At 39.1% G+C, this 72,089-nt stretch overlaps 2 protein-coding genes across 6 annotated transcripts; both read right to left on the reverse strand.

Moving 5' to 3' along the window:
* Nucleotides 1-19,423: 19,423 nt before the first annotated feature.
* LOC116800522 (transmembrane protein 65) lies at nt 19,424-44,386 on the reverse strand. Of its 4 annotated transcripts, none has more exons than XM_032715956.1 (7): nt 44,213-44,386; nt 43,785-44,148; nt 21,914-22,036; nt 21,751-21,792; nt 21,628-21,695; nt 21,370-21,573; nt 21,196-21,306 (listed from the first exon to the last, which is right to left on the reverse strand). In XM_032715956.1, exons 2-7 carry the CDS (start codon nt 44,059-44,061, stop codon nt 21,196-21,198), a joined length of 825 nt encoding a protein of 274 aa, XP_032571847.1. In that variant the 5' UTR covers nt 44,062-44,148; nt 44,213-44,386. The 4 variants fall into 4 exon arrangements, with proteins under 4 accessions (XP_032571852.1, XP_032571847.1, XP_032571843.1 ...); XM_032715952.1 differs by having other exon boundaries at nt 44,208-44,386; XM_032715961.1 differs by lacking the exon at nt 44,213-44,386 and having other exon boundaries at nt 19,424-21,306; nt 43,785-44,061.
* On the reverse strand, nt 25,668-42,915 carry LOC116800525. Of its 2 annotated transcripts, none has more exons than XM_032715966.1 (2): nt 42,652-42,909; nt 25,668-26,153 (listed from the first exon to the last, which is right to left on the reverse strand). In XM_032715966.1, the coding sequence occupies exons 1-2, from the start codon at nt 42,672-42,674 to the stop codon at nt 25,823-25,825; spliced, it is 354 nt and encodes a 117-aa protein (XP_032571857.1). In that variant the 5' UTR covers nt 42,675-42,909; the 3' UTR covers nt 25,668-25,822. The 2 variants fall into 2 exon arrangements, 1 of the variants encoding a protein (XP_032571857.1); XR_004361454.1 differs by lacking the exon at nt 25,668-26,153 and adding an exon at nt 40,866-42,591 and having other exon boundaries at nt 42,652-42,915.
* Nucleotides 44,387-72,089: the final 27,703 nt, after the last annotated feature.

Below are 72,089 nucleotides of genomic sequence, written 5' to 3' on the forward strand. Positions count from 1 at the left end.
TCGGTTAGATTTTTCTTTTTATATTCAATCGGCTACTTCCGCCACTCCATTAGGAACAAATAATTTATTTATATAGTGTTCACCGAATTCTTTATTTTCTTGTAAAACACATTTTTTTTTTCGCACGGGTCCCACGTCCACACCTCCCGCCCAACCGATCGAGGGGCGCTGCCGTGTATCGTACGGCTCGATTCGCGAGAAGTTAGACGCGATATAGAAAAGAGAACATAATCGAGGAAATGAATATAATGTTAAATAACTATATTAAATATTAGTGTTAGTAGGATCTAATTATGTAATAGAAAAGTTAAAATCGATTGCTTTAAGAGCGGCAGAGAATCAAGATTACAGATAATAGGATAAAGTCTATTATAGTCAGAACATAAAACTCTGTAAGGGTCGTGCAACTCATAGTTAGATCTACAATGATTTAAGATAAGGGGTATATAGTTTCTAGTGAATCTACTTGGAACCGATAAGTTAAGCCGACTAATCAAGTCGGGACTCTCAACATCCGAATAAGTTTACAAATAAAGACTGTTCCAAGCATTGTTCTACGGTTAGCTAGGGACTGTAAATTAATTAAAAGTAGTCTACTGGAATAAGGAGGTAATATACGGTTTGCATCCCAATTTAGGCGCCGCAAGGCAAAAAGTAAGAATTTTTTTTGGACCGATTCAATGCGGTCCGAGTGGACTGCGTATTGTGGACTCCAAACTGGTGATCCGTACTCGAGAATCGGACGGACTAACGAAATAAATAAGGTTTTAGTCAAGTAAGGATCATCAAATTCCTTAGACCACCTTTTTATAAAAGCAAGCACACCCCTGGCCTTATTGACAATAGACGAAATATGGTCAGAAAATTTTAGTTTTGGGTCCAGAAGAACACCAAGATCATCAACTCGTGTTATTCTGTCCAGAGAGCACCCACTTAGAGTGTAAGTCGTGCGTATTGGGTTGGCACGACAAAAGGTCATAACTTTACACTTGGAGCCATTTAAGTCTAATATGTTATCACGGCACCATATTTGAAATCGGTCTAGATCGGATTGTAAGTCCAAATGCCAAGAAGTGTCCTTGTACTGGAGGCATAATTTAACATCGTCTGCGTACATAAGTACACGCGAATGTTTTATTATTAAGGGGAGGTCGTTAATGAATAAGGTAAAAAGAAGTGGACCAAGATGGCTTCCTTGTGGGACACCGGATGTGACTCGGAGAGTAGAAGATAACGAATTTTTAAAGAGGACTTGTTGTGTCCTGCCATTCAGATAGCTTGAAATCCAATTTAGAAGATCAACAGGGAAACCTATGAGATCAAGTTTTTTTATTAGTAGGTAATGATTAACAGAGTCAAATGCTTCACTAAAATCAGTGTAAATGACATCTGTTTGAAGATTATTTTTGAAACCCTGTATTACGAAAGAAGTAAGCTCCAACAGGTTAGTGGTTGTAGATCTGCGTTTCATAAAACCGTGTTGACACGGTGATATGATTGATCTACAAAGGTGCTGCAAATGAGGAGTGATAACAATTTCAAAAAGTTTTGGGATAGCCGACAATTTGGAGGTTGCTCAGTAATTGCTTGCATCCAGTTTGCTACCTTTTTTATGAAGAGGAATCACAAAGGACTCCTTCCATATATGAGGAAACTGTGAAGATTCCAGAGACAAGGTAAACAGTTTCAGTAAAGGCATGCACAAGGCTTCCGCACAGAATCTGAGCACACAACCAGAGATTCCATCGGGACCCGGCGAATAGAGCGGTTTAACACCCTGAAGATCGTTAAGCAGTGAGCTTTCGTTTATAGTGGGGCAGAATATTAGAATCGACTTAGATACCGCATAAGAGTATGGCTGTTCGGAGTGAGGTAAAGTAGAATATGTTGTTTGAAAAAACTTGGCGAATAGATCGGCTATTGCCTGATCCAATGTTACCGTAGTGTTTTCAAAAAATAGCGAGGAAGGGTAAGAACTTGTTTTTCGCTTAGTGCTAACGAAATTGGAAAACTGTTTCGGATCCTGTGCAAACTGGAACTTACAACGGTTTAAATAATTTTTGTAGCACTGAGCATTAAGCACGGTAATGTTTAACCGAGCGCTTAAATATTTACAAAGAATGGACTGAGAACCGGTATTTTTAAATTTTATATAGAGTCTGGACTTTACATTTATTATGTGTGTCAACTCTTTATTAAACCAAGGAGATTTAGAGATTGACGGATAATACATTGGAACACAAGAGTCAAAAAATGATTTAATTGCGGTATAAAACATATTAATCGCATCCGCCATTATATTGCAGAAGTAAAGATCGGACCAATTAAAGCCAGCAAAAAAATTGTTTAGCCTTCGAAAATTTGCCTTGCGAAAACAGGGAATTCGCTTTGTTGATTTCATTGAATTTACTTTTACTACCGTACCTATGTCGATTGCCAACTCGAAAGTATGATGATATGGATCTTCAGGTTGAGTAAGAGGTTCTACAATGGACAGAAACACACTTTCAGGACTTGTTACAAGACATAGATCCCAACAGTCGACCAAGAGAGTTTGGAATATAATTAACTTGCGACAGCAATAAGTCGAGCAAGCCGTCAATAAAGTAATGTTGTGATAAAGGGAGAAGGATATTCCATTGTTTTTCTGGGGACCACATTGTGCCAGGTATATTAAAATCACCTAGAACTACCAATTGGTCCCTGTCAGACAGTTTATTCAAGATGGACTGGATAGCGGACAGATGATTCTGATATTCTGGGAATTCAGAAGATGGCGGAATATAGGAGCACGTAATATAAACTGATCTGTCGGAAAAAGACAGCTTTACACATACGAATTCCGAGTTAGGGGAATCGTCCAAAAGTAACTCCTCCGACGCGAGGGTAGATCTAACCGCAATTAAGACTCCACCTCCCCGTCTGGAGGGACGGTCAAACCTATATATAGTGTACATACCTGGGAAGACTTCGGAGTTAAGTATCTCCGGCTTTAACCAAGTCTCTGTGAGCACTATTATATGGGATGCAAATGAAAGACTATCACAATACAATTTGATTAATTTGCTACGCAAGCCTCTAACATTTTGATAGGAGATAGTAAGATGATATGTCCCTAGCGTAAGAAAAGTTAAATTTTTCCACTTTTATGTTATCGGCTTTTGTTTTGTCTTGTATATAAGACAATACATCCGACGATGTTTGATCAGGGGAAAGCCGAGAAACAAAAATTTGTTTCTTTAGTAGAACCACCGCGAGGGGTTTTGGCGCTGCAGATTGTATTTCTGAAGCGCCAACTTGTGCCGGTAGTCCGGACTCAATGTTCCCTTGTGGTGGTAAACTAATCGAGACAGGTGGAATCACTGGTTGAGAAACCAGTGCAGACAATTCGGAATTTTTAGCAATCACAGGGTGGGGTCCATCCACAGCTGATTGATCGGATTGCTCCGAATCTTTTTTAGCTGCCGATCTTAGCAGCATATGTGGATTTGCTGCGATTGACAGCTGATCAGTTGCGGAGTCCTGTTGATCATTTGCCTGTGGTTGCGGGGCCTTAGGCAGCCTACCACCAGCGGCTTTTTTGCGCTTTGGAGATTCATCTAATAGCTTAAGGCCATTAAACTGTGAATTAAGCGCGGAAAGAAGATCATCGGCTCGAGGAAAACTATCTCTAGCTACGCCAAGACTGTTGATCAGTTCTTTCAAGCCACCTTTAGTTTGGCGCATAAACGATTTCATCTCGTTCGCAACCACAAGGCAAGCATCACAACAGTAATTTAGATTTTTACCCTTTGCTAGGTCATCACTTGTACGACCATTAAAACCAGCGCACTTAGTATGCACCATTCTATCACATAGCCAACAAGTCATTTTTGGCTGCTCAGGTTTTATAACCTGGCAACAATTTTTATAAAAGCAGACAACATTTACGGTTTCCATGTTTAACTGAAATCAGACCACTGTGCACGAAAACACAAGACCAAAACTTTCAAGCGAGCTGTTAAAAGAACCGCACGAGAGCAGTCTGCACGCTGAGAAATTTAGATTTTGTGTGGGAGAGCGAAAGAGAGAGAGAGAGAGTGAGAGAGAAAAGTGCAGTTTATGTGCATGCAAAAAACAACTCCAAACAGCACTACGAACAACGCACAACGCACAAAAAGGGCGAGTAAACAAAACACAGACGAAAAATGCAAAAGACTTTGTAAAGTTTAAACTACTGCACAAATCACAAATGAATCACTCGCGAGGCGAACGGATCTTTAATAATTATGTTTAAAATATATGATAATTAAAGAAGATTAATAAAAACCACGGCTGGCTTGACAAACAGAAAATAAAAATCGGGACACCGTTCGCTTTGAAAGCTAATAGACGATATATGATGGCAAGCAAAATCCAACAATAAATAAAAAAAATTCCAAATTTATTTACTTTTACTATTTATCTTCCATGAATTTTTTCCCTGGTGTGTAATATAAATTAAAATTTGTTCGTTATCAAAATGATGAGCTCCCGTAATTTTTCTAGGTGTATTTCGTGAAATATTTTCAATAAAAATTTTTGTAAATAAAATTCAAATTTTCACTCCTCTGCGAAAGATCGATCTCCCGGCGCAGATGAGCTGAAATGAAAGCGTGGCATTTTCCACGAATACCTTGAGAACGTATGAACTCACGGATACTCTCACTCAAATTTCAAATCAAACGACTGCAAGCAAACTTTTATAAATTTTACCCGAAAATTTACACGCGCACTCTCTGAAGATGAACATCTTAGAAAAATAATTAGATTAGGTTAGCTTACATAATATAAAAATATTAAATACAAAAAGGAATTCAATTTAAATACAATTAAAAAATTCAAAAGTGATATAACTAGTCTCCTACTCGAGTACACATTTTTTTTATAGCTTATTGTGAAAACTTGTAATACATTATTAAATTCAACTTCTTTTCTCTCATTTCAAAATGGCGGTTCGTTTATTAATAAAGTTTTCGATGTAGGTTGGGTCAGACATGCTTATCTAGCATTTTTACAAATAATTTAGATTTTTTTTTATTTAGATTATTAATTTTTAGATGTTCTCTTCATCAGGAACTTGCACTGTGCATTCTGGACTACTAATCCCGCTAAATTATTCGCGCCGTTAACCTCACTTTGGGAGTACCCTTCGTTGTTGCCTTTTTGACAATTAATTGAAATAACCATCCTAGGGTCCCGCTGCTGCTGCTTCTCCTCTTCTGCCACTCGGTGAAAAGGGCGCTCCACTAGACGGCCTGCCTAGGTTATTTTCTCTCCTTCTGCCCGCCTGTGGCTGCCCCAGTCGAACCTTGGGGTCTGGGCGGCAATGTTTCTGGGCGATGGCTACGCCAATCGAAGATTTTTCCGGCTTAAATTTTGGCCTGGAAAACACACGTAAAACTTAACCCTCTCACCGATAATGTCGAAGAAAACTCACTCTAATAATATTTTCAGCGACAAAATAAGTCTCGCGCTCACAGGTTATGATTTTTTTCCGACACGAACTTTCCACGACTTGACTCATCGAGCCCGATTTATCAACTGTAGGTGATTAAAGCAACAAGTCAAGTCAAGGTTCGCAAATGCCAGGAAATAATTTCTGCGAAAATTATGCTCCAACAATAAGACGGTTTTTAAGGATATTTCTAAAGGGGATATAGTCAAACACCTCAAAATCGACGAAGCGCTGAACACATTGGGTTTGATCTGAATGCCAAAGAAGGTTCAGTTATGTGGACGCATTAAAAAATTAACCATAAACAACCATAAGCAAACGAGTAAGTTGCAAGCCAGAATAGATATTTGATCCATAAGGACTATTTACTTCCTTGGTGGCGGCGAAGGCAACATATTTATACATACGCTACAAAACTATGGGACTTAGGTTGTTAATACGAGCCTCTACAAAATGTTAAAAATGGCTGGGTGAGATGATGTCCAAGCTTTAACTTCTAGGCAGATCTTTGATACAAGTTCTACACATATATTACAAATTCACAGACTTCAGGTCGGAGACACAGACAGGGTCGGAGAATGATTATAAAATTATATTATAAAAATGAAGAACATCCTATATATAAGCTACAGTATTTACTGCACCGAAGAATAACCGTAGAAGAGCCACACAAGCGCAGGCAACCTGTGCAGTGCATCAACTGCCAAGAATATCGCCACACCAAAGCGTACTGCACCCTAAAATCCATCTGCGTCGTTTGCAGCGATACCCACAGTACTGTTAACTGTCCTAAGAATAAAAACGACAGTTCAATTAAGTTATTAAGAATTAAGTTATGCAGAAACTGTGGCGAAAAACACAGCCAACTGGCGAGGATGCATTGTTTACAAGGAACTCAAGAGTCGCCTAAACAAACGAGTGGATTCAGCTTGAGATCGTATCACACCAACAATTCACAAAGTAATTGAACCGACTACAACTAACATCCCTTCGTCTGCAAGCCACCGAATAATGCCAAACTCTTCCTTTGCAAGTGTACTAAAATCAGGGATCCATGTACCAACAGCAGTCACCTCCAGCGACCAGCATAAAATTCACCAAATAAACAAATAAACACACAGAACATGCAACAGCAGCCAATTGGCGTTGAAGCGATTATGCTTTCGATGCAGCAAAGCATGAAAGACTTCATGACCTTCATGCAAGAGCTTATGAGGAACCAAAACATCCTTATTCAAATGCTCGTTTCTTCTAAAACAGGATAAAGACTCCCTTAATAATAGCTACCTGGAACGCTAATGGCGTTTCGCGGCACAAGCTAGAACTTACTCAGTTCTTAGCCGACAGAAACATAGACGTTGTGCTACTCTCAGAGACTCACCTTACCGAAAAGTACAACTTCCAAATACCAGGATATAAATCACCCGGATGACCTTGCCATGGAGGCACTGCCATACTAATACTATTGCGAATTAAGCAGAACTTTCTTGGTAATTGACAAGAAGACTGCTTACAATGTACTTCTATAAACCTCCAATGCTCACCTCGCCTCACAATCTCTGAGGAAAAATTCACAACACTTTTTGACTCATTTGGTGAAAGATTTGTTGCAGTTGGCGATTGGAATACCGAGCACATGTACTGGGGATCTCGGATAGCGAATCCTAAAGGAAAACAGCTGTACAACGCAATCATCAAACCGCAACACAAACGTTACTAAGTTTCCCCGGGAACACCTACATACTGGCCAGCAGATCCCATGAAGCTTCCAGATTTGATTGACTTTGCCATCACAAAAAGGATATCCCAATCAATGATTACAGCTAAGGCACTTCCAGAACTCTCATCTGATCATCTTTTCTACCCTCTACAACACATCGAGTGACCATGTAGGCTTACAAGAGATACAACTGGGCGAGGTACAAAACACATGTTTGTTCCCATACCGGCTTTTCTAGCTCCCTGGACATTGATCAATTTGATGGTGATATAGAATCAATACTTGTCGCAGCAGCAAAAGCGTCAACTCCACAAGACAACCATGTATGCAGTATAAAGTTTAACAAGACAAGTAGAGATACTGAACTGCTTGTTCACGACGACTTCGAAGGGAGTGGCAGGAGCACAGATCACCTGGCGCAAAGAGTAAATTCTTCTGCTTCTCGCAGACTTACCAAAGCGCTTAAGAAAGAAGAAGCCCACAGGCACAAAGAACTCGTTGTGGAAAGACCACAGGAACCTACAGGCAACAACAGAAACGGTTGTACCTCTCCGTAACTCTACCGGAAACTGGTCTGGCAGTGACATGGACAGAGCAAGAGTCTTCGCTGATCATCTTAAAAAAGTATTTCAACCAAATCGAGCCACGAACTCATTTACTCTCCCGCCTTTAACTGCATCTGACTTAGCACCACAAGATCCTTTAGAATTTCGGCCAAGCGAGATAACGAAAGTTATCTCCCAATGTGTGCAGTTCTACGAATCTGCTTGCTCTTCAACGCCTGGGAAAGACAAAACACAGCCATCATCATACAGGCCAATAAGCTTACTTACTTGTCTATCCAAGTTATTTGAAAATGTGTTGTTGCTACGCATCAGCCCCACCTCAAAACACACTAGACACTCCCATCGCACAAATTTGGTTTTCAGGCAAAACATGAAGCCATTGAACAGGTTAACCGCATCACAACAGAAATTCGCACTGGCTTTGAACATCGTGAATATTGCACAGCTCTATTCTTAGACGTAGCACAAGCATTCGATAGAGTATGGCTGGATGGACTTATGTTTAAAATAATCAAACTGTTGCCTCAAAACATACATAGGCTTCTAAAGTCTTACCTATATAAACGAGTGTTCGCGGTAAAATGCAGTTCAAGCTCTTCAAGCGATTGTACTATAGAAGCCGGAGCGCCTCAAGGAAGTGTTCTGGGCCCAATTCTATACACCCTATACACGGCGAAAATCCCAACAAACTACCAGCTAACGATATCCACATTCGCTGATGACACTGCAATACTAAGTCGATAAAGATGCCCAGTAAAAGCTACGATGCAACTAGCACGCCATCTAACTTGTGTAAAACATTGGCTTGCAGATTGACGCACACGAGTAAACGAAGAAATGTAACATTTTACCTTATTCATAAACGACCTCCCCTTAATAATAAAACATTCGCGTGTACTTATGTACGCAGACGATGTTAAATTATGCCTTCAGTCCAAGGACACTTCTTGCCATTTGGACTTACAATCCGATCTAGACCGATTTCAAATATGGTGCCGTGATAACATATTAAACTTAAATGGCTCCAAGTGTAAAGTTATGACCTTTTGTCGTGCCAACCCAATACGCACGACTTACACTCCAAGTGGGTGCTCTCTGGACAGAATAACACGAGTTGATGATCTTGGTGTTCTTCTGGACCCAAAATTAAAATTTTCTGACCATATTTCATCTATTGTCAATAAGGCCAGGGGTGTGCTTGCTTTTATAAAAAGGTGGTCTAAGGAATTTGAATTTTATTTGTAAGCTTATTCGGATGTTGAGAGTCCCGACTTGATTAGTCGGCTTAACTTATCGGTTCCAAGTAGATTCACTAGAAACTATATACCCCTTATCTTAAATCATTGTAGATCTAATTATGAGTTGCATGACCCTTACAGAGTTTTATGTTCTGACTATAATAGACTTTATCCTATTATCTGTAATCTTGACTTTCTGCCGCTATTAAAGCAATCGATTTTATCTTTTCTATTACATAATTAGATCCTACTAACACTAATATTTAACATAGTTATTTCACAAACAAAGCTGCTCGCCCTTGGTAATGAACCACACGCTCATCCCACAAGCCGATAACGTAACTTAGGTATTCATTTGGACAAGCGGCTCACCTGGCGGAAACATATAAAGGCCAAGACGACGCACCTCAGGCTAAAAGCAATGGATCTACACTGGCTTCTAAACGTTCGCTCTCCCCGAAGCTTGGAGTACAAAGTCCTCTTATATAACTCCTCTTATGGCTCCGAGCTATGGGGCACCGCATCGAGATGCAACATCGACATAGTACAGCGAGCACAGTCTATGATTCTGATAATCATTCTGATAATCATTACTGGAGCTCCATGGTATCTTCGGAACGAGAATATACACAGAGACTTACAAATAAAACTTGTCCTTGAGACAATAGCAGAGAAGAAAGTAAAATACAATGAAAAACTAGCCTGACATCCAAATTCTCTTGCAAGAAAACTTATTCGAGTATGCAGCCAAAGCCGACTGCACCGGAACGACAACCAGCCCAGCGTTTGGTTTAGGCGATTTTGAAGAAAAAGTTACCATCTCTATTTATGAATAATAATAATGAAAAGGACATCATCCCAACACATAAGAAGACAGTTAAGTTCCAGTACTCCCAATTTTGCTGATTCTTGTTCTTCCTTTAACTGTGAATCAGTTGAGCAACCAACCCGGAATATTCTACGAACGGCTTGGCACTGAAAAAGTGTTAATTTCGGAATGGACCATCATTGTAGACTACGAATTAAAGACGTATTGTATTGACATGAGGATATTATCTGCCGGAATAAAAAATTTAAAAATTGTTCAAAGGTATGGTCGTTACCGGCTTGGCGGCTATACGGCACAATTTTTTTTTTTGCAAATTGATAGAAAGTTACAAGGCTAATAAAAATGTGAAAAATATCAACACGTTTCTCAAAAGTGTAGGCGTGGCAGATTTGTGCGGCTTGTGGGCATTAGAGTGGGCGTGGCAACATCGGTCGACAAACTTACTCTTTGTCTTTGTCTCTAGAATCTGTATGCTGAATCTCAACCTTCTCCTCTGTCTGAAGAATACCCAAATATGTTTCAATGATTTCCCCAATATATATGAGGAGTTTAAATCTCGTGATGACAGATCCTTGTGGGATGCCATCAAAGACAAACTTAATTCTCATAGTTGTTTCTACAATTTCTTAAGATTAGGGGTATGTAGTTTCTAGTCAATCTGCTAGAAATAGAGAAGTTTAGCCGACTAACCAAGTCGGAACTATCAGCTTCATCACAAAGCTCACAAATAAGCGGTTAGCTAGGGAAGGTAAATTATTTTAAAGTAGTCTACTGGAATAAGGAGGTAATATAAGCTTTGCATCCCAACATTTAAGAACATTTCCGAACATTTTAGTTTGGGGTCCAGAAGAACACCAGCGGACCCCTTTAGAGTGTACGTCTTGTGTATTGGGTTGACACGACAAAAGTTCATAACTTTACACTTGGAGCCATTTAAGTTTAGTACTTTATCACTGCACCATATTTGAAAGTTATCTAGATCGGATTGCATGTTTAAGTAGCAAAAATGTCCTTATACTGGAGCCATTATTTAACATCGTCTGCGTACATAAGTACGCGACAATGTTTTATTATTAAATGAAGGTCGTTAATAAATAAGGTAAAAAGACGCGGACCAAGGTGGCTTCCTTACGGGACACCAGATGTGACTCGGAAAATAAAAGAAAGGGAACTTTAAAAGAGGACCCGTTCCTTCCTGCCATTTAGATAACTTAAAATCCATTTAGAAGATCAACAAGGAAACCTAATAAGTCAAGTTTCCTCACGAGAAGAGAATTATTAACAGAGTCGAATGCTTTAGTAAAGTCAGTGTAGATGACATATGCTTAAAGATTATTTTTGAAGCCCTATATTACGAAGGAAGTTAGCTCCAAAGGGTTAGTGGTTGTTGATCCTCGTTTCATAAAACCATACTGACATGGTGATGTATAAAGGTGCTGCAAATGAGGAGTGATTTAGAGATTCCAATTTGCTACTTCTTTTATAAAGAGGTTCTCTGGAAGCATATCCTTTTCCTGAACTGTACCTGTCTGGCTAGCTTATAACTGGAGCCATGTCGTGGACGAATAAGGTGAAGAACAGTGCGTCTCCTTTGGCTGTGTTGACAGAATGTGCCGCCAGCACATTTGGTTTACCCTGTCAGCTGTCCATTATGATAGCTATCAGCAGAATACGTCACGAGATAAATAAACGAAAAGAACAGATCGACGGTGAAAGTGTTGAAAACCATTGTAATAACTCAACAGTTTTGTATAATATGAATATTTATTGAATACTTAAAAACTTGATTTCAAACACAATTTTGTTTCACTGCTTCCTTTGCCAACTCTCATAACTACTACTGTTCGCTCTAAGGTTCTATCTCAGAGAGTGAGCGTTTGCCGATTTCCCTCTCGCACCGGTACCCACATCCCTTCATTATTTATCAGCTTGATTTTTAATCCAGGTTGAGATGTATTGCTCTTCCAGGGTGACTCTATCAAAGAGCGTTGATCGGGCTTCTCCAGGTTCGTCGCAGGAGCAGGAATAACGGGGTCGCAATATGGGGTCCTTATTAAGGTAATACCACGCAAACTGCAATACTGTTCAAACATCGCACTAACATAGTATTGTCTCCCATTATCCCTGCATCCGTTTTTTAGCAGCCTTGTATCCGTAGGAGACACCTTTCAATTCGGGCTGGAGGTTTTGAGGTTGGTTTAAATATTGTTTCTACTGGTTTGTGATCTGTCACCATCTCAAATTGCAGTCCTGCTTCATAGAAGTAAAACTTCTCAACCGCCCAGACTAAAGCTAGATTTTCTTTTTCAGTCTGGGAGTATCGTTTTTCAACGTCCTAAAAGCCTAGACTAACAAACGAGATTACTTTAAGTTCGTTGTCTTCTGTGAACTGAATTAGCACGGCTCCAAGCGCAACAGGACTAGCGTCCGCTATCAGTTGAGTTTTATTATTAAGATCGAAATAGGACAAGTTTGTTATTTTATCCAAACAAGACTTCTTTTCCGAGTTATATAGTTATCAGTTATCGAGTTATAGATATAGTTATCAGCCTGCTAGATTCATCGATTTCCAATTGAAGGCAAGTATTTTTAAGGTCAAGACGAGAAAAAATATTTTGCCCCCCTCAGTCTGATCATAAATGTCAGGAAAATGGGCAATGGATAGTTCTCCTTTAAGATGGCTTTATTAGCTAGTCTCATATCTATGTATATTCGAAGATCGCCGTTTTCTTTAAAAGCTATTACCATGGGTGATATCTAAGGAGAATGACCTAGGACCTTGTCAAGAGCAAGGGTCTCGTCCAATTTCGTCATTACCTTATTTTCCAACGCAATTGGTATGCGCCGCATTGGTTGTTGAGTCAAGAGTGATTGTTTTCCAATTTTAATTACAAAAAACGGTGCAATTATTTCGGATCTGCGGCTCACAGATATGGGCGCATCAAAAATACAAATTACTTGCAGAAATTGAACCGAGATCCTGAGTCAATTATCAAAGAAACTTCTTTACCACCTATTTGGCATTTTATCAATTCGTCTTCGTCGTCACTTATGATTTTTAAACATATTTCAGGTTTCTTATCGTTCTCTTGCTCTACCCAACGCACGCTGGAGCGCAGTCGTTTATTAGTATAGGTGTTATTTTGGCTACCTGGTCGCTTTAAATTGGTTCTGCACTTGTGTGCAAAATTACCCCAGCGAGTACATTTATTGCATGTTTGCTTTAAAGCTGGACAAGCGGGGCTGTTGCCATTATGACCTTTTCGACCACATCTGACGCACTCAAATTGATTGTTGGGCGACTTCAAGTCTTACGATGTTACCCTTTGTATTATTTCTGACTTAAGCTGTGGACACATTATTTCAGACTGTTTGTTAATTTCCTCTTCTATCTGACTTATACTCCATCTCTAGAAGTTTACTCTTAAGGTCTACGGTGGCCCATGTATCAATGATTTTATCCTTTAAGCAAATCTTCTCGATTTCAGCTTTAGTAGTTCCAAACTCGCATTTTTTAATTTGGTTACGTAACCTCAATATAAGCTTTGCAAAGGTCTCGCCATCCTTATAAGAAAGGCTTCTAAATAGATGTCTCCCAAAAGGTAATCACTTACTCTTAATCACTTATCTATAAGAACCCTATATACATCTATTTTTGTATCAGATGAATTTGCTTTTCCGATGAATTAAAATGCTACAGTCTGAATTTTTGAGACCGCAAAATGTAGTAACTTGCATCTTTTTCGAGAGGAAGAACCGATCTCTTCGGCTTCCAAATATATTTCAAATGCTCGTAGTCATTTCTCTCATTCAACGTGCAGAAGGGACATCTCAATAACCTCATAAAGAAACGGCTTAATTACATTATCTGCCATTGTTTAGAGAACGGCTGAAAATAGAGTAATCATTTTATATTTTTGTAATTTGGCAAACTGCCTCTGACTTAGTCAGATCGTAATTACATAATTATATTTATGTATACCGGCTCGTACTTTTAGTACAGCCCCTGACTCCTTGTCAGATAAAATAATATTTACGATTGGGTTTAACACAGTCCCTGACTCTTGTCAAATAGTTATATATTAATAATCTTCGACTGTGTATCCACTACACCAGTCTCTGACCATTATCAGATAGTATGTTATTAGTAATATTTGACTGTGCATCACACCAGTAACTGACCATTGTCACCATTTATTTTGATTAATTATGTGTGTTATGTTATGTTATGTATCGTATCATATATGTGTGTGTGTTTTATTTTTATTTCATTTATTATCGCTTCATACTTCAAAGCGAACGGTCGTGTTTTTTTTTTAGCTCCGATTTTTATTTTGTATTTGTCAAGATACAGATACGTTCGCTTAGCGAGTGATTCTTTGTGATTTGTACAGTAGTTTAAACAAATATACAAAGTCTTTTGCATTTTTCGTATTTGTGTTTTGTTTACTCTCCCTTTTGTGCGTTTGGAGTTGTTTTTTGCATGCACATAAACTGCACTTTTCTCTCTCACTCTCTCTCTCTCTCTTTCGCTCTCCCACACAAAATCTAAATTTCTCAGCGTGCAGACTGCTCTCGTGCGGTTCTTTTAACAGCTCGCTTGAAAGTTTTGGTCTTGTGTTTTCGTGCACAGTGGTCTGATTTCAGTTAAACATGGAAACCGTAAATGTTGTCTGCTTTTATAAAAATTGTTGCCAGGTTATAAAACCTGAGCAGCCAAAAATGACTTGTTGGCTATGTGATAGAATGGTGCATACTAGGTGCGCTGGTTTTAATGGCCGTACAAGTGATGACCTAGCAAAGGGTAAAAATCTAAATTACTGTTGTGATGCTTGCCTTGTGGTTGCGAACGAAACTACCAATAGTCGTCTAGGTAAACAAACACTCCGTTTCGCAGTTCTGCTCGTATGACCTTGTCCATCAGGCGTGTCATCGTTTGCGAAGCATTTGTCAGCCCGAAAGGCATCACTTTATATTGATAAAGCGGCTTTCCGGGTATGGTAAACGGCGTCTTAAACCTAGAATCTTTGTCAAGGGCTATCTGCCAATAGGCATCTTTCAGATCGAGACTACAAATAAACAAAGCTTTTGGGAGGCGACTCCCATCTATCTGCGGGAGAGGATTCGCATCTTTTCTGGTGACAGCATTCACATTTCCGCTATCCAAACAGTGCCGCACTTTCCCGGGTTTTGCACGAAGACAACTGGTGAAGACCAAGCGCAATCGGATTCTTCAATTATCCCAAGCTTTAGCATACGATCAATCTCAGCATATAGAAGCTTTTTCACAGCTAGGAACACTGGAAAATGCCACTGCTTTACCGGCTTAGCATCTCCAATATCAATGAAATGGGATAGTATAGAAGTTTTCCCAGGCCAAAATCGGAAAATGAAGGAAGTGCTTGCATTACATTTTGTAACTCGTCTTGTGGCTTGAAAGAACTGATCCACAGTTTTGGCGTAGCTAGAGATAGTTTTCGTCGAGCCGATGATCTTCTTTCCGCGCTTAATTCACAGTTTAATGGCCTTAAGCTATTAGATGAATCTCCAAAGCGCAAAGCAGCCGCTGGTGGTAGGCTGCCAAAGGACTCGCAATGAGGGGCAAATGATCAACAGGACTATACAACTGATCAGCTGTCAATCGCAGCAAATCCGAATTTGTTGCTAAGATCGGCAGCTAAAAAAGATTCGGAGCAATCCGATTAATCCGCTGAGGAGGGACCCCACCCTGTGATTGCTAAAAATTCCGAATTGTCTGCACTGGCTTCTCAACCAGTGATTCCACCTGTCTCGATTAGTTTACCACCACAAGGGAACATTGAGTCCGGACTACCGGCACAAGTTGGCGCTTCAGAAATACAATCTGCAGCGCCAAAACCCCTCGCGGTGGTTCCACTAAAGAAACAAATTTTTGTTTCTCGGCTTTCCCCTGATCAAACATCGTCGGATGTATTGTCTTATATACAAGACAAAACAAAAGCCGATAATATAAAAGTGGAAAAATTTAACTTTTCTTACGCTAGGGACATATCATCTTTCAAGATAACTGTCCCAAACGAGCTCTTTCCGACCATATGTTCGGGTGATTTTAGATCGGATAGTATGGTGGTAAAAGAGTTTGAAGCTAAGATCAAAAATAAGAAAAAGGTGCCCGTGGGAATTAAACTTCCCTCACGTGGCCAGACCACTGCACCATCCGCCTCTTCATCTTCTTCCTCTTCAAAAAACTAACTACAAAACTTACTATCTCTTATCAAAATGTTAGAGGCTTGCGTAGCAAATTAATCAAATTGTATTGTGATAGTCTTTCATTTGCATCCCATATTATAGTGCTCACAGAGACTTGGTTAAAGCCGGAGATACTTAACTCCGGAGTCTTCCCAGGTATGTACACTATATATAGGTTTGACCGTCCCTCCAGACGGGGAGGTGGAGTCTTAATTGCGGTTAGATCTACCCTCGCGTCGGAGGAGTTACTTTTGGACGATTCCCGTAACTCGGAATTCTTATGTGTAAGGCTGCCTTTTTTCGACAGATCAGTTTATATATATTACGTGCTCCTATATTCCGCCATCTTCTGAATTCCCAGAATATCAGAATCATCCAGTACATTGTTATGTGCTATCGCAATTATCTAGAAATAAACCATCGTATCAATGTCCAGATCCTGGCAAATTGATTATTTCCCGATAAAGTACAGCAAAGAATCCCGATACTTTCACATTGTATCTTCATACTCCCGTTCTCTTTTTTGGAAGGCGTGATCTAGTGCAGATGTCTCTTCGCATCGTCCCCAAATATTATTCCTCGTGCATCGTGTCGATCGGACAAGTGTTTTTCAAGCAATTCAGGCAAATACTGCCAATATTTAGTGATAAGATTATCATTCTCAGATTACATAGATATCTACATAGACTTATGTGTCATTTCTGCCGCATACATTTGATTGGAGTGCTGTTTTCATCTCACGCATAAGATTGGTGTGACGTCTCTGTCCTACATATCGGAATATTTCCGCATGACCCGATTCCAGCAGCTGGTTTTGACGCTGCATATGCCGACCCTAATTCAGCCACAATGATCGTGGAGAAGCTTGAGTCTTTAAAATAGTTTTGCATATATGTGTTAGTATGCTTAAAAATATGTAGGTATAAACTTCTACAATACAAATTTAACATACTTTGTGGAAGATCTAAGAAATATAAAATTTAAATAAAAGTTAAAGGAGCACTAACCTCTTGGCTTCACCCCACACCCCGAGCCGACTCAGCACGACACTCCAGCTTTCCCCGCACCCAGTGCGGACACAGCGCGGCGATATCAGCCGTTGGAGCGCTGACCGCTTGCCGCGCAATTGCAGCACGGTACGAACTGCAAGGTTTACGTCAACTTGCATACCGCCGGCAACCGAGGCTTAGCGGCGACGAATTACCAAACGCTTGGGCAGAACTAATTGGACCGACGAAAGCAGCACAAACAAACTACTTAAGATTAGGATTATTAAAAGAAAAAGCTGGCCCTTGTTACTTGGGAAATCACAGCGGACACGGATAACACCAGACGAGGCGGTGGAAATCGATCCTCTATGGCTAGGTATAGGCAAAGACACTTGAATAACAAGATGCGTAACGGCCATACGTTGGTTTGGCACTATGCAGACACTTTTTTTGTGAAGGCCAAATTCAAACAGGGCAAAATTTCAACAGGGTAATGTGAGCAGTTATTCTAGTTGAATCCAATGAGCCCGAGTTATTAGATGTTGATGCAATGCTTAATATTTAATATTTAATATTGGGGATCGTGTTGTTTGCTCAACAAACCTTTTCGGCAGAAGTGAAAAAGTGGAAGTGTAATACAGTCAAATAGGACAAGTGTACTAAAAATTTGTATTTGGTCCTTTTGTAACCATCCACAGAGCAGTCCGTCCAAGCAGCAAGGATAGGGGAAAAAGTGTCAAGAGTGAAGAACTAATCCAAAAGACCTTATAGCTGCAAAAAATCGTTTTTTCATTACCAAAAAAAAAACAAATCGTCCTAGATACTAAGAACATTATTGATGAATGAAATCTCTTATACTTATACCCGTTACTCGTAGAGTAAAAGAGTATATTATATTCGTTGAATAGTATGTAACAGGCAGAAGGAAGCTATTTATATATATATATATATTCTTTATCAGGATCAATATCCGAGTTGATCTAGCAATGTCCGTCTGCCTGTCAGAACGTCGAGATCACAGGAACTATAAAAGCTAGAAGGTTGAAAATAAGCATACAGATTCTAGATACAAAGACCCAGAGCGAGTATATATATACATATATTGCACTTAAAGCGATTGCACCGCTCCAGAAATTGTATTGTCAAAACATTTGTCTGCCTATATTTAAAAATTAACAACGCTTAGGCGATATATATGTATCTGGGAACTCCTGCGTGGGTTCATACTTTAAATATAGATGCGCTCTTTTAGCATATTCTTGAAGATGGAAAAGTCGTGTAGTGTAAAACTCGCGCATGCGAACTACCATGCTGAAGAGCCCTTCTTGGAAAATCTGTCACTAATGGATTAGTACAGCCATCTAGCTCACAAGCCTCGCTTTCACCCTTTGTTGAGCAAGATGAGTATATGGTCAGCTAAGGAAGTCTTCGTTGGAGTCAGTGAGCGAACCCCAATCATCGTTCCGAACGATCACACAGTAGGAGGGTCGAAAAGCGAGCAGTAAATGAGCTGCGTCTGCTGCCCCTGAAGGATTTTGTTGAAAGCAACGCTTCGAACGGAGGAGCATGCCGGGTTTTGCAGCCGCCACCAATTTCTAAATTTGTCACCTGCCAACTTATGTGGCACCTCAGGTGTACAGCAATATCATCGTTACCTAGGCAGAGAAGCTGCGTGAGCATCTAAGCTCCCCCTCACTCTCTCCTTAGTACTCACACACCTACACCCCTTGCATAGCGTTCTGCTTTCGCTCTACTATTAAGTCGCTCATTTTAACTCGTTTTCGTAAACTATGCATGAGCGAATCGATGCCCAAATACGCTAAAATAAATAAACCGTAATCGTTTAAAAGCGCTACAATTAAAAACGTCTTTAAATTCTGCGAAAACAGCACATAAAAAACCTTATTAGCTGCAGATGTATTATAAACTCCGCTCCAAGGGAGCAAAGTGCATATAACAAATAAAAAGTTGAAGTGAAAACCACGATTTTATTCCACTTCGCAACTCCAACTACCCTATTCCTATTACCTACCCTGTTCCTACAAAGCCTGTGAGTCTTCAGCTGTTTGCTATAGGCCACGAAATCTGCAAAACAGAATCTTGCTGATATATATATATATATTTTTTTTTGATATACTCGTTACACGTAGAGTAAAAGTATACTAGATGCGCTAAAAAGTATGTAACAAGTACAACGAAACGTTACCGACTATATAAAGTATAAATATTCTTGATCAGGATCAATTGCCACGCCCACTCTTACGCCCACATGCCGCCCAAAACACCCCGCCCGCACTTTTGAAAAATGTTTTTAAATTTTTTCTCATTTTATTCCCCAATATCTATCGATATCCCTGAAAAATTATTAAATTTCGCGTTCGCATTTGCACTAGCTGAGTAGCATACTATATTTTGTTTGAATTGTGTACAATGTTTCACAAAAAAGTGGAATGTTCTTAGTGGTTTCATACATATGTGCTGCAAAACACGTTTTTTTAGGTTTTAAATTGCCCACGGGGTAAGCGCGTTCAGATTGTCAAATTGTTATGCGTTGGACATGATTTTCATTTTAAGGAAGCTTTAGAGCATTGTGTTGTAAAACAAGTATTTCCGAATAGTCTGCTGCATTACAATAATATACCTATTAAATAAATATAAATTTTTGTTTTCATCTTGTTGTAAATGTCGATTCTGAGAGCGAAATTTAATAATTTATCTTAATAAAGAGGTAATATTTATAATCTACGTAGGCATATCAAATTGGGGGTTTTTTACATGAGCATTTTGTTAAAAGACTTAATGTTAATTACTTACTGCATGAAAATGTGGAATTTTTTCAAGATTATAGCCATTATTAAACAGGGTTTTAAGTAATATGATAAATTTAATAACACGTTTCATTTTCCAAATTTTTATTTCGTTTTTAATGAAAACTCTCGCTTGACTTAATCTTGTTTTTCCTAGAGTAACAGGTGAATTTATTCTACGTTATACATACTTACGACCCGATTAGCTATATAGGGACATATCCCTAAATCCCTTAGACTTAAGAACATGTCTACACACGCCTACTTACTAGATAAGAACAACTGTCACATAATGGAAAAACTCAAAGCAAGGCTAAATGGAATAAACCCAAAATTGCCCAGATGATGAAATCTAAAACCCCAAACAAATCCCCCACCAGAAAACCAAACATCCGTTGCATCAATTTGTCAAATCAGCATGTTTCCACGTTTCAAAGCCCAGACTCACTAGCTCGAAAGCAGACTCCAAAATCTCATTAGAACTCTAACGTCCAAAGTCTATATTTAAAAAGCTCGAGACCGAGGCTTAAACGTCAATCAATCTAGATCAATAAGTTGAGTTCAGTTTGAGACCTAAAATTTAATTGTCGGTGTTCTTCAAAATAAAGATTTGTAATTATTCAGTTAAATAAAATTATATTTTTTTTTACTTGTGAAAATTAGGATCGACAAGAAACCTTTTAGTACGGTACTGATCAATTATATGCTATACAACTAGCAATTTTGATCAGTGATTTAAAATCCGTGATTTCTAATAAAAACTGAACAAAAAAAAGCAAAAGAATCTATGTGCAAGTAGATTTCTATAACTAAAATTATATGAACAATTTTAATTTCTGTGAACTTCAATAAAACAAAATAAAATAATAAATAATAAAATAATAAATAAATAAAAAACATACCAAAACTTATAACATGGCAGTCCCAAAACTTTCTGAGATGCATTTGAATCAATCAGTTTAATGAACTACATGACTATGACGGCACACGAGAAAAATATTTTCCAAATCTATTCAGTGAAGTTAAACAGCACTGTATAGAGTTAAATCTCAAGACAGTATTGCACATGAATTTTGATGCTCAGGTAATTTGAGTGATCAGTTATAAATTTATTATATGATAAAAAAATATTAAAAATTTGTGAATAAAATTACCGCCGGTGAGCATATGTTTACCTCAGATACTTTTGGTACGTTTTTTAAGTTGCTTAACAAACATTTGATACATATTCAAATTGTTAAACGAAAAATTCATTAATAATAAAAACACTTTATCCTTTTAAAACATGAAAGAAAATGTTGTTAAATTATTTGCGGTGTATTGACAAGCTGGAAAACACTTTCTAATTTTTGGGGACTTCATCTTTTACATTCACCTTATCTGCTTTTTCATCCATAAACCATAAAGGGCACATTCCAAGCAAACAGCCTACAGTGATCCCGACAATCCGTCCCTAAAATAATAGATATTGCTATGAAAAAAATAATCCGTTTTATCCGTTCTTTGAGCAACATACGTAACTTGACGACCGCTTGCTGGACTTTAATTCAAATTGCGCTGGAGTCAAATTGGGCTGCTTTAGACCTAATATCTGGCACCCGTTCTCAACGTAGGTGGCCATAGTGATGCCCAGAATGTCGCTTATGGTGTTTCCTAGTCCTGCGGCTGCCATCGTAGACAGCGTAATAAAATGGCCCAAATAATATTCAATGTATTCACCCTAAAATTGGAATCGTTATAAACGTTTATATTGTTAGCTTTATATCATACTTACCGCCATGATCATTATGAAATTGTCAAGGAATCCGAAAGCAACAAACGGCACTGCATTTACAAAGAAAACTGAAAATATAATAACTTATTAGTTATAAGCCAACAAGTTTTGATATATACTTACTGCTGTACAATTGACCTGCAGTGGGCGATGCTGCCGTCTCAACTGGAAGCAAAATAAAAATGAAAGTATGATACCTTCATTGCGACAAGAGATCGATGATGGTCCGGATGCTGTAATATTTTTACTGGCACAGCTTTTGTTAGTGGCTGATATCGTTATTTACCCAATTTTTTTCGCAGCCAATCATCGGGCACTGCGCAAAAAGTTCCCGCAATAACTTGGCCCAATTCCGTCTTATTAGAAAGTCGTCCGAAGCGAGTGCGCCAACTACCGAAAGCCAGTTGACCTTAAAACCAATGTAGATTGAAGTGTGAGCCGGACGGTGAAGTGTTATTTGTTCCAGTGTCAAATATGTGTTATTAAGAAATCGTTGTTGGGAGTCGAGAGGAATATGAAAAAATAAATATAGAATGTTTGTCAAAAAACATAAAAAAATTGAATAAGTGTACAGGTTAACCTAAAGACACTAGAATAACAAGATGCGTAACGGCCATACATTGGTTTTGCAGCCACTTTTTTGGTGACGGCCAAAATTGCTCTCTTTTTCCGTTCGCTTACGCTGAGAGCGTAAGAAATCTAAAATTAGAATTTGCTAGCTGTGAGTAAAACAATAGATGAGAACGTGTGTACTTGTGCTAGAAGACGATTTTCGCGCCAAAATCAATTCTGATCGAAAAAACGAATTTACATATTTGGAGTTTTGGCCAATGGTAGCAATATGATATGACTAGTATAATTTAAAAAGTGTTTTCGTTTGTTAAAACAGCCGCTCGAATTAGCTACCGTTTACATATTTATATATATGTTAATTATGTGTAATATTATTATTTACTTAAAACCATAATGAGAAGGTACTACTTTCATTTGTGCACTTAATGCATTGCCCAAAAATAAACGTTTTTATACACATTTGTTTTTTATTATTTTTTAAAAATATTTTAAAAGCTTGAATGTGTATTTTACAAATATAAAAGAAAAGATCAGATGGTGCTTTAGTTTCCCGAAGTCCGAGCCTATTGAGTAATAAAAATTAATAAAATAAATAAAAATATGAAAACTGTTTATTGCAAAAGTCATATCTTGAGGCACGAAGTGGGGACACAAGCACTCAAGAGAACACTCTTATAAGAAATATTCTAATATAATGCCATTTTTGAAATTTATTTTGTGAACATGGTGGCACACGGTGCCAATTTTTTTCATTGTGGTGGTTTACATGATGAATTGATAAAAAATAATATAGATTTAAAGTCAACGAACTTCTAAGGTGAAGGGCATATTTTGTCAAATTTACAATGCATGAGCATACGTGTGCACACATACAGTTGTCTGCTATCACTGTATGCGTAGAAAAGAGCTGTTTGCTGTAGCGCTCTCCGCTCCTCCTCTCTCGCGCAAAAACTCGAGAGAGCCTGGAGCCACCTCTAGAGCCACGCCGAAAAAATCGTGTGCCAAAAAATCGTATGGCGATACGCATCTTGTTATTCTAGTGTCTTTGGTTAACCTTTGCCGTTTGTATGTATGTTTTTAACGACATCACCAGCGGACTACACAACGCACAAATGATGTGTCTTTTGACACCACAATTATTTGAAGATGTAAACGGTATCGATGACTTTTCAAACTTCATCTATATCATTCCCAATCCAATGGCTCCAAATTTCACATTCAAGCGAATTAACAGCTTTACAAAAAAAAAAAAATAAGAAAAATAACATAACAAAATTGCTAGAATTGTAACACATATTTATCCTGAGTCAAATCAATGCAAAATGTGCTCAAACATTAAAAGACCCTGTTTCACACAAAACATACACACAGAATTGAAAATCCAACCAATCTAAAATTACAAGTGACCCTACTTCTTCTGGTGGCATGAACTAAAATATTTTATTTTTTTTTTTTAATTACTTATTTACTTTACTTTATTACTTTATTTATTAAAGCATACGGGGAAATCTTGAAGCCCCTTTGTGTCCTTATTTTCTATTAATTCTGCCAATTTGGGCGCGCCGGCTAACTATAGTTAGCTTTTTCTAGGACGTTAAAAATAACAAAATTGTTTTGCTACGTTTCGTAAAAACAATTATCGATTGTCAAATATCCTATAATTGCCTTCCAGCATTAGAAATAGAAAAATATATTTTCCAACTCACTATAGGAACTGTTACTTAAATACCATATCAACATCGCCATCCCTACCATGTAGATAAATACATAAATCAGGATAAATAAAAATCAGGATATGGAAGGGTTTTAGGAACATTAGGCACAATTCCCTCCCAAAACCTATTAATAGAAGCAAATATTAACTAATAAATTATCGAAACACATAATTTAAGCCAAAAACACGCCAATCTTTAAACAGTTAATAACACAAAACGGTGCAATTATCACCTGCAAGCTATATTCCATTTCTACTTGTTTGGTTATGCAGCCCGCAGCCAGCTGCAGCTCATCATAAATTTGATGTATATCTTATACATTGCTCTGAGCAGCAACAGATTTTGCATTCCCCATTATGCTATGTTCCATAGAGAGCGAGCACAGCTGTTTTAATCTGTATTCTGTAAAACTTGCTCATTTGCCTTCTGCATAGCAAGTTCCAGTTACAAATTAAGTGTTGATCGCACCGGTACTGCTGTGATACACTTTAATCGGTGCCGTACATGCACTGCCGCCGTTCTTTGTATAATTTATATATTATATTTATTTAAATTATTATAAAATATAAATATATTATTTATATATTTAAATAAAACTGAAATATTAATTAAACCATTAACTTTACCGTGTTTATAAATTGCCACACCATTTCCCAAAGTTAATGAAAAAGTTCATTGCCTAAATATTTGGTGACCACGACGTGATCTGTAACATTTCTTTATCGTGAACTCAAAAACAGATTAATTAATTTCGGAGCATTGTGTGTGTACATAAGTGGCTGTACTTTTCGACCTAGCTACTTTTCGTTTATCGCAAGCCTATTCGCATAGCGGCAGTTGTACCCGTTTCGCTTGTTCTCGCCCGTTTTAGTTTCTTATTTGCCCACCGTCAAATTCGTATCGTCTTGGCTGTGCAAAAAGAATTAACGTTGTGCATAAGCACACACACATCATTGCTATTGTGTGTGCAGTTTGGTTGCCGGTGCAAATACAGTGCTTGTAAAACTGTTCACCATTGTGCGTGCATTTTACACTGACTGATTAAAATTCAGTGCGTGAATTATTAAAATAAATTAAAATGTCAAACAACGACACAGTCAGCATGCCAGCTGACAAAATAACATTTTTAAAGCGCATGGAAAATTCCATTTTTGTCCCGAGTCCCGACAGCATCAAAATAGTAAGAATATCTTCAGAAATGTCCATATCAATTTCTTTCAGTCTTTCGACGATATCCACAAAATCATTTATGTAATTTTGTACGCACGCACTTTCCGACAAACTCAACCGGAGTAATTTCCTGAACAAGGTAATTTTCCTGTCGGGTCCACGAGGCTTGTACACAGCTGCAAGCTTGTCCCAAGCTTCTTTAGAACTAGCGCAGTTTTTAATCAAATTAATTTCTGAAGCCTTCACGCACAGCAATATTCTTGCTAGTGCTTTCTCGTCTAGTTCGCCGAATTGGGCTCCTTGCTCAGCTGTATCACCATCCTGCTTCACGCGTCTTCCGCACACCAACGACCACATACCCGAGGGCACCAATACACTCTTCATTTGCACCGACCATACTGCGTAATTTTCGCCGTTCAATTTGTCGATCGCACACAGCCCTTGTCCGCTCATGTTTCTAAAAAATGTTCAAGCTAATTATATACAATAATTATTTTCCTCTTGATCACACACAATTATTAAAGTCTTTACTACTCCTGGGCCCATAACCTATTGGAAATGGTGGAGTAAAACGCGAGGCGATTTAGTTAAAGTTTAATAACTGTTTTATTTGACATAAGCGTGACACCGTTGTGAGTCGTTTGGAAGTTAACACAAGAAGAAGGAAGTTTCAGGAAAAACAAAAAGAACTTATTCAGATCAGTGTGACCAACTTTCAGCATATAGTTGTTGCCAAATTAACATACATAATATTTTAGTATTTCAATAGGTTCGATCGGACGAATGGTCGGGGCGGATGTTGGCAGGCGGTTCGCGTCGAACGGCTCAAGCAGACGAACGACCGTCGGCAAGCGACCTGGTTGTCGGCGGCTCGATGCAATGAGAAGTTCGCCGAGCGAACGGTCGTCGGTCGACGTCAGGCCGGACGGTTCGGGCGGACGGAGTTCGAGGTTCCGTGCAACAAAAAGTTCGATGGTATGAGGCGGTAGGAGAACGGTCGTATTTAACGGTCCGATGGAAGCGAACGTTGCATACAAGTACAGGGCGGATCGGAACACACCGAGGGGCCTGAAGTAGGAATATTAAATCAATTAAAATATAGCGGAATAAATATAAAATGAAAAAAAAAAAAAATGAAAAAAAAAAAAATTAAAAATGGAAAAAATTAATAAAAGAAGAATAAAGAAAACAAATTATGCAATCCAGCCATGTACATGCATTGGTCGGCGCACTGTAACGCACATGGCGGCTGCCTAGCGTAGGTATGGCTGGGGGGTTAAAGAAACTACGCAGTATGTGAGAGAAAATGGAAACACCAAGGTGCAATGACTGTCCGTATTTGGTTCCGAAGCTGTATCGCACAGCCGACGAGCTAGCTTCAGCATGCAAGGTGGAATAGACAAACGGGGATGCCTTAGCAATGACTGTCCGCAATTGATTGTGAAGCTGTATGGCACAGCTGAACAGCTAGCTTCAGCATGCAGGGTATTTTAAGGAATAAGGTATCAGAAGGAAAAATAATAACAAAAGTGAAATAACACCCAATAATAAAACAAATAAAACAAGCGACACTTAGTTTGAAACCCCATTTTGTTAAAACAATGTTGAATATTGAAGAGTTATTCATGATAATTAATTACAGAAACTCCATTTCACACACGGACACTTGATTATAGATTAGAATACATCGATACAATTCCATTAACGATTGATATGCTATGGTTAAACTCAAATGATGTTGCCGAGAGCTTATTATTGGCTAAGATAGGAGTAATTTCAAGATTCATATTCAACAGGCAAGAAGCAAGCAATGCAAGAGCTAGAAGATCAGGGCGTACATTTAATTTCAGAAGAACACATGTATGAATTCTTCGACCTAAGAGCCATAATGAACAGAACGGATATCATATTTTCAATTAGATTACCTATTTTAAAGAAAAAAATATTTTCAATGCGAAGAATAATCGCACTCCCAATGAATAACACAGAATTTTTAATAACACCAAATTATTTGGCGATTCATGAAGACGAAATGTATTATTATAAGGAAAAATGGCAGTTTATAAGGAATACATATATATGTAAAAACGATAAGATTGTAAACCAAGCTAATGAAAAATGTATAAGAAGGCTGATAGGTGGAATGGAGGTGGAATGCGAGACGAAGGATGCAGGATTCATCACCGCGATATTCGAACCACAGGCTGGGTAGATCGCGATATTTAATGGAGAAAATGTGAAACTATAAACAGATTGCGGACCGGAGAAGACATAAAATGGATCGGCGTTAATAAAATTTAGCCATTGCAAGGCAATGGTGAACAACGTCCAATACGAAGCAGTGGAGAAGCTTAGCGCAGCTGAAGCTGGATATACCGCGGATAGAGACGATCAAAAAGAACAGGACAACCCAAGAGTTGGGGATACACGAGTTAAGGATGGAGGATCTCGAAACCAAAATACAGATACAACAAAATACGTTCGGGAACCACGGTCCACGCGACAACTACATACACGATGCTTGTCGTCTTACTGATAATGGTATCTGCTGTGGCATGTTTCTCCAGGAGAACAACCATTTTTTCACCGGCAGACACACCACTTGCCACCTTCACACTAACCACCTCTCCAGTTGCTACGTTTGCAGCAACCACGGTCCGCTATGGTCGGTAGTTCAGTCTGAGAAGGGAGGAGTTACCGCCTCAGCATACGCCCTCGGCGACCCCCGCCGAAACCCCGTCGTCAGCCAGAGACTTATGTGTCGCCTCAGCAATTAATTTCGGCGGTCTCCGCCGAGACCCCTCTTGACAACCGGAGATTTCGATGAACGAACGGCACTTGAAATGCTTAGTCGCTACAAACCCCGGATACCCACCCGATACTCGACACCACAGAACTGCATCTGCTGTAATTCCACTTTTCGGCCAGATCAGCACTTTAAGTAAACAAATATGTAACAAACAGAGTTGAGAATAACTAGAGAGTAGAAATAAATATTCATTCTTAAAATAGAAGGCAAAACGAACAGACGTTTAACTTCCCTAATTAAAATCAAAATTAAATACCAAACTCGACGACACTCCTCAACTCCCCGCAACCTCTATCAACCTCAAGAACCTACTTATAATAACTCACATCCACTCAAACGCCCTAAAATCGCCCAAAACTTCCACGTCCACATTTTTGAACTATTTTTAAATTTTTTCTCATTTTATTCCCCAATTTCTATCGATATCCCAGAAAAATTAGAAAAAATTAACAAAAGAAAAGAAGTTTTCCTTCCAATGTACTGCTTGTTGACTACTTCTAACTTAAACTTTTATATTTACTGTTAAACACCCATTCTCGCTTCAAGTTTGGTTTTCCCGACGGGGAATTGAGACCTGGTCCCCACTGTACTATCGAGGAGCCACATTTCCAAATTTCTTACTTTAATTTGCACATTTGCTTTCTTTAATTTATATTTCTATATTTTTTTCACATTACACACACATTTTGCACACCTAAAAAAAAAGTTCCAAAATGTATGTATGTATGTATATCGTCCTTTCAAAAAAAAAAACGTGCCTGTTCGGGCACCATATTGGTCGACTTCTGCCGCATGCCCGCGCCGATATTACCTTAGGTTGCGTAGCATTTTCGGCGATGTATCCTTGGAAAACAATGACTTTAATTTCAAGTCTCGGAGGAATAGGTTTTGACAATATATTTATTTGGTAATGCATACCGCAGTCAGCAGCAGCTCATTTTAAATTTGAGTTATTTGATTTATCACTCTTATACATTGCTCTGTGCAGCAATAGATTTTGTATTCCCCTTTGTGCTTTGTTCCTCTCTCTCGATATTTGCTCATTTGCCTTCTGCATAGCAAAGTCAGTTCCAAATTAAGTGCTGATTACACCGGTACTGTTGTGATGCACTTTAACTCTTAATCAGTTCGGTACGGGTGGTGCCGCCGTTCGTTTTATATATCACATGTGGCAAAATATATTGAAATAAAACTGAAATGTTAATTGAAACATTAACTTTGCCGTGTTTATAAATTGCCACACCACTTCTCCAAGTCAATGAAAAAGCTCATTTCCTTAACATTTGGTGACCCCGACGTGATCAGTAACACTTCTTTATCGGGAACTCAAAAACAGTTTAACTAACTTCGGTGCACTTTTGTGTGTACATAAGTGGCTGTACTTTTCGCCCTAGGTACTTTTTGTTTATCGCAGGCATTTTCGCATAGCGGCAGTTGCACCCGTTTCGCTTGCTTTCGTTTCGTTTTCGTTTTCTTCTTTGCCCACCGCCAAAAAAAAATGTCAAACAAGGACACAGTCAGTTTGCCAGCTGACAGAACAACATTTTTAAAGCGCAAGGAAAACTCCATTTTTGTCGACGCTAAAAAAATGGCTGCAGGATTGACCACCGAATCGGTCACTTGCCTGAATGATGGTGGTCTGCATTTAAAGCTGGATTTAATAAACCAGACAGAGGCTTCGTTTAATTTGGCTCACGATTCCCTGGAGTAACTGGATCTCAGTCAAATGGGAAGCGAATTGCGTGACCAGTTCACAGACATTGTCTTTGAAAAGCGGTATGTGATACAAACGGAACTCAGTAGACGCAAAGTGCGAGAGATCGCTTGTTCAACTATGCGTCAAAATCTAGGAACTGAGTGGTCTCCTGGTTCTCTATTTCGACGACCGAATGTGCCTGACCTGAAGCTGAATACACAGATTTTATGTCGATGTTTTCCACTGTCATCGATAAAAACCCAATGCTGGCTGACATGGAAAAGCTTCAACACCTCAAGTCTTGCCTAAGAGGTTCCGCTTTGGATGCCGTTGGTGCTTTGGAGGTTACTGATGCAAATTACCCGGCTGCCCTAGAATTGTTGGATAAGCGCTACAACAATAAGCGGCTTATTTTCGAGTCTCACATTTCGGCGATCATGAACGTACCAAAGGTAGAGGGTTCATCTTCTGTAAAGTTGCGTGAACTGTCCGACCAAATTAATCTGCGATTACGGGCACTTAACAACATGGGCACACCTGTGGAAATATCCGAGTTTATTCTCATTTATTGTCTTCTCTAAAAAATCGACCGTGAAACCCAGCTATTATGGGAGGATGCTGCTCTCACTGAAAGGCTTCCAAAATGTAATGAATTTATTAAGAATTGGAGACAAGATGCCAGAACGTACCAATGTTGCACTTGAAATCATGCCACAGGTTGTAAAACCTAGGAAAGCCATCCACAACTCTAGAATTTCATTTGTCGCCACTACCCCTGTCGCTTGCTGCCCTGTCTGCAATGCTGTAGACCGCATAATTTTTGATTGCCCACAATTCAGAAAACTGTCGCTTCATGATCGCTTACAGGAGGCAAAAAGGGTAGCTTTATGCCAAAACTGCCTTAAATGACATCACCTGCGACATTGTAATGCCGATCGCTTTGTGGAAGTCAGCACAACAAATTGCTACGTTTTGGCTCAAGGCCTTCGCCATCTAGCTTCCAGCCTGCTCAACCTCAGCTTGCTTCTCATGCTTATTCCAACGGATTGCAAGAAGTTGCGCAGGAATCATGTCGTGGTCAATCTTTTTTCTTAGTGGCTGAAAATCTCTGAGCGGATTTCGCGTTGTTGGCCACTGCCGTCATCAAAATTCAAAAGAAATCAGGATCTTGGGTTCCTTGTCGCGCCTTGCTTGACTTCGTCTCGCAACTACACATAATCACCTCTCGTCTGGCACACACTTTGCAATTGCCAAGTACAAATCTGCAGCTACAGTTTCTGGAATTGGTGAAGCCAGATTCAGATCAGATGTATGTATGGTAAATATTGATCTCAAATCTCAAACTTCAGAGTTCGTTGCCAATATCGCAGCTTTGGTAGCTCCTACTGTCACGGGCAATCAGCCTAACTGTAAATTCTGAAGACTGGAAAATACCAGCTTATCTTCGCTTTGCCGATCCCCAATTCTTCAGGCCCCAAATAATTGACTTGCTGATGGGAGCTAGGCTTTTCTTTGATTTGCTGTGTGTAGGCCAAATTAAATTGGACGATTGACTTCCCATTCTCCAAAAAACTCGTTTTGGATGGATTGTCACTTGTGGTGGCTCCAACCTCAACAAGGCTTCATCATTGACCGTTCAATCAAATGCGCCTCAAATGCCTGCTGAGGCATCCGTCTGGAGGAACTGATGCGCAAATTTTGGGAGACAGAAACCATTGCTGTCTCAAAGCGCACAAAGGAAGAACTCGACTGCGAGGCCCACTTCAAGTCTTCATTTTCCAGGCTTACATCTGGAGAATATTCAGTTAGACTTCCTGCAAAGCGCAGCCCGGAAGTGTTGGGAGAGTCCTATCGACAAGCCTATCGCCGTTTTTTAAATCTGGAAAACAAACTTGGACGCCATCGCCAGCTCAAAGAGAAGTATTCAGCCTTTATTAACGAGTACTTATCTTTAAGTCATATGTCTCTGGTACCATTTGACTCCCAGAAACTATGCAAATTTTATTTGCCGCATCACTGCGTTTTAAAGGAAGACAGCACAACAACTAAGCTGCAAAAACTTCTTCTGGATACTCTTTAAACGAAATACTAATGGCAGGCCCCACTTTGCAACCCAAACTGTTTCACACTTTGTTACAGTTTCGAACCTTTCCTGTTGCTTTAACTGGTAACATCTGTAAGATGAACCGATGTGTACGGGTCAAGGAATCGGACAGCTAATTACAATGCATTTTGTGGCGTGACACACCCCAGGAAGAAGTACAAGTATTTAAGCTTAATAACGTCAAGTACGGAACATTTCATCTTCATTTCTATCTGTCAAAGACATGCAGCAGCTAGCAGAAGACAAAAAAACGTCGTTTCCAATTGGCGCTAAAATTCTTCTACGAGATTTTTATGTCGATGACCTCATCACAGGAGGTAACTCAACCAAAGATGTCTTGGAGATCATGCGACAGACCATAGGATTACTGGATAAAGGTCATTTTAAATTGAAAATGGTGCTCAAATGATCTTGGTACTTTGAAGCAGATTCCTGATTCAGAAAAGAATTCCTTTCTTAAATTTGATGATGGCAGCGACATTACCCAAACTCTTGGTATCGCCTGGGACTCAAGTTCGGATATTCTGCTGTTCTACACATCGCTCATGAAAGCAATTGCTCGCTTTTACGACCCTCTTGGTTTTATCTGCCTTGTCATAACGAAGGCCAAAATCCTGCTGCAGCAAATCTGGAGAGAAAAACTTGACTGGGACGAAAGTTTAGCTTCAGCGCTTCATTCTGCTTGGCTAAATTTGTCTGCTGATATCTGTTTCAGCCAGAAGTTGGAGTTTCCTCGTCTCGCACTGGTACCCAATAGCGTGGTCGAAATCCATGGATTCAGTAATGCCAGCATTGATGCATATGGAGGATGCATCTACATAGTCTCCATGTCTCAAAGTCAACGAGTAGCCCACCTTTTTTGCGCTAAGTCTCGTGTGGCCCCACGGGCCCCAAATTGGAATTGGCTGAACTAATGCGGGAAGTCCTGCAGCTTGGCTTAATTTCATGCCCTGTTTATTGCTGGTCAGACTCTGCTGTGGTGCTGTCCTGGATTCTAGTTGAATCATCACGCCTTCAAACTTTTATTTCTAATCGCATCTCTTAGTCCAGGAGGTGTTAAATGCCATAGAATGGCATTATGTTCCTACAGCCGGCAATCCGGCGGACATACTTTCCAGAGGGGAACTTCCTAGTGAGGTGATCGAGTCAAGTCTTTGGTCTCATGGTCCTGACTATCTTCAAGAAGACAAATCGCTCTGGCCAGAATCTTGTCTCACCCCAAAGAATCTCCCTGAGCTCAGGAGGAAGACCTTCATCACTCTCAAGACCCCTGCCGACATCGAAATTGCAGCTTTTTGGATACATCTTCAAGTTTCGTTATCGTACCAGGCACCCTGGCCTGACTGTTAATCATCTCACCGGAGGCATGAAGGCTATCATTCGTTCCATTCAGGTGGCACACCTTAACGAGGACTATAATGCCCTGCTCCACAGACGACAAGTAAAATCATCGAGCTTAATTGCATCCCTCGCACCCATCATTGACAACTCTGGACTTATGAGAGTTGGTGGCAGACTGAAGCACTCATCGTTGGACTATGACGCACAGCATATTGCCACGTCAGCACCCAGTCACTCGTGCCATCTGCATTCTTGACCTAGCGCACTACTTGCTTCTATTCGACTGCAGTTCTGGCCCATTGGCGGTCGCAAGACCACTGCAAGTGCAGTCAGCAAATGCATCATATGTTTTCGAGCCAAGCCAGACAGCTCGTCGCATTATTATGGGTGGGATGGGATGGGGATTATGGGTGATCTTCATGAGGACCGCGTAACAGCTTCACATTCCTTCAAGGTCAATTGAGTTACTCTTTCAGAACACCCCCACGACCTTGAAGTACTAACGCCAGCGCACTTCTTAGGCACGGCTCCTCACCTTGTTTGCTGAGCCTAATCTTTCAAAATTAGATCTCAACCGATTGGATCGCTGGCAGCGTATCACCTACTACCAGCAAATATTCTGGAGCCGGTGGAGACGTGAATATCTAACGCTTCTTCAGCAATGTTCCATATGGCGAGCACAGAAGACAGACGTTCAAATCGATGATGACGTTTTAGTAAAAGACGAAAACCTGCCACCCCTCAAATGGCTACTAGCTCGAGAAATCAATCTGATCCCTGGACCCGATGGCGTCGCACGAGTTGCTGTTCTCAAAACTGCAACTGGAATCTTCAATAGAGCCGTCGCTAAACTTTGCGTTTTACCCAAACAGGATGATGTTGCGCATGTTAAATGTTATAATGCTACAACACCCTTGGAAAAAAGACAAAACGCTGAAGTGGTTTTTTATCAGATTCCACTAAAAAATACTGTCCCAAAACCTTACTTTATTTACATTGACGGCTTAAAAGCTAGAGGCATCCTTCATCATTACCATGATTATTATTCTATAACTTATGAAAATAATCAAAGACGGGTATATATCTAATATATAATATAATATATACTATATAATATATGGGCAAAAACAAATATATGTAATTATATTTATAATATATTAATTTATAATTAATAATATATATAAATATATATTATAATATTAATGATATTCAAAACGCACCGGAGTCAAGGAGTTTCAGAAAAGCTTTAGGCGAGAACCGTCGGGCAAACGCACGCTTAACATATTCGAACACAAGCAGAGACGAACTTTCCAGCGTAAGGCCAAATCACGCAGTGACTAGGTGATTTCACACTACCAAACTAATAATGTGGGACAACAACAGACACGTGCGTTTGTAACTTCCGAACGTCGAAGATTGGCCTCTGACCTATTTGCTGAATTTAAATAGATAAATTAACAAACTTGCTCTGCTTCTATATGTCTAGATAGTAAATCTTAATCTTCTAGCTTTTAAAGTTCCTCAGACCTCGACGTTCATACGGATAGACAGACGAACATAGCCAGATCGACTCTGCTATTGAATATATATACTTTATATGCACACGCTTCCTCTGTCTGTTACATATTTTTCGACGAATCTAGTTTACCCTATTACTGTACGAGTAACGGGTATAAATATATTTTCTACTGTTTCGACTAGATCACCTTAATCAGAAAGAAATTTTAAAGTTGAAATGTTTATTGAATAAATTTAAAAATCTTCAATATAAAGAGAGAGAAATACTAACATTATATAACATAAAACAACATATACTATCACATACAACTCCCCAATTTATTCAAGACAGTACCCACTTGCTTAAGCGCACGAAATTGAAGTCGAAAACTTGTGGAAAATTAAGTACAGATTAGTGATTGATTATATTGATATAGATAAACATGGACGAATTCCTTGGTAAATTAAGAAATATTTTACAACTAATAATTTGGCAAAGGCATTTCCCCAAATAGAAATGAAAAAAAATAGAAAGGCAGCCATTATGAATTGCATTTGGGATTAGGAATGCACCCGCTACCTTTCTAAAGTACATAAATAATATCCTTCGATCTTTGTTTAACAAACATTGTTTGCTGTATTTGGGTGATATTATAATTTTGTCCACATCCCTTAATGAACATTTAAATTCCTTACAGCTAGTTTATTCTAAACTCGCAGAGGCAAATTTCACATGAAAGACTTTTACATCCAGATATACAGAAAATGACAAAATTATTTAAAGAAAATCGATTCTTTCTTTTTAAAAATCACTGCTAATCCTGAAAATTGCCGAAACAAATTTGTGGTAGATATTTATTCATCTGAGGGAAAACATTACATCAGTTGCATTGGCAATTATTCTAAATTCGCTAAATTTTAGCAAATTAAAACAAAGGACTGCATAGAATGCCGGAACTCATTAATGCGCATTTCTAATGAGTTAGGTAAACCCAAATTACTAAAGGCAGACAGAGACGGAGCTTTCTCCAGTTTAGCTTTAAAACGATGGCTTGAAGCAGCAGGAATCGAATTGCAACGCAATTACAAAAGGTTAAAAAGCATTAACAACCAGAATATACTTTTCATCAGAACATCAACTTGGACAGACCACAAAAATAACAAATTATTACTCATTTCACACATTAAAATAATTCGTTAATCTGACCATAATGGGTATCAGTTAGACTATTCCGATCAACAAACATATTTTGATGATGAAAATAAAATTTATAATTAAGACAAAAAGAAGTTAATAGTGAATGCATAAAAAATATAATTAAGCGTAAGAATCCAATTTGTATATGTATATATATATATAATTTTATATAATATAATATTATTTATATGTCGGAGCACAATTATTATTCTCCATTTCGCGCAGCGAGTTTCGAACGCACCGAAGGTCTACACACAATTAAATTGTGTCACTCACTTCTTCTCCGTGCTATCCTTCGAACCACGCTCGGCGACAGCGACCACACGCTGCCGCCGCGCGCTGTAACGGGAGATGCCAAAGCTACAAAAATACAGCCGACCAATAGCAACGCAGTATGCAATAATGTAATATGATGAAATTCCCCGAAATGATGAAATTACTGTACTTCTGGAATATTCTAACACACAATACAATATGATGACATACCAATGATTTCCCCGAACTGATTACTCTTGAGAAATATTCTAGCACATCCACCAGCTTACAAAAGTATGCACCGACACGGCCATCCTGACCTTTACACGTCCTCGTGAAATGTTACCAAAATGATTCGTTCTCTATAATTTTATTGTAAAACTATTTTTACATCATTTTAAAAAAAATATTAGCCAATTGACAAATCAAATTTCCAAATTTAAATTTCCAATAAAAATTTCTTTTCCTTAATATAATTCATTTTCTTCATATTCATATGTAATGCGCAACACGCCATGATCAAGACATTTGCCTTGCACTTGTGCTTACATTATACTTAAAAAATTTCATTATTAGCCCTTCAGGCATCCATACTGTCTCTTTCAACAGCTTCAATAATTTCGCTACTGTCTCTTTCAACAGCTTCAACAATTTCGCTACTGTCTCTTTCAACAGCTTCAACAATTTCGCTACTGTCTCTTTCAACAGCTTCAACAATTTCGCTACTGTCTCTTTCAACAGCTTCAACAATTTTCAAATTCTGCTTGTACTTGCCAATTTGGCATTTTCCTTATGTCATCGTGAGCATATTTATAGTTTCTATTATTTGTCAGTGACCTGAGCATATCTCCGTCTAATAATTCAGTTATTTGAAAAGGCCCTCTGAACTTCGGGCTTAATTTTGTTTGATGCCTCTCTTCATTCTTTAACAATACAAAATCTCCGACTTGACATCTATCAACTTTAGCTTTGTTTTTATCAAATTGCGCCTTGTTATATGCTGCTGCAGCTGAAATACTCTGAACTGCACGTGCTCTTACTTCTTCTAGATCAACCTCATCGCAAGGTGGAACCAACCCCAACGGCCGAGCAACTTTGCCAATAAACAATTCTAAAGGGCTTGCCTTTGTCACTCGACTAACCGTACAGTTTAATGCTAACTGGACCTCACCTAATGCGTCTTGCCAAGAGCGACTGCTAGTCTCGACTGCGGTTAGTAAGTTTTTTAAGGTGCTCATAATGCGTTCTACTTGACCATTTGCTCTACTTGCACCAGTCGCAATCAAGTGCAAATTTATTTTCTGTTGCTCACAGAAATCACTAAATCTACTGCTGGCAAAACACCTACCCTGATCTGCAATAATGGGATTTGGTACTCCAAACAGAGATAGAGCCGACGTCACTGCACTTACACAATTCTCTGCGTCAATTTTATGCGTGTGAGTTAAATAAACGAATTTAGTAAAGGCATCTACTTGAACGATGATATACTCTTTCTGATCAGACTTGCCGCTTAACTTTCCAGTTATGTCGATGTGAACAGTGTGCCAAGGGATATTTACTTTTGGTATTGGATGAAGGCTAGCTTGAATTTTGCCCGAGGAGGTCTTTGACATTTTACACGTAATGCAGTTTTCAACGAATTTTCGAATATATTTATACATGTTATCGAACCAGTAATAGTCATAGGCCTTGTCTAACGTCTTCTCCCATCCCAAGTGCATGATTGACTCATGAATTTGGTTTATAACAGACCATCTAAATACCTTGGGAACAATTGATAACGATCGAGTTCTACCATTTCGCTGAATTTTTCGATATAATATTCCTCCTCTTAACTCATAAGTTTTTGCAACGTCCTCAGCCAGGGAATTGTCCTTCAATTTATTTACAATATTTACTATTTCGAAATCTTGACGCTGTTCAGCCAAAAGCCAATTACTTGATATTTCAGCCAAATTAATTCGTTTTTCAAGAACTTTGGGAGTTGTAATACTCAAATCCGCTGAAGGCACATTTCTTGAAAGGAAGTCAACATGCGCCATTCGTTTGCCTTCCCTATATTGTAAATCAAATGTAAATGATTGTAAATAAGACCACCATCTCTGTACTCTAGGAGATAGGTCTTGTTTTGTCCTTGAGGCCTTAAGAGAGTTACAGTCAGTAAAGACAACAAAGTTTCTACCCAGTAAATAATGGCGGAAATGTTTCATTGCTAAAACAACAGCAAGAGTCTCCAGTTCATATGAGTGGTAACGTGACTCAGCCGGAGAAGCTGCCTTACTAAAATATTCAACGACATGAGACTTGTTGTTAATTTTGTGTAATAAGATGGCACCGTATCCACGAGAACTTGCATCTGTATGCAACTCGATGGGATGCTGCGGATCAAAAATTACTAAAACTGGCTTCTGGGTAAGAATAGAAATAACCTTTTGTCTTATTTCTTCATGCTCTGGCTTCCAAATAAATTCATTCCTTTCTGAAGTCAAAAGATATAACGGCTTCATAAAACAAGAAAATCCTTCCATAAATTGTCGAAAGTAAGACGCTAATCCTATAAATTGTCGCAAAGCAGGGACCGACTGAGGAGGTGGTAAAGCAGTTAACGCTGCAATTTTAAGCGAATTTGGCCGGATTTCACCTGCACTCACTTCGTATCCCAAATATTGAACCTTTGACTTTAAAAAAGAACATTTGTTTATATTGAGTAATCTGCAACCTTTCTAAAGCTTCACTTTTCGTTGAAGCAGCCACCATTACATCGTCCATATAAACGACTACAAATTTATTTGCAAGGTCTCCGAGAGCTTACATCACTGTACGCTGGAAAACAGATGGAGCATTTCTGAGCCCAAACGGCATTGCCAAGAATTCATATTGTCCATCTGGGGTGACAAAAGCTGTACACTCTACTGAATCTGGGTGTAATGGAATTTGATAGTATCCACTTGCCATGTCCAGACATGAAAAATATTTCGCTCCATGAAGTCTCGCTATTTGGTCTGATATAAGGGGCAAGGCATATCTGTCTGATACCGTATTAGAATTTAATTCTCTATAATCAACACACAAACGATGGGAGCTGTCCTTTTTGTTGACTAACATTATGGGACTTGCAAAAGGTGAACAACTTGGTTTTATAATGTTACACTCTAATAATTCATTAATTTTGTCTCGCACTAATTCCCTTTCATTTGGACTAAGTCTATATGGTCGTCTTTGAACAGTTCTTTTTGGGTCAACTAATTTAATTTTCATTTCTCCCGAGCTAACTCTGGTCAATGGAATTCCGGCAATAAAAGATTTTGAGTATTTTTCCACTAAGCTTTTTAGTTTATCTCTGTCTTCACCAACAAGATCAGTATTTAACTCAGAAAATTTCTCATCATTAGAACAATAGTTTACAGTTTTTGCTCTGACAATTTCAAATTTACCAGGTGATATTATAACATTAAATTCTGGAAACAATACTTCACGACCAATAATTATGTCATTTTTCAAATATATGTCATTCAAGACATGAAAAGATATTTCGATACAATGATTGTTAATTATTACGTTACTAAGTATCTGCAATGTGCTACAAATACTACCATTGCCAATACCTTTCAACATCACTACATTGTTAATTCTTTTACCAACTAATTTGCTACTTAGCTTTTGTTTAATTAAAGAACATTCCGCTCCAGAGTCAAACGTTGTTGAAAATGTCTCGCCTTGATGAATCATCTCTCCCTTGGGTTCGACAACCTCGCATAGTTCCAACCTTTTCACTTGATGCGTGCCTTTGTCCTTTTTGGGCTTACTGCAGTGTGTTGAAATATGACCGCGCTCGCCACAATTAAAACAAGTCACATCCGATTTTTGACGGTGACCAAAAGGGTTCCTGTCGTTGCTGTCCTTGGCATTAGACGAAAATTGCTGCTGCTGTTTAGCTCTACATTCGATCATCTTGTGACCGAGTTTTCCACAGAAATGGCATCTCATTGTTGAAAGTCGCTGGCGCTTTATGTCAGCTGGAGGCATTTCTTCTTGCGGAGTTTTCTTTCGTTTATTAAACGTAAATGCTTTAAGCTCAGTTTGTAATTCACTTCTTGTGCGGACATTTGAAGTAAATGTTAATCGTTGCAGCCTGCTATCTACATGAGCCAACTTAGCAAGCGTTACAGAAACAGCTATTTCCTCCACATCCATCTCACGCCACTTCGTAATAAGCGACGTCATCATGCGACTAGCATAATTGGAGAGACATTCGCCGTCAGTTGGACAACCTGCTAGCATTGCTAAAAACATAGCCGCTGGAGTTTCCACACTAGCAAAACGTTGCACGAAAAGTTCCTTAAACTCGGCCCAAGTTATTTCCGGATAGCATATTTGAGCAAACCACTGCGACGCGCTTCCTTCCATCGCTGCACTTAAAGCCATAACTAACGCGCTGCCTTTTATAGTTGATTCAGCCAAGATAATATTTGCCGTAGAGCACCACGCCGTTGCGTCTGTGCCATCAAGGTCCGCGTTGAATTTCGGTAACACCACAGTATTTTTGTTTGTTGTTTCGGATGCCGTTGATTGTATTGCTTTAACAAGTTCGATCAAGTTTTTATTTTGCATTTCCATTAAAACGCGCCACGGCCCATCTATGGTGTTAGGCAGCGAGCCAGATCCCACTTCTGATGTCGGAGCACAATTATTATTCTCCATTTCGCGCAGCGAGTTTCGAACGCACCGAAGGTCTACACACAATTAAATTGTGTCACTCACTTCTTCTCCGTGCTATCCTTCGAACCACGCTCGGCGACAGCGACCACACGCTGCCGCCGCGCGCTGTAACGGGAGATGCCAAAGCTACAAAAATACAGCCGACCAATAGCAACGCAGTATGCAATAATGTAATATGATGAAATTCCCCGAAATGATGAAATTACTGTACTTCTGGAATATTCTAACACACAATACAATATTATTCTTGAGAAATATTCTAGCACATCCACCAGCTTACAAAAGTATGCGCCGACATATATATAATATATTTAGAAACATGGCGGCTGGTGTTTATATAGTGTCAAAGCGATGGATAAACAGTTCTTTAAACTTGAGCCAGCTGTTCACCTTATGCAAGCCCCATATTGCTGGTAAATAAATTAAAATGGTTCGGATAGACATTGTGTATAGAGAGTTAAATTTAAACACAGTCGCTGATAATATACACAGTCGCTGCCACTTATACAGGATAAAATAAATAGACTTCGAGGAGCTTATTAATTTTAAATGTTTAGATATGGCTAGTGGCTATTACGAAATTCCTTTAAATGCGAATTCAATTGAGTATACTGCGTTTATGACACCCGATGGCCTGTATGAGTTTTTATCTATGACATTCGGGCTTAAAAATGCGCCTTCGACATTTCAACGTTTAGTAGTGAAAGCGCTATCGGATCTTGCAAATTCTAATGTTATAGTCTATTTGGACGGCATCATGATAACTGCGTCAAGACAATGTGAGGCGTTAATAATCTGACAGAGGCCGGGTTTTCATTCAACATTACAAGAAAGTGTTCCTTCTAGAAAACATTGGTTTAATATTTATGCTATAATTTCCTTGTTATTTTTGACCCAAAATATCCAATTGAGTTGCATACGGATGCAGGTTGTAGTGGCTATTGTGCAATTTTCTTACATAAAATTAATTACAAGACCCAGGTATTAGAATACTATAGAAAACTACTTCCCCTGCAAAGTCAAGATACCACTCGTACGAGCTGGAAACATTAGCTGTTGTAAACTCCATTAAATATTTTCTGCATTATTTGTTGGGCAGGAACTTTACTATCGTTACTGACTGTAACTCACTAAAGGCGTCAAGAAATAAACAAGATTTGACCCCTAGAGCCCAACGTTGGTGGGCTTATTTGCAATCATTTACATTTGAAATTCATTATAAAGAAGGGAATTGACATGTTGACTTTTTTTCCAGAAATCCTATCTTACCAAAGTCTATTTCTGCTGTAAAGTGGATTGAAGAGAAGAGAAATTTCAAGCAACTGGCTCATTGCTGAACAGCGTCGAGACTCGGACATAGCTAAAATCGTGAGCAAATTAAATGATTTTTTTCTTGCTGAAGATATTGCAGAAGCCTATGAACACTAAGGGTAGAAGTTCTTTACCGAAAAATACAGAGAAATGACAGAACACGCTGACTACCAGTGGTGCCGCGTTCCTTCACGTGGTCTGTTATAAATCAAGTACATGAGTCGATAATGCATTTAGGGTGGAAATTAGGTAAAGTTTACGATTTTTATTGGTTTGACAATATGTCAAAATATGTTAGAAAATTTGTTGACATGCAAAATGTCCAAATGAAACTCAGGATAAATTCAGGCCGAATTGCATCCAATCCCAAAAGTCAATATTCCTCGGCACACTATCCACATCGATATAACAGGGAAATAAAGTGGCAAGAGTGACTAGAAGGAGTACGTAATTGTTCAAGTAGACGCTTTTACCAAGTATGTCTATCTTAGTCATAGCCTTAAATTAGACAGTGAGAGTTGCATAAATTCTGTTCAGACCAAATAATGAACTTGCATTTGATTGCCACCGGTGCTAGTATAGAAAATTATAGAGTAAATGTTAATGTGTTTTACGTCTTCGCCGATACAATACCATTGGGGCGGGGCGTCAACCATGCGTCGCCTCTCCAGTTGCACGACAATGCGACGCGACGTTGTCGACGAGTGTGGTTCGAGGTAATTGCGGGGCAGTTAGAAAAACGAGCAGATCAGTATTCTTGAGTTATCGCCTGCGAAAACATCGAAACGCGCTACGCTCTAATGGAAGACGAGCATACTTCGACATATTTATATTTTATATATATTTATATATTATATATATTTATCTATTATATATTTTCATATATTATATATATTTATCTATTATATATTTTTATATATTATATAAATTTGTATATATATTTATATATATATTTATATTTTGATACGTTTTTAATTTTATCTTTCCGTGTGCTAGGAATGGTATAATTCTTTTGACAGCTTAGATTTTAAAGTGCTGCAGCCCTTTAAATTAAGACATCGATATATTTGATAAATAAAATTGAAAATCTTAAATTTACTAGTTCTTTCAATAAGTCTTTAAAAAAAATCGTTAGATTGGTTTTAGAAAAAACTCCCATAAACAAAAAATAACTAGTTATTTTATTTTGTTGTATTTCGACGACATTTGTTTAATAGCAAAGATGACATTAGAAAATGGATTTTTTAGGAAATCTATAGACAAAGGGGCTCAGAAAGAAGGAGGAGGTTTTTAGTTGCGTTTATACGAAACGAAAATTTTTATTTTAAAAAATTTACCAAAGTTTGCTTTGGAAATATCTTTTGAGTTGAGCTGACTTTTAGCCCAACAATTTGAACTTTTTACTTCATTTTTAACGAAAAAAAACGACGAACTCCAAATCATTTTGCAATATTAGCAGTGTCAGCATTTTACCGAAAGTGTAATAATAACTTTAAGTATTCCGTTTCTTCGTTAACTTCGAATTATCACGTTTAGCTAGCAAAATCTTACATTGTCCAATATGTACAGCTATAACCCATGAAAAGGATATTGTATAAACAAGCTTCTAACATATACTGAGCGCTTATATATCTTTATTAATTTTAAAGTTTAAATTTGGATACGTTTCTTGATTTGCAAATAGTTAGCAGACATAATAATAAACCACTGTTTATTTCTTTTAAGTCAATTAAGTCAATAAAAAGTGTATTTCGAAAAGTACTTACTCTCGTATAATTTTTTTTCCTTGTCGGCATCCAGCCTGCTAAGAGCGGAGCGCAGGTTGCTGCGTTCCTCGTCATCAAGGTTGCATAGCAGCTCCATCGCCCGCTCCATAGATAGATGTGTGCTAAACTTTGAGTAGTTCCTACAGGTGAATGGGCTAGTAGAAGATGCGTGTATTATCAGTTGCGTCCTAAATATCTCGCTGCCACGGGGCCACGACTGTCGTATAATGTATTGTCGCGTTACGCCCCTAAGAGCGGCTTGAAATTTATTTCGCATTATCAGCGATCTTTTGGATTACAATGCTTTCCCACGTCAAGTAATGCGAGCAGAATACGCCACGGTAGGCTGATTAATATCCGCGTCCTGTTGGCAGTAAGACATTCATATGTATTTCGCAGGTTTAGAGTACACACACAACTCACTGTACCTTGACCGACTTCGGTCAACTTAACGTGTGATTCGAACGAGTCTGTTTCACTGTAAACCGTTAAGCCACAATCAGTGCCAGAATTTGTTTGTTTTGTTTAATAAATTGAGGGAAGATTTCTCGATACATATATGGCATTTATACATTCCCATTCCGTGTGGTTATTACGCGTTTAAATAAATATTTCAGTTAAAACTATAAATTACGAACGGTAACATTAATAACATCTAAAATAATTAGGGTATTCCCAAAAATGTTTAATCGCTATTTCTAACATATTTGTAAATGTACTCATACTGTACCTATATGATATGTACCTTATCTTATCTTATTTTTACTTTTCAGAGAGCGCCCTGAACCTGTTATTTCTTTGCGGTTATTTTAATCCCATAAAAAACACAAAGGCTAATCGGCTGTGTGCAGAACATAACATCTATTTTAATTAATATATCATACCAATATACTGTATTATAGCAATATACAGTATTTCCGGGATTTCAAATTAGAGGCTTTTCTTTTACCTTTGTTTTTGATTTGCGTATATATTAATATTATTTAAAAATAATTTAAATATTATTTGCAAATGATATTTTAATGTTACTCTCAAATCCACATTCGCGTTTCCTCTCGAGATCAAAAAAAAAGGAAGACAAAGCGTTCTACAGCATTAACTCGCTTTGCCCTGAAGAAGGAAAAATTGTTGAAATGGTGGACATTGCCTAACGGATGAATAGCTTATGTTCTGGCTCAGCAAAATTGGGGAGAAAAATTATTTAATACAAAAAGTTCAAAACATTTTTCATCAATTCTTAGGGGCGACGGATTATATAATGTCAAATGAGCGTGGAAAATATATGTCGCTTATACACATTGAAGGAATCTGGTTTACCCGTATAATCAGCGACATTACCAACAGGTTCCTTTTTCATTGCCAATAAAAGGCGCTACATTGACACACAAAAATAATTGGCAATACATCGAAGATTTCATAAACTTGGAAACATCAAGGTTTGTTATAAGTAATGCAGCTGGCGGTTGGTTAAGATTCGATATCTCTAAAAATTAAAATTGAATGGCAAACTATATCAAAAAAAAAAATCAAGTGGGCTTATATTTCGCGATGATCAGGATTTTTTTAAGTGTTGAGCATTGACGGCTTACTTTTGTTATTTTCCTTGCTTGCAATATTCTTCTCCATAAATAATACGAATGTCACACTTTCAGTAAGTTGGGATGGCTTAATTGATCGAGAGTGGAAAGTGAACTTTTAGAAATTTCTGCGAAATCGTTTTGTACTTCTAAAAGTTTGCATCACTACTGATCCGAAATCCTTAACATTTAAACCTGGTAGAGAAAATATTTACCAATGGAAGTGTTTGACCAAGTTTCAAAAAGTTAAGAAGTTGACTTTTTTAAATTTTTTTAAATTGCAATAACAATGATTGCCCCTCTTTAGAACGTTGAAAAAATCTATTAAGAAAATAAAAGACATTAAAGAAAATATCGGTATACTCAAGGAATAAAGTGTTTGCCTATCTCTTAAAATTAAATAATTTAAATTAGAATCGTTTCCCAACCATTATTATATGTTTTTATCGATTGCCCACGGCAAACACAGAAGGGACGGCTAAACGTGGGTATTGTAACATGTAACGAAATAAATGGATGGAAGACGAGGGTACCTGTACTTGCTGGTGCACGCTTTAGAGCCTTGTTCAGATATCTTTTCGTTACATACATGAATGAATGAATTTTTTTAATATTTAATGTTTTTGTTAGATTTAGGTAAGATTTTTCTTTTTATATTCAATCGGCTACTTATTTTCTTGTAAAACACATGGAAAGCAAAGTTCGATAATAAATAAAAAAAATTTTTAAATATATTTACTCTTACTATTTAGCTACCATGATTTTTTGTGTATAAAAAAATCAAATTTTGTTCGCCATCAAAATGATGACCTCCCGTAATTTTTCTCAGTGTGTTTCGTGGGATATTTTAAATAAAAATGTTTGTAAATAAACTACTCAAATTTTCACTCCTCGGCGAAAGATCGAACTCCCGGCGCAGGTGAGCTGAAATGAAAGCGTGGCATTTTCCACGAATACTTTGAGAATGTATGAACTCACGGATACTCTCATGCAAATTTCGAATCAATCGACTGCAAGCAAACTTTTATAAATTTTACCCGAAAATGTAATCCCGCACTCTTTGAATATGAACTCATCTTAGAAAAATAATTAGATTAGGTTAGCTTACATAATATAAAAATATTAAATACTAAAAGGAATTAAATTTAAATACAATTAAAAAATACAAAAGTTATTTAACTAATTCTCCTACTCGAGTACAATTTTTTTTTCAATTTTTCTCTCATTTCAAAATGGCGGTTCGGGGATTTTTTCGATGAACACTGATCGCATTGTGCATTCTGGACTACTAATCCCGCTAAATTTTCCGCGCCTTTAACCTAACTGTGGGAGAACCATTAGTTGTTGCTTTTTTTGCAATTTATTTTTGCAATTAATTGAAATAACCATCCTAGGGTCCCGCTGCTGCTGCTTCTCCTCTTCTGCCACTCGGTGAAAAGGGCGCTCCACTAGACGGCCTGCCTAGGTTATTTTCTGTCCTTCTGCCCGCCTGTGGCTGCCCCAGTCGAACCTTGGGGTCGGGCGGCAATGCTTCTGCGCGATGGCTACGCCAATCGAAGATTTTTCCGGCTTAAATTTTGGCCTGGAAAACACACGCACTAATGTCGATAATGTCGAGGAAAATATACTCTAACAATATTTCCAGCGACAAAAAAAAAGTCTCAAGCCCGCAAGGTTATGATTTTTTTTCCGACACGAACTTTCCACGACTTCGATTTTTGGAAGGGAAGAGAAACGCTATTATCATTGCAGGAAAAATCCAAAATCATAGCTTTCTATGAATACAGGCTGTCTTCATAAAATTTGAAAAAAACCGGCAGAAATCGCAAAACTATGGGTCGCAGTGTCCTGTTATGGCCCGTGTGAATGGCAGTATTTAGCACCAACAAGAGAGAATGCTATAGTCGAGTTCCCCGACTATCAGATACCTGTTACTCAGCTAGTGTGAATGCTAATGCGATATTTCATCATTTTTCTGGGATATCGATAGATATTCGGGAATAAATAATTATGAAAAAATATCCAAAAAATTTTCAAAAATGTGGGCGTGGGAGTTTTGGTCGGTTTGTGGGCGTGGCAAAAAGTTTTTTTAGCAAGCCGATAGAAATGTCCAAGACTAATCAATTTATGAAAAAATATCAAAACTTGCGCTGCGTCTTTGTCTCTAGAATCTGTATCTGTAATCTACGGGTATGGCTAGATCGACTCGGCTATTGATCAAGAAACTTTATATACTTTATATATTCGGAAACGCTTCCTTCTCCCTTTAACATACTTTTTAACAAATCTAGTATACCCTTTTACTCTACGAGTAACGGGTAACTTAATTTCATTACTTTAAAAACGTTTTTGGAAATGTAAAATGGCATGTTCAGCACTATAAGGCCCCAATCCACACTGCCTGTTCGGTAAAAAAATGGATTCAAAGTGAAAATGTAAAAGTTCTGAATTGGTCACCATACTCCCAGGACCTTAATATAATAGAAAACGTGTGGGGATGGTTGGCTGGGAAGGTGTGCGAGGGTGGTAAACCATATGCCACTAAAACTGTCTTGGTCTACGATTTGGAAATATATGAAACACTTCCCCAACGAAAGTGGGAAGTCCTTGAAAACATAGGAGGGTCAACTCATTATTAATATCCTTTAAAATATCCTAATTTAAATCAGTTCGAGCATTTCGTGGTGACTATAAAAATTCGAGATCAGTTGCCATCTTTCGATGTTCTCACCATTAAGTTCAAAGAGGAGGGTGAGAGAAAGGTCATTTCAGAAGAGCGAAGCCATATCACAAAGGCATTCGTCGAAGCACAGAACCCAATTTTTTCGCGAAACAGAATCCAAAACAACAGAAGAAACGAAAAGACATCGTCTGTTTCAAGTGTGGTGAAAAACGCCACATAAAAGCGCAGTGCCCAAGGTGAACCGCCAAAGTAGCCTACTAAACGCTGGTGACGTCAGCAACCTAAAGAGATCAGTGCTTAGACAGTAGCGCAACGACACATATGTGTTGTCAAAAAGAGCTCCTCATCAATTTGGTGAAGCACACTGAACAGATCGGATTTTCTAATGCTGGTTTCCTGCAATTTAAAGAAAAGGGGGAGGTCAAGATTCATACAGCCTTGTGCAAATTCCAATTGTTATTATTTAGTTATTTGAAAAAATAATTTGTGTTTTATTGTTATTTAATATTTATTTGGTGATAGACTTTTTCACTTATACTATTACAAGACACTTTATTAATATCTTATCTTTGATTTGAAGCTGTTCACGATGTCGTCCCGATTCAGACTGATCTTCTAATTCTTAAGCCTGATCCAATCAACATCGGCCAGATGCTTTTCATTAGAATCTTTTCATAAGATTTAATTTTTTAATTTTGTTTGAACATTTTTTCCATAAAACTGATATTGTTATAATTTTATATATTTAAAGTAATCATTTCAAAACTGCGGCAAAAATCCTGACCCTAATTTCATCATTAAATAATTTCATTAATTCTATTTATGTATGTTTTGTACAGTGAGCAATGCCAAAAAAAAACGCGAAGGGGTTGATTAGAGTCGCAGTACAAGTAAAGCTCGAAACTTGCGAAATAGCAGAAAGAACAAATCCAGCAACAAAATACTGATGCACGTGTCAGAATGGAGCAATTGCATCTAGAAGAGCCAGAAGATACACGAGCTGAACGCAATGAAGTCAGAAGATTAGAACAACGACAATAATTTCATAGACAATAGACGATGAACAAATGACCATCAACGACAACAAGTACATCACATCGAGAACTTACATATATCTGATTCATTCCTGCCTCTAGCATTCTAGTATGACCCCGATAGTGAATATTATGCTCATTCAAAAGTGGTAAGGAATGTCCGCATTGTCATGCTGTGAAATTCAAAAATGAGCCAGCTGGGATGTGTTGCGCGTTAGGAAAAGTGCAACTACCTGAAATTGAAACACCACCTGAACCATTGAACGGCTTACTTATCGGCACGGATTCAGATACGAAGATTCAATTCATGCTTTCAAATGACATCGTTCGGAGCATATGCGTTCGAAATACTAATGCTGATGTTGATCAACAACTTAATTCTACATTCAAAATAAGAGAGTTTATCATAAAATGGGCTCACTGCAGCCAATGCCAAAAGAATACTGAAATGAATCGTAAACTGCAGTACAGTACCAAAGACACTAGAATAACAAGATGCGTAACGCCATACAAATTTTTGGCACGCGATTTTTTGGCCGTGGCTCTAGAGGTGGCTCCAGGCTCTCTCGCGTTTTTGTTCGAGAGAGAAGCGGAGAGCGCTACAGCAAACAGCTCTTTTCTACGCATAGAGTGATAGCAGACAACTAATTTTTATTACTTAAATTTTTAATATTTCCAAAAACTAAGGGCACCATCTGATCTTTTTATTAAGATTTGTAAAATACACATTAAAGTTTTTGAAATATTTTTAAAAATAATAAAAAACAAATGTGTATAAAAAAATTTTTTGTTGAGCATTAGTGCACAAATAAAAGTAGTGTATATATATTACACATAATTAATTATCAACATAAATATAAATATGTAAAAGGTAGCTAATTCGAGCGGCGATCTTAACAAACAAATTTAAAAATTTTTTAAATTATAATAGTCAGGGCGTGAATTTTTATTTTATCTCATCATATTGCTTCGAAATTTGCCAAAACTTCAAATATGTAAATTCGTTTTTTCGATCAGAATTGATTTCGGCCCGAAAATCGTCTTCTAGCACAACACACTCACATATACGCGTTCTCGTCTCTTGTTTTTACTCACACAAGCAAGCAAATTCTATTTTTAGATTTCTTATGCTCTCAGCGTAAGCGAGCGGAAAGAGAGCAAATTTGGCCTTCACCAAAAAAGTGGCTGCATAGTGCCAAACGAATGTATGGCCGTTACGCATCTTGTTATTCTAGTGTCTTTGACAGTACTGTAATGGCAGCGATTGTTGCCGCAATGTCTCACTAATGAGCGTTGATGCTGCTGCGCGATGGCTACGCCAAGCGAAGATTTTTCCATCTTAAATTTTTGCCTGGAAAACACACGTAAAACTTTACCCCCTCACCGATAATGTCGAAGAAAGCTCACTCTAATAATATTTCCAGCGACAAAAAAAGTCTCACGCTCGCAGGCTATGATTTTTTTCCGACACGAACTTTCCACGACTTGACTCATCGACTATTTGATTAGAAAAAAATAAATCGGAAACTCAAGCCGAGGTGTAGGCCATTGGCGAAAATCACGATCAGCTGAAACTCACTCTATTTGTGATAAAATTATTCCACCCTTTCCAGGTGCAGCTGATAAGGGTTGCATCCCGTCTAGTATATTCCCGCTGCATAATACTGCATCTAGTATGACTAAACTAGTGTGTCACGGCTGACCGCAAGATCCCTAAAGTTTGTTTATCGGGAACTATATTATTTTACTGCTTCAGTCGCCTCTACAGTATGGGTATTGTTTCCCCTGTCAGGCTAACCAACTTTTCGCGACCCAATGTTGAACTGCACGACGAAGACAATTCGGACTCGCAATTGACTCCGGCTTGAGTGCCGAAATAATTTACACAAAAACTAAGCCTAGTTGAATAATATATTCTAGCACCGGCGGTTGACGGCTTTTGTAAACAAACAATCGTGGCGGTTGACGCCTTCGGACTGTCCACAAAATCTACATGAGTAGAGGGAGGAAGACTCCTGGAAGACTCCTATTCCGAGGCACGCTGCCTCAGTCTGCGCTAAGCTATTCGAAGGTTCGGAACTGAGTCACCGGCGGCATCGGATTTGCCTCGGGGCAGATGGTGACTCCCTAGTGTAGTGGACAAGTTCGTTTCCAAACTACAGATGAATTTTCGGTGTCGAAGCAGAGTTGCTCCACGAAATATTTATTTTCCCGACTTCCAACGTAATATTGCCCGGATCCTTTTATGTCGGCTCTCTGGTTAGTCTAGGGAAAAATATAAACAATAAATACCTAGACAATAATACCTTCGCGTGAAACAAAATTTTTGAAATGTTTTAAATAATTTCACACACAGATATTAAATTTAAAATTGCGTTGGCTGTGACATGGTTGGCATGGCTTCTATTGAGCTACATTTAATCATGGTCTCCGTCATATTCCTAATCCTCTCCCGAATTGGTTCATTGGGAATAATCCGGGCCATTTAAGAAAAAACCCGGAGCAAGGGGGATATTTCAAATGGCCAGATCACTCAACAGAATTAAAGAAGGCGGGGGGGCACACAAAATCATCACTATCACGCTGTACCTATCGATAAGGCCTGATCATCGACTGCAACTGCAGCATTTTAACGATAAAGGAGTCTCTTAAAAAGTGTCTGTTTTTGAAAGATCGGTAGAAGTTTTTGAATATGTCACTTTATATCAGGATTAAAAGCCAAGTAGATTTGGCCCTGTTCGTCTGTCCGTCCTTATTAACGTTGAGATCTCAGGAACTGTAGAAGCTAGAGAGTTCAGATTTAGCATACAGTTTCCAGAAACATATGCCACACATTCTAACGCCAACAAGCCGACGAAACTGCCGACGAACTTCGAGTTTGCTTTTCCACTAGCTGAGTAACGGGTATTTGATAGTCTGGAGAGTCGACTATAGCATCTTCTCTTGTTTTTCGTATATTTATCATTGGTTATATTCCATTTATTTAAAATGATTTTATAAATTGCTTTAATAGTAAATTCATAGAAGTTCCATTAGCTTTTCACTTTAAAAATTGTTTTATTCTAAAAATGTCTTTTTTCCGGCGATTTCCATATCCTTCGGTAAGGATACGTGAGCCTCCACATCTACATTATAAATTTCTGGATCTGAACTCGAATCAGAATCAGATTGTGAATCCAATATTTTGTCTGATGGATCAGGATTAAAATTAGACTGTATTTCCAAAAGACTTATTATTACCTTCGAAAGTGGTTTTTTCCTATTTTTTCTCTCTCTTTCTTTTAAACATCACTTCATTATAGGGCGGATATATATCGCTGTTATGGCTTTTATTTAAAAATCTGGTGCTTATAATATATTGCTGTTTTGTAAGAGAAGTTGGTTTTTGCCATTGAATTTGCATCCTCCATTCGCTTGGAAATTCTGGTGTTTTTAAAGTTTCTTTAAGATCGAAGGCCACGTCCCTCTTGCATTCTTTTCTAGCAGAAACATTTGCTGTATGGAATCAAAAGACTTGTGTCGTGGTCACTTTCACTTGCCAGATTCGATGCCAGTTTCCTTTTTAATCTTTCTCCTGCATTTTGGTAAGATAAGTTTCGAAGTCCCATTTGCTGGGGTGCGTTGGAGTTTTCAAAATCATTAACAAGAATTGTTATCTTAGACGCCATCCACTTACTATGTTTGGAAATAAATCGGCCTAGTTGTCTGTTACACTCGGGCAGTTTTCTTTTAATAAATAATTCAAAATTTACTACTTTTTTGTCAACCTCTTCTGTCATTTTCGATTCCAGATTATTGTTGTTGATTCCGGAATAAACGTATTCTTTGGATGTTTTCACTCCGAACGTACCACGGTGCCCCAGTGATGGTTCTCAGGATCTTTGATTGTGCTCGCTGTATGATGTCAATATTGCTGTTGCTGGCATTGCCCCATAACTGTGAGCCATAGGTCCAGATAGGTTTCAATATAGAATTGTAGAGCAAGACCTTGTGATCTAGGCTGAGCGGAGAACCAGAGTTGATGAGCCAGTGTAAGGATAGCTGTATCGTCGGCAAATGGGGATACCGTTAAGCGACTATTTGTAGGGATGTCGGCTGTATAGATGAGGTATAAGGTTGGCCCAAGAACGCTGCCTTGGGGGACTCCAGCCTCAATTGTATGATCAGTGGAAGTGGCAGTGTTGCACCGCACTGCAAACTTTCTGTCATAGAGGTAAGACTTTAGAAGTTTGTGTGTGCTTTCGGGTAGGGATGTTTTAATTTTAAAAATTAGGCCGTCGAGCCAGACTCTGTCGAATGCTTGGGATACGTCTAAAAATACTGATGTACAGTATTCGCGATATTCAAATGCAGTTCTTATTTCCGTTGTAATACGATTCACCTGTTCAATGGTTCCATGGCTTTCGCGAAATCCAAATTGGTGGGCTGGGATTATGTTGTGGTATATCAGATGTTGATTAAGTCGGATCAGTAGGCATTTTTCGAATAGTTTCGAAATACATGAGAGTAGACTTATTGGTCTGTAAGATGAAGCGACTGTGTGGTTCTTACCAGGCTTTGGGATCATTATGATAATCGACCTCTTCCATCGTTTTGGAAAGTAACCAAGTTTGGTGATGGCATTAAAGAGCTTGGTTATGTAGCGAACTGCAGAATGTGGCAGCTGGATGATCATTTCCGGTGTTATAACGTCGCAGCCGGGGGATTTTTTCGGGCTGAGATTGTCTTTGATTATTTTAGTTACTTCTTTAGGACGAAACACAATTGGGGTGTGTTGCTGTTGGCGGTTTACGGGATAGGACGGTAGCGCGAATGTGCTAGTAGCCTGGTTTGGCGTGAACACATATTGTAGGTGAGCGGCAAATGTGGTGGCTCTGTCTTCATCACTACGGGCCCAACCACCTGAGGAATTCCTTATCGGCAAAACGGTTTCAGTCGGTGGGCGAAGAGTTGAGTGGGCTCGCCACAGTGACTTTTGTTTTGTGCCTGTTGGTGTGAGTTGCTCTATGTATCGGCGCTGATCGTCGTCCTCTTCTTGTTTCAGAGCGTTGGCCAGTTTCCGTGTGGCTACTTTTAGCTTTTGTTTTGCAGTTGGGGATCTAGAAGATTGCCATTCTCTGCGTAAGCGTCGTTTTACGTGGACGAGTTGCTCGATTTTACGTTGGTCTTTTTTGAATTAATTGTATTATTTGTTATTTTGGGTGTTGCAGTAAGAGCTGCTGCAGTAAGGATGGATTGCAATGCACACGTGCAGCTCTCTATATCAGATTCAGTATTGAGTTTTGGGCTTAGCTCAATATGTGAACTTATATATTTTTTATACCTGAGCCAGTTTGTTTTGTGAGAAGTCAATCTAAATGGTGGTTTCACGTTTTCTGCGTACCGGCGGAGGTGAATTAGTACAGGCGAGTGATCAGATGACAGATCCGGCAGTATACGGCCGCTAGTGTAAGGAGAGTGTTGTCATCCAGCTGAATGTTGATAGATGTGGCCTGAAGATTATTTTCCGCAAATTCTTTGTAAAAGTGGTGCTTCATACGGTTCCTTATGAGTATGGCGGTGCCACCGTGTGCTTTTTCATCGGGATGATTTGTACAGTAGAAATGATAGTCTCTTATTTGAAAATTGTATTTGCTTGTGAGATGAGTTTCCGAAAGAAGCATTAAGTCGATATGCTTCTCATGTAGGAATTTAGCTAGCTCAAGTTTGCGCTGTGCAACGCCATTGGCGTTCCACGTAGCTATGCGTAAGGTAGCCATTATTTATTTGATTGTTGGGCTACAAGCATTTGTATCAAAAGGTTTTGATTACGCATCATGTCTTGAATGGTGGTCTTCATAAATGTCATAAATTCCATCATGCTCTGTTGTAAGTCTTGCATCATAGCTTCAGTTTTTGTTTCCTGCTGCGCAGCTGGGTTATAGATTTGTTGTGTGTCTAATTTTGTGTGCACTTCTTGTGGAGTTCGTGAATTTTGGGTTGGAGGCGTCATACCTGATTTTAAAATGTTTGCAAATGTTATCTTGTTAGTGTTGGATGTAGGCCAGGAGCGAAACTTGCTGCTTTCGAGAAAATTACTTCAGGATTTGTCTCTGATGGTATCAGCGTAGCTGTTCCTTGGTGTGCCCGCGCCGTGTTCATTCTTTTGTGAAGACGGATTTTCAGCTCTTTGTAGATTGGACAGCCTCTGTAGTTTGCTGTGTGATTGCCCCCACAGTTATTGCATTTTTTCTCGCATGCATTTTTTTTGTTAGTTTGACACCGTTTGGAGTCGTGGAGATCTCCACAGGCTACGCACACCGGGCGAAGTGTACAATACGACCTCGTGTGGCCATACTCTTGGCAGTTTGTACATTGTACAGGAGCGTTACGTTTGTGCGGCTCTTCTACCGTGATCCTACGGTGCAGAAGGAGCTGGAGTTTGTAAATTGGGTGAACCTCGTTTTTTCTAGGAGGCTTGTTTTCTGGTTCAAGCTCAATCTTGAAGAGTGGTTGGGGCTGCCTGTTTCTGTTTTTGATATTGAACACGCTTTTGGCGTAAAATCCCTTTTCCTTTAGCGCCTCAGTTATCTCTTCGGGCGTAACATCAGACTCAATGCCCTTCAGGACTACTTGCAGGCCCTTGCTGCTTTTAAGCTGGTAAGTGTAGAAGCTTATTTTTTGTGCGGTAAAATAGTTTGTGACTTTTCTGTAGTTGTCCTCCGTTTTCGTCTGAAGTTTGATTTCATTGATAGTACCTCTTACGAGGGGAATTATATGAAAGCTATCTTTTCCAATAAGGCCAATCAAAGTATTTACAAAACCGCTTGTGCTCTTCTCGCGGATGTATATTGGCGGATGTTTTGTTTTCTTCGGTTCGATATCAACGGATCCCAGCGGCACGTCCTCAGCGGTATCTAACAGCAAGGCAAATCTGTTGGTATATGCAGGGGCTACATTTTTGATTAAGGTAGAGTTGTCGCGTGTATTTTTCGGCGTGTTTTCCAAATCTGAATTTTCCGGGCTGAGCTTTCGCTTTATTGTAATGTAGCGGTCCATTCCAGTCTGCCAGGTCGACCCAGCTTTTTTGTTTACGTTTTCGTTTTGTTTTGCTGGTAGTGCAGCAGTACCGTTTATTGCTTGCGGTTTTGCTTTCGCTGACTCAGTCAGAGCGTGAGCGGGTGCAGCCGATGACGAGGTAGAGCGGGCTGTCGGTCTATCTCCAGCTGTTGTTGTTGGAGGTAGCGGGGCTTCTGTCGGAGCTAAGAGAGCGGGAGAGCAGGAGCGCGCTCTTTCTTGATTTGTTGGTAGAAGAAGGTTTCTTGGGCTATGGGTTATTGACCGCTCGATGTCTGCGTTTGGGGTTATCGGTGAGACGTAGGAGAAGTACGCGTTGTTGCGTTGAATTGAGAGCCGGCGTTCGTCTTGCTCGCGCTGTCGCTGAGCGCGAGTGTCGTTCTGAATCATAGTTTTATAATTTAAGATAACAAATTACTATATATTTAAGCGATCTTGCATCGCATAGAGCGTCTCTTTCGCTTTCGGATTTTTTTTTTTTTATTTTTTTTTTTATTTACATTACTTTATTTGGCGTTCACTTCACTCAAAACAACCGATTTTGTGCGGAGCTCGATAGAAAACGTCTTCACACTTCGGCGGTCACGCGAGACTGTAATCTGAAACATAACTTATTTGCCTATTGTTACGCCTCCAAATGTCCAGGAGCTCGCTATATCTGAACTCTAACTTGCCTAGATAATATATAATATATAAAAACGTTTGAATTTTCTGTTAAAATACACATAAATTGGATGTTACACAACACAAAAACAGTACAACTACACATATATTACCTACATACGTTAAAAACATCATACCTTGGCATTTATTTTCCATATTTTACTATAATTTATGGATGCGTATTAACGACCGTATCACGTGCAAAAATAAGCAAATAATGTTGCGGGAATTGCAATCAATCAGCTTTTAACACTTCACCTTTAAAAGCTCATAAAACGATTTAGGTAAGCTTTCGGTCAATTTTGTTTTTGGTTTTTATTCATATGATACATTTTCTATCAGAAAATAATTGCTAAAGAACAATATATTGACATAAAAATTTTGACTTTATGCCAAAAAAAACGACTTCTGGACCATACTGCATGAAAATTATTGCATTTGGAGTAACGCGTCTTTTTCTCTTTTTCGAGCCACGCCCACTCCAACGACCTAAAACCCCCCAAAACTGATACGACCACATTTTTAAACCATTTCTCGAAATTTTTTTCATAATTTTATTAGTCTTGTAAGTATCTATTGATTTTGCAAAAAAAAACTTTTTGCGCCGCCCACTCTAACGCTCTTAAGCTGCCAAACCGGACACGCCCACACTTTGGAAAAAAATTTTAATTTTTTCGTATTTGTTTCCCAATATCTATCGATATTCCAAAAAAATGATGACATTTCGCGTTTGCATTCACACCAGCACACGGGAATCTTATAGTCGGGAACTTGACGATAGAATTCTCTCTTCTTTTTCATCAATTAATATCTATCTTCTATAATATAACCCAACTTGGATGCGTGCTGTGTTTACCAGGACAGCTTCTCGTTTGCTGCTTCTGCACATGATGCAGCAAGTAACTTGGGACCGTGAAGGCACTCAGTGGTTCCAGCGTCTTTGCCCAGTGTCTCACGATCTCAAGCTCGTGACCGGTCGCAATTCGTCACCGGCTTAACTCGTCTCCGCTTGGCCATATATGCCAAGTGAGAATGGCAGACCGACCACTGAGAAACAGGACGTCGACGATGTTTTCCAACGCAGTTGGCACGGATGGGGCTTGGATGCGCTTAAGTACCAACCTGTAAGCACCGCCCCACGGGTCGCTTTCCTCTGCGCCACAGAGGTTCAGAAATATATATATTATATATATATATATAGTTATTCGTGTAACGGTTCATCCCTCCCGGGGCTCCACATATGGGGGGCTGTGGGTAGCGGCAGTTAAAAGCTTCAAAACCCTTTTCTATAAATTTACGTCCGCCCGCACGTACCCGTTTGTGGAGCTGGCAACACTTCTCGCTAAAATCGAGGCTTGCCTCAATTCCAGACCCCTCTCTCCGTTGTCCGAAGATCCATTAAAATTGCTGGCCCCCACACCTGGGCATTTCCTTATTGGAGGGCTATTGCTTTTCACTGCTGAGTCCAAGTCGATATATAAGCGATGACAACATCTCAGAGCTCAATATCAGCAGTTTAGTGCACAGTGGAAAGAGGAGTATCTTAAAGAACTCCACAAACGAAATAAATGGCAATTTCCGACCAGGTATCTCTAAGTCGACGATATGGTAGTCGCCAAGAAGGACAATCTTCTATGGAACGAATGGCGGCTCGGCAGAATCGTTTCTGCCTTCCCTGGAGCGGATGATCGCATTCGAGTCGTTGAGATCCGTACGTCGCATAATACAATGAAGCGCCCTGTCCACAAGGCCATTCTCCTACCAGCGGAGGACAAAGAGTCCTCATTTCCTAGAGATTAGGGCTCTTCCCCCATTCCGAGCTCCAAGGTGTAGTAAGCCCCGTTTTGTTCTATTCTTGACAGACAAATTTCCTAGGATGGCTCCTCGTCCTCGTGCCACCCAATCCTTGGAGCGCAGACGAACCCCAGGTATTAAATCCTTCTGCTGAAGAGTTTTCCCGGGAGTCCATCATCTTCGGAAGTGCAAGAGGTTCGACAAGCTTAGCGCTGAAAAGGGCCTTATTAATAATTAATAATAATTATTAAGTAATTATTGATAAGTACTGCTCAAACTGCCTCGCCCATCAGCATTCTGGAGGAGACTGCCGCAGCCAAGAGGGATGCAAGAAGTGTTGAGAGAACCACCACACTCTACTCCACTAAAACGATAATATATTTCGTATGGAACTTATCGCTAAGCTTTAACCAAAGACACTAGAATAACAAGATGCGTAACGGTCGAGTCTATTGAGTAATAAAAAATAATATAATATAATATAATATAACATATATATATATATATATATATATATAATATAATACAAAATAATATATCTAATATAAAATAAATAAAAATATGAAAACAAAAGTCATATCTGGAGGCACGAAGTGCGGACACAAGCACTCAACAATCACTGCCTTATTAATTTTTCACACGTCGCAGGTGAAGATTCTAATGACAAATATTCTAATATAAAATCATTTTTGAAATTTACTTTGTGATATTATATATATATATTCGACTTTCTAAGCTATATTTAAATAATAATAACATTAAGGCAAAGCCAAACAAGAATTTTTCACATGGTGCCAATTGATCAAATAGTAAAAATATAGATATAGTCAATAATATAGATTTAAAGTCTAAGAACTTCTAAGGTTGTCAAATTTACAATGCATTAGCATACGTGTGCACAGCTGTTCGCCGTAGAGCTCGCCGCTCTCTCGCTCTTGAACAAAAATCGTGTGCCAAAAAATAGCATGCCGTTACGCATCTTGTTATTCTAGTGTCTTTGCTTTAACATAATAAGTAATAATCGTCTTACACTTGTTAATTTCTATGGAATTGCCAAAACCTTTTTGCCACGCCCGCATACAGACAAAAACAGTCATGTCCACACTTTTGAAAAATGATTTGATTTTTCTTCGTTTTATTGTTTGTCTTAACAATTTTTATCGCTATACCAAAAACACTTTGGACACGCCCCTCCTTACAGCTACAATACGACGGAAACAATCACGCCCACACTTTTGAACAATTTTTACATTTTTTATCATTTAGCTTTCGTATTCCAGTAGATGATAGTCGGGGAACTCGACTATAAGATTCTCTCTTGTCTATAAGTGTATTTAGGTTTGTAGTTGCAGATTTACACAAAAAAGTAACAGAATTAGGTCTAAGATGGGAGGAAATATGAATTGCAAAACAGACTGTATGCTTTAAATTGGGATATTAATGATAATATTCGAAAGGTTTTTACATTTTACAGAAGCTAAACAAAGAACGTTAACAGATGCGTCAGTAGGTCTAGTTTCGATTAGGCGTACTCAGAGTATGAAGTTGGTCTGCAGTTAAAGGAAATTTTTTTCGTCCTCACAAGGTAGTAAAAGTTCAAAACATGACATGTATAATGTTAAGAAAGGTGGAGATGGTGAGGGTTCTTTGAAAACATCCATTGTTTCTGAATTTATGAAGGACTTCGGAACCAACAGGAGGGCCGAATGTAGGCAACCGAAACAAGAAACAAGATGAGCAAGTAGGCAGAGTGACACTGAGTGGTAGTTTTTTTCAAACCGTCACAAGAGAATCTGATAGCATAGATATCCATGCACTTATTGAGTCCATTCCGTGCCGAGATTTTAAGCGTAAAACATTGAACGATGCTTTTACTTTTGTAAACTAATGAATGTTTAAAACTACACACTCATAGTTTGATAAATATTATAAAATGGAAAAATGGAATTATGGAGACTCGGAGCAATCAGATCGTCAGCTAATAAAGATCAATCCGTTGTGGAGTGAGCCCTTCTTGGGATTGCTAAAGATTCCGAAATGCCTGCCCTGGTTTTCAAGCAGTGATTGCACTTGTCCCAATTAGCTTGCAACCACAAAGGAATGTTGAGTCCGGACTAACGTTGGCCATCTCACAAATACAATTTCGTATATTGGTTTTACTATTGGAACGAAATTTCGTTTTTTCGCCTTTCCTCCGATTAAACATAATTTGCTGTATTGTCTTATATACAAGACAAAACAAAAGCCGATAATATAAAATTGGTTAAAATTAAACTTTTCTTACGATATGGACATTTCATCAGATACCCGTTACACAGTTGGTGGAAGCGAGAACGCGAAATTTCATTTCAATTTTTTTTGGCATATCGATAGATATTGGAGAATATATTGAAAACGAACGAACGGTTGGACGAGGCAAAAAGTTGTATGGCGAATCGATTTAAATAAAATAAATATGTGAACAAATATAAAACATTTCTCAAAAGTGTAGGGCGGCATTTTTGGGAGGTTCGTGGGTGTTAGAGTGGGCGTTGCAAAAAATTTTTATTGGCATATCTATAGAAGTTTACAAGACTAATATAAATATGAAAATATATCAAAACATTTTTCAAAAGTGTGGGCGTGGCAGTTTTGGGATGCTTGTGGTCGTCAGACTTGTCTTGGCAACATGGGTCTTGTAACGATTCATGAGGCTTGGGATATTCCAGAACGGACGCGCGAAGGTACAGCTTTCGCTCGATCCTCAGATGTCGCGGAGGATCGTGTAATGCCCGCCCTTTCTAGGACAATCTTTACCAAAAATTACAAACCGTTGGCATCCTAAATGGCCCCTTTTGGTCGCTAAACGCGGCTCACAGGGAATACATCCTAGTCAAAGGTAAACGAGTTAGGTTTTCAAAACATTATACAAAATATATATTTACACATCTAAAATTTCGTACGGCTATCATACATGCTAACCAAATCTTAAAAAAAATTAGACCGCTAAAAATCATGCAATTTGCGGTTTTCAATTCCCACATCAATAATCAGCTCACCGGTGAAATGATCCATTCACCTGTATACTAGGTCGTCAACTAATTTAATTCTTGGCAAAAAGTTATTGTTCGCCATCGCCCGCTCGACAAATTCCTTGTACTTGTCGGACATGAGCTTTGACGAATCAAAGTCGAGTACCCTTGACTGGAATCTAACGCGGCTACAATCTCGTCATTTGCCTGAGATAAAGCGTCTGGCACAACGTTCAGCTGGCCGCTGCTGTGCTCATCGGACCAAACCAGAGTGTAAGTCCGTCTGCGTCATTAACCATTTTAAGGTAACCGTGAATTCGTGGCCTTCCACGTAAGCCCTAAACCGATTGATGCAAACGATCGCTGCACGACACTCCTGCTCCGGGACTGAGTAATTCCTTTGAGCTTTGTTGAGCTTCTTCGATACGAATGCTATTGGGCTATCTCCTTCGGTTGTTTTTTTTAACCAAAACTCCTCCTCCTTGCTAGCGTCACACTGCACAAAAAATGACTTTCCGAAATACGTACTACGAAGAACAGGCGCTGAACTTAACATCTCCTTCAGCTTCTCAAATGCTAGCTTTCCTTCAGCAGTCATGACGAACTTCTGTCTTGGATTTAATAAGTCAGTCAAAGGCGCTGCTGCTGACGCAAAATTATTAATAAACTTTTGATACCAGCCAACCATTCCTAAAAACCTCCGAAGACTTTTTAACGAATTTGGTAGCGGAAAATCGGTCATCGCCGTTATTTTCTCCGGGTCTGTTTTTATTACGCCCTACCCGACAATGTGCCCTAAATATTTCACCGAACGCATGCAAAATTTACTTTTCTCTACGTTGAGCGTCAGGCATTCCGTCTTAATATGACCTGCAACTTCTCTTAGAACCTTCAGATGTGATTCAAAGCTATCGGAAACTACCAATAGGTCGTCTAGGTAAACAAACACTCCGTTTCGCAGTTCTGCTCGTATGACCTTGTCCATCAGGCGTGTCATCGTTTGCGAAGCATTTGTCAGCCCGAAAGGCATCACTTTATATTGATAAAGCGGCTTTCCGGGTATGGTAAACGGCGTCTTATCCCTGGAATCTGGGTCGAGGGGTATCTGCCAATATGCATCTTTCAGATCGAGGCTAGAAATAAACATAGCTTTTGGGAGGCGACCTAGAATCTCATCTATCTGCGGGAGAGGATACGCAACTTTTCTGGTGACAGCATTCACCTTTCTGCTATCCAAACAGAGCCTCACATTCCCGGGCTTTTGTACCAAGACTACTGTTGAAGACCAGGCGCTATCAGACTCCTCAATTACGCCAAGCTTAAGCATACGATCAATCTCTGCATATAGAGGCTTTTCTACAGCTGGGGACACTGGGAATTGCCGCTGCTTTACCGGCTTAGCATCTCCAATGTCAATTACGTGGAATAGAATACAAGTATTGCTTGTATTACTTTTTGTAACTCGTCTTGTTGCTGTGTGGAAAGACACTGAGTTAAGGAAGTTATTTTGGAATTTTGCATCTCCGCCGGCAGCAACTCAAAACCAGACCAAAAATCAATACCTTAATATAAATCTTGGCTAAGAGAAGGAATCAAATGCAGGTCGAGATTTTCTTCCCTTTCTTTGAACTGTAGACCACTACTTCTTGATCGATCCGCTACAGAATCTAACAGGCCCATTACTATCCGATCTAAGACGCGCAGTCCAGCGTATGGACGCTTGTCCTTCGCCTTATGTCGAATTGTGTTGATTGTTTTCAAAGCCATCCAGTAATTTCTCATCCGCCGAGCATTTCTGGAGTAAAATTTCTGCCGTACTAGTGGTTGAGAGAGAGAGAGAAGAAATGATTCTTGGAATTGACTAGTCTTGGCCACATGGATGTTGAGTTGGGATCGGCTTCGGGTTCTGGAGCTAAATGGGAAACGCCTATGGGTGTGTCGCTGAATTCGTCGACCGTTGACCTTGAACACACACCGACTGACGAGACTGTGTTTAACTTCGAGTTTTTTTGACATTTTACACAAGATGGCTTGTAGGTATTTGGCTTGCCACAACCATATCAAAAGATTTAATGCTTCCCCGTGCAATTTTGACAACGATGACCTTCTTGATGGCAGTTCCAACAGAGCAAAGCCATGGTCCCAATTTCCAAGTCCTTTTCTGCCTCGGAAAATTCTTACGTATCATCGGACAATGGTTCTTCCAGATGCTCTGATACCTGCTTTCGGAAAGGAGTAACTTTTTAATATGCGCAACTCCGCCTGACATCCTGTAAGAAGCTTTCTCTCCGCCTGCAAATTTCCCTTAGCTGATCGACCGACTGTATCTGCACATTTAAGAGTTCATAAAGAATCTCGGGCCTTAAAATCCTACGCAGAATTGTTTGTTTTTTCCGACAGCGGCATCTCTAAGTCATCCATCAGGGCGACGATGGCGTCGTAGAAAGTGTCGAAATTTTCCTTCTCTCTCTGCATCCTATCACGTATCGCTTCCCTAAGGACGACATCAGTTCTGGTGTCTCTGAACTGCTTTCTCAGAGCCAGATAAAGGAGATCCCACCGTAACTCTGAAGATGTTTTGTGAAACATCTAGCTTTGCCATCTTTGTTTCCACACAAAACGGTGAAATTTCCCTATAAGGTTTGATGAGTCAGCGCTTCCACGTGATAAATAAAATTGTCTACACTTATGCTCTCAGTGCTGCCATTAAAACGAATTTTCCAACTGTTCAATATATGACCGTCTTTGTCCGGTCTATCAATCAAATCAGAGCCTACACTGAGTCGAGTTAATCTATAGAAATAGAATAGAAATTGAAGCCAGATTTCTTTCTATAATCTGAGCCAATTCCTGGGATAGTTGCGTAAGCAAATCGTTTTTCATTCCCTGTACCGCCTGATTGACTAGATTCCCTACATCCTGTTGGGTACGACTCTCGCACTGTTTCCCTCGTGGTGCTGGTGAATTTACATTTGGCTTGCTGCCTGACGGAAGCTGGAAACATGCGCCCCACATACTGAACACTCTCGGTGTGATCTAGAGTGAGTTGAGATACAGGTTTTCTGGAACTCATGCCCACATGTCGTTTTGAAAGTCACGGAATTTGTTAAGTCTTTGTCGCACAAGGTGCACTTTGGGACCTTTGCCCGCTTCCTCACTTCCCGGCATTTTTGGAAATTATTTATTTGTTTTTTTTTTCCCCCAAAGTACTAAAATTTCTAAATGCCAAAGAGCTGGGTAATCTCAAACAAATTTATTAAATTATAAGATTTAAGAGCTAACTCTAGCAAAATTTTTTTTTTCCGCATAGAGACCAGTTGAACGCTGGAGTCCAAAGCGATTATTAAATAAAACCAAAACTCTCAAAATGGATTCAACGATAATAAAGAAATACAAGCATTCGCTCAATCTAAAAAATAATAAATGTTAAAAATTGATAATATTCATATGATAATTTGCCTTCTGCCATAGGTTTCTTCCCTGCAAATCTATGGTTAGCAACATTTTTCTGAAATTCGTTTGGTAAAAAAATATAGGAAAAAGAAACATGCAATTGTTGCTTATGCAAAGCTAAGTGGCTAAACTTAATTGCCAAGCTTAGAATCAAAATCAGCAATTGCAAACGTGACATGAAATATATATTACGTTGTGAACCGTGGCCAGTTGATCTATTTATTTTTTTTTTGAAAATTCAGCTGTAATTCCGAAGCGATTCTCGAACGCTATTTTTTCGTTGTTATATGTTGAAGCTGGGTTCTGGCACAGACTAGTTATCCGTGGCCAGAGAGACAACTAATAATAATTATCCCCTCTGTCGATCCAAGCGTCTAACTAGCCGTTACTTCGGATCCCTTCTATTGGAAGATAGAAAGGTTTGACCTCACTGTATTCCTATATCAGCCGTGGCTAACTGATCGCTTGCGCACAAGCCTTCAGCTATCGATCCTATTCAACTGATATAGGGTTCGAGCGAGAACCCCAGAAAGTACTGAATGTTTTGGCATACGTTGGCTAGAACGTAAACACATACTGCTGAATACCTTACGAAGAAAAAAAAAAGTTGAACTGTGTGTTTTTGCCTTCCAGTGGGAGTTTCCAAAGCTGGTAATAAAGATTTTGGCCACCATGTTGGGCGCCAGATAATTAAGAATGATTATAATTATTTCTGTAACGATTCATAAGGCTAGGGTGGTGTTATGAGAGAGATGCACGCGCGAAGGTCCAGCTGCTCCTTGTCGGTTCTGTGGTGTTGTGGTCTTGTCCTGGAATCTCAGCCTAATTTCATTCTAAAAATCATCAATATGATTGCGTGCTACGACAATTAAGAAAAGGGCGGCAAATCGCCATCTACGACAAAGACAACGGACAGAAAGATTCTTATACCCTACAAACTGCTCGATCCTCAGGTGTGCTGAAGGATCGTGTTATGCCCGCCCAACCTAGGCCATTCCGTACCAAAAAAATCACAAACAATTGTCGTCCCGAATGGCTCCTTCGGTCGCTAACCGCGGCTTACAGGGAATACCTCATAGTCATAGGCAAACAATTTAGTTTTTCAAAACATTATAAAAAAGGATTATATTAGAATAAATAAAATTTCTTACAGCTATCATACATCTTAATTGAGACTTAATAGAATTAGAACTTAGAATTCAGACCGCCAATAATAATATTTTCATTTACAGCTTCAAATTTCTCTGGAAAAAAGGCACAATTTTGTGCCTTCAAAAATCCATTAAAAGTTAACAAACATTTCTTTTCGGACATATGGGCGTGTGTACGGCCAGCAGCCAAAAATTAAACGGACCAAAAAGAAACAAAGAAATAAGCGGTATCAATCTGCAAATCGCAAAGACAAATAGCAGAGAACAATTGTGCCCTTAAAAACCAATTCCACCATTCCGGTCTGCTAAAGACCTTGGCCTTGAAAACGATACTAATGCTTAGGCGATAAAAATATTGGTGCGCCTTGCGCACCGTGGGACCAGGACCCCGATTACGTGAATTTAATTTATATTTTTTTTATCTCATGCCTTTTTTTTCATTAAATAAATCAGTTAAAAAACCCCCCCATTTTTGGGAATCCACCGACGAAAGCGCTTCCGGGCGATTTTCCTGTGGAATTCAAGACTTATGCAAATAAAAGATTAACAATAAAAATATAAAATAATTTGGAGACATGCAGCGCCACTTGCGATCTTTTTTTCTCTTCTCGCTTATTTCATTTTTTTTCTCAAAAGCCATCCAATGTTGGGCTGCACTACATTCTAAACCAAATGCGGCGTCTCGCTGTCACTTATAAAAAAACATACACATATAAAAAAACCACTAAGAACTTAACACTACTTAAACTAATTAATTATTTCTGACCGGACTTAACATTTCTTTCGACGCATCCACGATTTTAATAGAGACACAAATACTGCCACAAAAGCCGCGTCAATTGCTTTGGGCCAGACTCCGGGAACTAATCAGCTCGATCGCCGTGTTCTCTTCCCGCACCTTTTGGAACCAGGGAACCAGGAATATCACGCTGCTCTTAATTTCTCTTAAGCATAAGCAAACTCTATGCGTTGCATCGAACCAAAAATTGCGCTAGGTCGCGAATTTTTTTGGCGACCTTCGGAGACCGGCGGTTCTTTGAAATTCTCTAAAAAAAAGCGACGGCGACCCTCACAAATGCATGCCAGTTTTCCTTAATTTAATTTATATTTATGATTTCCACTTTCTCGGGCTTCTAGGCCCCCTGTTCTGGTTTCCCGCCAAAAACAGCCTCATTCGTTCTATTTTCGCTTGGTGAGCCAACGCTTCCCTCCAAACGACTTCGACTTTGCTCACTTCCCAGTTGATCTCGAAGTTAATATATATAATTTATTTAAATTATGTTTCAGAGATATCTAACCTGAATTTCCCCCGGCACTCGCTTACCCTTTTTTTTGAATCCAGCGCCTCAATGATAATCATGAATTTTTTTCACTTTTCGCCGGCCACAAAAAAACTTTTCACTGTTTCGTCAGACCCTCAGAAATGGACTAAAACCATCTTGGCCTTCGGATGCACGCCGAACCCAGACTCCCAAGGCTGATACCACCAAGCTTGAGGCAGGTAGCTTATTGCCTCATGTCTTTGGCGTGGTATCTCCCTACGAATCGACCTTGTAAGTCTTCTAAATCGTAGTACGAATTCCCAACCTTTATCCGGACCCGAGCTTTCAGGTAATTCGGACCCAATTTGGCATTATACCCCGCTTGGAAATTATTTCGCCTGTAATTATTACGAAACACTTCCTGGCCCACATCATAAGATATTATTCAGGATCGGAGGTTGTAAAGCCGCTCATTCTTATCATTTTGCTTTCTCATTACTTCCACGGCCTTATTCCTCACTAACTCCAAGGAATCCTCCCTAGCAAAAGCCATGGACCGATCCTGAATCAACCCCAGAGCTCTTAACAATTTATATGTAGATCCTGATCCAACAAAGTGCTGCCCGAACACCATATAATATGGAGTAGTTCCCAAACTGGAATGCCCCGCGGATCTCAAAGCACAGCAAATGCTACTCAGCTCTTCGTTGCGATTTTTCTAGTCTGGCCTGACGTACGACCGGATCGCCGCTAATACCGACCTATTTAGTCTTTCGGAAGCATTCGACTGCGGTGAAAATACCGCCGTTAGCTTGTGACGCACCTGTCCCCTAGGAATTTCTGGAACGCGTCGGACTTGAACTGAAAACCGTTATCCGACACAACCGTTTCGGGCACTCCGAACGTATGGAACCAATCCTGTTGCAAATACTTTATGACTACATCGGCCGTAAGGTTCTTCACTGACTTGAACAAGCCTTGTCGCAAGCTAGAACATCTTTTACCAAACTTGGCGAATAATAATATCTTCGAACTCGTTCTAAGGTCTTATGTATTCCCAGTGGCCATTTTTTAAAACACTCTGAACTAAGCCCTTGGGGATCCCCAACTTTCAGACAAACTGATCATGCAAATAATCACCGGTGACATGATCCATTTTCCTATATACAAGGCCGTTAACTAATGTAATATCTGGCAACAAGTTGTTGTTCGCCTTCAACCGCTCAACAAATTTCTTGTACTTGTCGGACTTGAACTCTGGCGAATCCAAATCGACTATCAACCCTTGACTGGAATCAAACGCGGCTATATTCTCCTCATTTACCCGAGATAAATCGTCTGGCACAACATTCAGCTTGCCGCTGCGGTGCTCAATATTGAAACAACCTTCGGTTGTTTTTTTTAACCAAAACTCCTCCTCCTTGCTAGCGTCACACTGCACAAAGAATGGCTTTTCGAAATACGAACTACGAAGAACAGGCGCTGAACTTAACATCTCCTTCAGCTTCTCAAATGCTAGCTTTCCTTCAGCAGTCATGACGAACTTCTGTCTTGGATTTAATAAGTCAGTCAAAGGCGCTGCTGCTGACGCAAAATTATTAATAAACTTTTGATACCAGCCAACCATTCCTAAAAACCTCCGAAGACTTTTTAACGAATTTGGTAGCGGAAAATCGGTCATCGCCGATATTTTCTCCGGATCTGTTTTTATTACGCCCTACCCGACAATGTGCCCTAAATATTTCACCGAACGCATGCAAAATTTACTTTTCTCTACGTTGAGCGTCAGGCATTCCGTCTTAATATGACCTGCAACTTCTCTTAGAACCTTCAGATGTGATTCAAAGCTATCGAAAACTACCAATAGGTCGTCTAGGTAAACAAACACTCCGTTTCGCAGTTCTGCTCGTATGACCTTGTCCATCAGGCGTGTCATCGTTTGCGAAGCATTTGTCAGCCCGAAAGGCATCACTTTATATTGATAAAGCGGCTTTCCGGGTATGGTAAACGGCGTCTTATCCCTGGAATCTGGGTCGAGGGGTATCTGCCAATATGCATCTTTCAGATCGAGGCTAGAAATAAACATAGCTTTTGGGAGGCGACCTAGAATCTCATCTATCTGCGGGAGAGGATACGCAACTTTTCTGGTGACAGCATTCACCTTTCTGCTATCCAAACAGAGCCTCACATTCCCGGGCTTTTGTACCAAGACTACTGTTGAAGACCAGGCGCTATCAGACTCCTCAATTACGCCAAGCTTAAGCATACGATCAATCTCTGCATATAGAGGCTTTTCTACAGCTGGGGACACTGGGAATTGCCGCTGCTTTACCGGCTTAGCATCTCCAATGTCAATTACGTGGAATAGAATACAAGTATTGCTTGTATTACTTTTTGTAACTCGTCTTGTTGCTGTGTGGAAAGACACTGAGTTAAGGAAGTTATTTTGGAATTTTGCATCTCCGCCGGCAGCAACTCAAAACCAGACCAAAAATCAATACCTTAATATAAATCTTGGCTAAGAGAAGGAATCAAATGCAGGTCGAGATTTTCTTCCCTTTCTTTGAACTGTAGACCACTACTTCTTGATCGATCCGCTACAGAATCTAACAGGCCCATTACTATCCGATCTAAGACGCGCAGTCCAGCGTATGGACGCTTGTCCTTCGCCTTATGTCGAATTGTGTTGATTGTTTTCAAAGCCATCCAGTAATTTCTCATCCGCCGAGCATTTCTGGAGTAAAATTTCTGCCGTACTAGTGGTTGAGAGAGAGAGAGAAGAAATGATTCTTGGAATTGACTAGTCTTGGCCACATGGATGTTGAGTTGGGATCGGCTTCGGGTTCTGGAGCTAAATGGGAAACGCCTATGGGTGTGTCGCTGAATTCGTCGACCGTTGACCTTGAACACACACCGACTGACGAGACTGTGTTTAACTTCGAGTTTTTTTGACATTTTACACAAGATGGCTTGTAGGTATTTGGCTTGCCACAACCATATCAAAAGATTTAATGCTTCCCCGTGCAATTTTGACAACGATGACCTTCTTGATGGCAGTTCCAACAGAGCAAAGCCATGGTCCCAATTTCCAAGTCCTTTTCTGCCTCGGAAAATTCTTACGTATCATCGGACAATGGTTCTTCCAGATGCTCTGATACCTGCTTTCGGAAAGGAGTAACTTTTTAATATGCGCAACTCCGCCTGACATCCTGTAAGAAGCTTTCTCTCCGCCTGCAAATTTCCCTTAGCTGATCGACCGACTGTATCTGCACATTTAAGAGTTCATAAAGAATCTCGGGCCTTAAAATCCTACGCAGAATTGTTTGTTTTTTCCGACAGCGGCATCTCTAAGTCATCCATCAGGGCGACGATGGCGTCGTAGAAAGTGTCGAAATTTTCCTTCTCTCTCTGCATCCTATCACGTATCGCTTCCCTAAGGACGACATCAGTTCTGGTGTCTCTGAACTGCTTTCTCAGAGCCAGATAAAGGAGATCCCACCGTAACTCTGAAGATGTTTTGTGAAACATCTAGCTTTGCCATCTTTGTTTCCACACAAAACGGTGAAATTTCCCTATAAGGTTTGATGAGTCAGCGCTTCCACGTGATAAATAAAATTGTCTACACTTATGCTCTCAGTGCTGCCATTAAAACGAATTTTCCAACTGTTCAATATATGACCGTCTTTGTCCGGTCTATCAATCAAATCAGAGCCTACACTGAGTCGAGTTAATCTATAGAAATAGAATAGAAATTGAAGCCAGATTTCTTTCTATAATCTGAGCCAATTCCTGGGATAGTTGCGTAAGCAAATCGTTTTTCATTCCCTGTACCGCCTGATTGACTAGATTCCCTACATCCTGTTGGGTACGACTCTCGCACTGTTTCCCTCGTGGTGCTGGTGAATTTACATTTGGCTTGCTGCCTGACGGAAGCTGGAAACATGCGCCCCACATACTGAACACTCTCGGTGTGATCTAGAGTGAGTTGAGATACAGGTTTTCTGGAACTCATGCCCACATGTCGTTTTGAAAGTCACGGAATTTGTTAAGTCTTTGTCGCACAAGGTGCACTTTGGGACCTTTGCCCGCTTCCTCACTTCCCGGCATTTTTGGAAATTATTTATTTGTTTTTTTTTTTCCCCAAAGTACTAAAATTTCTAAATGCCAAAGAGCTGGGTAATCTCAAACAAATTTATTAAATTATAAGATTTAAGAGCTAACTCTAGCAAAATTTTTTTTTTTCGCATAGAGACCAGTTGAACGCTGGAGTCCAAAGCGATTATTAAATAAAACCAAAACTCTCAAAATGGATTCAACGATAATAAAGAAATACAAGCATTCGCTCAATCTAAAAAATAATAAATGTTAAAAATTGATAATATTCATATGATAATTTGCCTTCTGCCATAGGTTTCTTCCCTGCAAATCTATGGTTAGCAACATTTTTCTGAAATTCGTTTGGTAAAAAAATATAGGAAAAAGAAACATGCAATTGTTGCTTATGCAAAGCTAAGTGGCTAAACTTAATTGCCAAGCTTAGAATCAAAATCAGCAATTGCAAACGTGACATGAAATATATATTACGTTGTGAACCGTGGCCAGTTGATCTATTTATTTTTTT

The sequence above is a fragment of the Drosophila sechellia genome, chromosome 2L, assembly GCF_004382195.2.
Source record: "Drosophila sechellia strain sech25 chromosome 2L, ASM438219v1, whole genome shotgun sequence".
NCBI classification, from domain to species: domain Eukaryota; kingdom Metazoa; phylum Arthropoda; class Insecta; order Diptera; family Drosophilidae; genus Drosophila; species Drosophila sechellia.

Coding starts and splice junctions, on each gene's coding strand:
- LOC116800525 (XM_032715966.1), bottom strand. CDS start 42,674: ATGGTTGACGCCCCGCCCCAATG. Junction 26,154..42,651: donor GTTGACGCCCCGCCCCAATG/GTATTGTATCGG, acceptor TTCCTACTTCAG/GCCCCTCGGTGTGTTCCGAT.
- LOC116800522 (XM_032715961.1), bottom strand. CDS start 44,061: ATGCGAAATAAATTTCAAGCCGCTCTTAGGGGCGTAACGCGACAATAC. Junction 21,793..21,913: donor TTGGCTGCGAAAAAAATTGG/GTAAATAACGAT, acceptor TTTTGCTTCCAG/TTGAGACGGCAGCATCGCCC. Junction 21,307..21,369: donor GCAAGCGGTCGTCAAGTTAC/GTATGTTGCTCA, acceptor CTATTATTTTAG/GGACGGATTGTCGGGATCAC.